Genomic DNA, 72089 nt, shown 5'->3' with positions numbered 1-72089 from the left:
TGTGCCTAAACAGTGGAAAACCCCCACAAGTGACCCCATTTTGGAAACTAGACCCCCTGAGAAACTTATCTAGATGTGTCGTGAGCACTTTTATCCCCCAAATGCTTCACGAAAGTTTATAATGCCCGGGCATGAAAATAAAAAATCCTATTTTTTCCACAAACATGATCGTTTAGTCCCCAATTTTTTATTTTCTCAAGGGTAAAAGGAGAAATTGGACCCCAAAAGTTGTTGACCAATTTGTCCTGAGTACGCTGATACCCCATATGTAGGGGGGAACCACTGTTTGGGCGCATGGCAGGGCTCAGAAGGAAAGGAGCGCCGTTTGACATTTTCAAGCTAAAATTGGCTGGAATTGAGATCGGACGCCATGTCGCGTTTGGCAAGCCCCTGATGTGCCTAAACAGTGGAAAACCCCCACAAGTGACCCCATTTTGGAAACTAGACCCCCTGAGAAACTTATCTAGATGTGTCGTGAGCACTTTTATCCCCCAAATGCTTCACGAAAGTTTATAATGCCCGGGCATGAAAATAAAAAATCCTATTTTTTCCACAAACATGATCGTTTAGTCCCCAATTTTTTATTTTCTCAAGGGTAAAAGGAGAAATTGGACCCCAAAAGTTGTTGACCAATTTGTCCTGAGTACGCTGATACCCCATATGTAGGGGGGAACCACTGTTTGGGCGCATGGCAGGGCTCAGAAGGAAAGGAGCGCCGTTTGACATTTTCAAGCTAAAATTGGCTGGAATTGAGATCGGACGCCATGTCGCGTTTGGCAAGCCCCTGATGTGCCTAAACAGTGGAAAACCCCCACAAGTGACCCCATTTTGGAAACTAGACCCCCTGAGAAACTTATCTAGATGTGTCGTGAGCACTTTTATCCCCCAAATGCTTCACGAAAGTTTATAATGCCCGGGCATGAAAATAAAAAATCCTATTTTTTCCACAAACATGATCGTTTAGTCCCCAATTTTTTATTTTCTCAAGGGTAAAAGGAGAAATTGGACCCCAAAAGTTGTTGACCAATTTGTCCTGAGTACGCTGATACCCCATATGTAGGGGGGAACCACTGTTTGGGCGCATGGCAGGGCTCAGAAGGAAAGGAGCGCCGTTTGACATTTTCAAGCTAAAATTGGCTGGAATTGAGATCGGACGCCATGTCGCGTTTGGCAAGCCCCTGATGTGCCTAAACAGTGGAAAACCCCCACAAGTGACCCCATTTTGGAAACTAGACCCCCTGAGAAACTTATCTAGATGTGTCGTGAGCACTTTTATCCCCCAAATGCTTCACGAAAGTTTATAATGCCCGGGCATGAAAATAAAAAATCCTATTTTTTCCACAAACATGATCGTTTAGTCCCCAATTTTTTATTTTCTCAAGGGTAAAAGGAGAAATTGGACCCCAAAAGTTGTTGACCAATTTGTCCTGAGTACGCTGATACCCCATATGTAGGGGGGAACCACTGTTTGGGCGCATGGCAGGGCTCAGAAGGAAAGGAGCGCCGTTTGACATTTTCAAGCTAAAATCGACTGGAATTGAGATCGGACGCCATGTCGCGTTTGGCGAGCCCCTGATGTGCCTAAACAGTGGAAAACCCCCACAAGTGACCCCATTTTGGAAACTAGACCCCCTAAGGAACTTATCTAGATGTGTCGTGAGCACTTTTATCCCCCAAGTGCTTCACGAAAGTTTATAATGCCCGGGCATGAAAATAAAAAATCCTATTTTTTCCACAAACATGATCGTTTAGTCCCCAATTTTTTATTTTCTCAAGGGTAAAAGGAGAAATTGGACCCCAAAAGTTGTTGACCAATTTGTCCTGAGTACGCTGATACCCCATATGTAGGGGGGAACCACTGTTTGGGCGCATGGCAGGGCTCAGAAGGAAAGGAGCGCCGTTTGACATTTTCAAGCTAAAATTGGCTGGAATTGAGATCGGACGCCATGTCGCGTTTGGCAAGCCCCTGATGTGCCTAAACAGTGGAAAACCCCCACAAGTGACCCCATTTTGGAAACTAGACCCCCTGAGAAACTTATCTAGATGTGTCGTGAGCACTTTTATCCCCCAAATGCTTCACGAAAGTTTATAATGCCCGGGCGTGAAAATAAAAAATCCTATTTTTTCCACAAACATGATCGTTCAGTCCCCAATTTTTTATTTTCTCAAGGGTAAAAGGAGAAATTGGACCCCAAAAGTTGTTGTCCACTTTGTCCTGAGTACGCTGATACCCCATATGTAGGGGGGAACCACTGTTTGGGCGCATGGCAGGGCTCAGAAGGAAAGGAGCGCCGTTTGGCATTTTCAAGCTAAAATTGGCTGGAATTGAGATCAGACGCCATGTTGCGTTTGGCAAGCCCCTGATGTGCCTAAACAGTGGAAAACCCCCATAAGTGACCCCATTTTGGAAACTAGACCCCCTAAGGAACTTATCTAGATGTGTCGTGAGCACTTTTATCCCCCAAGTGCTTCACGAAAGTTTATAACGCCTGGACGTGAAAATAAAAAATCCTATTTTTTCCACAAACATGATCGTTTAGTCCCCAATTTTTTATTTTCTCAAGGGTAAGAGGAGAAATTGGACCCCAAAAGTTGTTGTCCAATTTGTCCTGAGTACGCTGATACCCCATATTTGGGGGGGAACCACTGCTTGGGCGCATGGCAGGGCTCAGAAGGAAAGGAGCGCCATTTGACATTTTTAAGCTAAAATTGGCTGGAATTGAGATCGGACGCCATGTCGCGTTTGGCAAGCCGCTGATGTGTCTAAACAGTGGAAAACCCCCACAAGTGACCCCATTTTGGAAACTAGACCCCCTAAGGAACTTATCTAGATGTGTCGTGAGCACTTTTATTCCCCAAGTGCTTCACGAAAGTTTATAATGCCCGGGCGTGAAAATAAAAAATCCTATTTTTTCCACAAACATCATCGTTTAGTCCCCAATTTTTTATTTTCTCAAGGGTAAAAGGAGAAATTGGACCCCAAAAGTTGTTGACCAATTTGTCCTGAGTACGCCGATACCCCATATGTGGGGGGGAACCACTGTTTGGGCGCATGACAGGGCTCAGAAGGAAAGGAGCGCCGTTTGACATTTTTAAGCTAAAATTGGCTGGAATTGAGATCGGACGCCATGTCGCGTTTGGCAAGCCCCTGATGTGCCTAAACAGTGGAAAACCCCCACAAGTGACCCCATTTTGGAAACTAGACCCCCTGAGAAACTTATCTAGATGTGTCGTGAGCACTTTTATCCCCCAAATGCTTCACGAAAGTTTATAATGCCCGGGCATGAAAATAAAAAATCCTATTTTTTCCACAAACATGATCGTTTAGTCCCCAATTTTTTATTTTCTCAAGGGTAAAAGGAGAAATTGGACCCCAAAAGTTGTTGACCAATTTGTCCTGAGTACGCTGATACCCCATATGTAGGGGGGAACCACTGTTTGGGCGCATGGCAGGGCTCAGAAGGAAAGGAGCGCCGTTTGACATTTTCAATCTAAAATCGACTGGAATTGAGATCGGACGCCATGTCGCGTTTGGCGAGCCCCTGATGTGCCTAAACAGTGGAAAACCCCCACAAGTGACCCCATTTTGGAAACTAGACCCCCTAAGGAACTTATCTAGATGTGTCGTGAGCACTTTTATCCCCCAAGTGCTTCACGAAAGTTTATAATGCCCGGGCATGAAAATAAAAAATCCTATTTTTTCCACAAACATGATCGTTTAGTCCCCAATTTTTTATTTTCTCAAGGGTAAAAGGAGAAATTGGACCCCAAAAGTTGTTGACCAATTTGTCCTGAGTACGCTGATACCCCATATGTAGGGGGGAACCACTGTTTGGGCGCATGGCAGGGCTCAGAAGGAAAGGAGCGCCGTTTGACATTTTCAAGCTAAAATTGGCTGGAATTGAGATCGGACGCCATGTCGCGTTTGGCAAGCCCCTGATGTGCCTAAACAGTGGAAAACCCCCACAAGTGACCCCATTTTGGAAACTAGACCCCCTGAGAAACTTATCTAGATGTGTCGTGAGCACTTTTATCCCCCAAATGCTTCACGAAAGTTTATAATGCCCGGGCATGAAAATAAAAAATCCTATTTTTTCCACAAACATGATCGTTTAGTCCCCAATTTTTTATTTTCTCAAGGGTAAAAGGAGAAATTGGACCCCAAAAGTTGTTGACCAATTTGTCCTGAGTACGCTGATACCCCATATGTAGGGGGGAACCACTGTTTGGGCGCATGGCAGGGCTCAGAAGGAAAGGAGCGCCGTTTGACATTTTCAAGCTAAAATTGGCTGGAATTGAGATCGGACGCCATGTCGCGTTTGGCAAGCCCCTGATGTGCCTAAACAGTGGAAAACCCCCACAAGTGACCCCATTTTGGAAACTAGACCCCCTGAGAAACTTATCTAGATGTGTCGTGAGCACTTTTATCCCCCAAATGCTTCACGAAAGTTTATAATGCCCGGGCGTGAAAATAAAAAATCCTATTTTTTCCACAAACATGATCGTTCAGTCCCCAATTTTTTATTTTCTCAAGGGTAAAAGGAGAAATTGGACCCCAAAAGTTGTTGTCCACTTTGTCCTGAGTACGCTGATACCCCATATGTAGGGGGGAACCACTGTTTGGGCGCATGGCAGGGCTCAGAAGGAAAGGAGCGCCGTTTGGCATTTTCAAGCTAAAATTGGCTGGAATTGAGATCAGACGCCATGTTGCGTTTGGCAAGCCCCTGATGTGCCTAAACAGTGGAAAACCCCCATAAGTGACCCCATTTTGGAAACTAGACCCCCTAAGGAACTTATCTAGATGTGTCGTGAGCACTTTTATCCCCCAAGTGCTTCACGAAAGTTTATAACGCCTGGACGTGAAAATAAAAAATCCTATTTTTTCCACAAACATGATCGTTTAGTCCCCAATTTTTTATTTTCTCAAGGGTAAGAGGAGAAATTGGACCCCAAAAGTTGTTGTCCAATTTGTCCTGAGTACGCTGATACCCCATATTTGGGGGGGAACCACTGCTTGGGCGCATGGCAGGGCTCAGAAGGAAAGGAGCGCCGTTTGACATTTTCAAGCTAAAATCGGCTGGAATTGAGATCGGACGCCATGTCGCGTTTGGCGAGCCCCTGATGTGCCTATACAGTGGAAACCCCCCACAAGTGACCCCATTTTGGAAACTAGACCCCCTAAGGAACTTATCTAGGTGTGTCGTGAGCACTTTTATCCCCCACGTGCTTCACGCAAGTTTATAATGCCCGGGCGTGAAAATAAAAAATCCAATTTTTTCCACAAACATAATAGTTTAGTCCCCAATTTTTTATTTTCTCAAGAGTAAAAAGAGAAATTGGACCCCAAAAATTGTTGTCCAATTTGTCCTGAGTACGCTGATACCGCATATGTAGGGGGGAACCACTGTTTGGGCGCATGGCAGGGCTCAGAAGGAAAGGAGCGCCGTTTGACATTTTCAAGCTAAAATTGGCTGGAATTGAGATCGGCCGCCATGTCGCGTTTGGCAAGCCCCTGATGTGCCTAAACAGTGGAAAACCCCCACAAGTGACCCCATTTTGGAAACTAGACCCCCTAAGGAACTTATCTAGATGTGTGGTGAGCACTTTTGTCCCCCAAGTGCTTCACGAAAGTTTATAATGCCCGGGCGTGAAAAAAAAACCCTATTTTTTCCCACAAAAATGATCATTTAGTCCCCAATTTTTAATTTTCCCAAGTGTAACAGGAGAAATTGGACCCCAAAAGTTGTTGTCCAATTTGTCCTGAGTACGCTGATACCCCACATGTGGGAGAAAACTACTGTTTGGGTACACTTCGGGGCTCGGAAGGGAAGTAGTGACGTTTTGAAAAGCAGACTTTGATGGAATGGTACGCGGACATCATGTTCTGTTTGCAGAGCCCCTGATGTGCCTGAACAGTAGAAATCCCCCACAAGTGACCCCATTTTGGAAACTAGACCTAATTTGGAACTTATCTAGGTGTGTGGTGACAATTTTGAACCCCCAAGTGTTTCACTTAAATTTATAACGCCCGGGCGTGAAAATAAAATATCCTATTTTTTCCTACAAAAATGATCATTTAGTCCCCAATTTTTAATTTTCCCAAGTGTAACAGGAGAAATTGGACCCCAAAAGTTGTTGTCCAATTTGTCCTGAATACGGTGATACCCCACATGTGGGAAAAAATACTGTTTGGGCACACGTCGGGGCTCGGAAGGGATGTCGTGACGTTTTGGAAAGCAGACTTTGATGGAATGGACTGCAGGCGTCATGTTCCGTTTGCAGAGCCCCTGATGTGCCCAAACAATAAAAAAAAACCCACAAGTGACATTTTGTAAACTAGACCCCCAATGAGCTTACATAGGTGAGCCCCCTTTTTGGAACTAATCTACTGTTTCCTGTAAAGTAAATTAGTAGTGCATGGAGGTGTGGTACACTCTGAAGCAATCCTTCATACACAGGCCAGGTTTTTCAGGGCAGGTGTCGCATTGATAAATGGTGTCCTTGCGTATTCCCCTTTTGTAACACAGTCGGCACCTTTTTTGCGACTTACCTCTTTTTGCAGTTTGCGGGACCTCCCCCGGGAAATGCTGACCTGGTACGATACGAGCACCTTCAGTTCCGGAAGTACTGGGGCCAGCTCCTTCCCTCGTGCCAAATAACAGGGCCTTAACCACTACCTCCTGGAACTGAAGGTACGACGTATCGCTGTGGCGTGCACATCGTGACAGCAGGAAAGCGTTGAGCATTGTCATTTGTACGATGTGCACGGACAGCTTTTTGTACCACACCTTGGCCTTCCTCAAAGCACTGTATGGTTGGAGGAGTTGATCGGAGAGATCAACGCCCCCCATGTTTTTGTTGTACCCCAGTACACAGTCCGGTTTGCAGACCTGTGTAGAGGTACCCCGTACAGTGCTGAGGGCACTGCCATCACCGTGTATGGTGGTCAAGAGAAGGACATCCCTCTTGTCCTTGTACTTGACCACCAGCAGGTGGTCGCGACATTGGGCTCTGCTCTCACCTTTTCTGAGCATCTGCCCAAGTAGCGTCTTTGGGAGGCCTCTCTGATTTTTGCGGACAGTACCGCAGGCTACGGTACCTCACGCAGAGAGGGATTTGTAGAGTGGGATGCTGGAATAAAAGTTATCAGTGTAGAGGTGATAACCTTTATCCAGCAGTGGGTGCACCAAATCCCACACTATTTTCGCACTCACTCCCAGGACAGGGGGACACTCAGGCGGTTCAATCCTGCTGTCCTTCCCCTCGTAGACTCTAAAGCTGTAGGTGTACCCTGAGGTACTCTCACACAGCTTGTAGAGTTTGATTCCGTACCTGGCCCTTTTGCTGGGCAGGTATTGACGGAATCCGAGCCGCCCCTTAAAATGAACCAAGGACTCATCCACGCAGATGTCACTTTTGGGCACGTACACTTCACTGAACTTTTTGTTGAAGTGTTCGATGACAGGCCGAACTTTGAACAGACGGTCAAAGTTGGGGTCATCTCGTGCGGGACACTGTGCATTATCGGAATAATGCAGGAACTTGTGGATGGCCTCAAAACGCGTTCGGACCATGACCGTTCGGAACACTGGAGTGTTGAATAAAATATCAACACTCCAATATTGCCGAACTTCTGGCTTCTTCAGGAGCCCCATATGAAGCATCAGGCCCCAAAACTGCATCATCTCAACTGCGTCTACAGGAGACCAGTTAGAATATGATGAACCGGTGTTTTGCTCCAAAAATTGACGAGCGTACAAATTAGTTTGCTCCACCATGAGGTTAACAAAATCCTCAGAGAAAAAGACTTTGAAAAAGTCTATTTCTGTGAGGCCGGTGGTGTCAAACCTGATTCCTGATTCTGCCACAAAATCAGGAATCAGTGGCTCGTAATTTTCGGGGGGCGAGGTCCATACGGGGTCCGAAGAGGGGCGTGCTGGTTCATCTTCAGGAGTGTGCCCTGCCTCATCTTCATCTTCATGAATGATGGGCACTTCTTCTGTCCTGCGGCGTCTGCGTGGCGGTTCCGCAGGGCCGGAGGAGGAAGATGAGGAGGGGGAAGAGGATGAGGAAGAGGATGAGGAAGAATCAGAAAAATAAAGAAAAGTGGGATCCTCTCCCTCGCTATCAGTGTCGGAGGCAAGGAAAGCATATGCCTCCTCCGCTGAATAGCGCTGTTGGGACGAACGGGACGAACGGGACATTTTTTTGTCAGTATGGTGCTTTTGTGTACTTTATTGGTAACTATGTGTACGTGTGGGGGGATAGTGTTTGGTACTAACTATTCTAAAAAGAAAAAGCTAAAGGAAAAAAAAAGCAAAGGGGAGAAAAAAATACCTGTGAAAGGAAAAGTCTAAAACAGCAGGCCCTAGCTCTGATAAGTGAACCGCGTCACTTATCAAATTTCGGCGCCTGCTGGGTGTACGAACGGGGATGTGGAAAAAACGCCAGGCACGAGAGCTCTGATAAGTGACGCGGTTCACTTATCAGAGTTCGGCGGCTGCTGGGTGTACGAACGGGGATGTGAAAAGGGAAGGCACAGATTAGACGCGGCGGCAGGGGGAGCGCAAGGGGCTGGGGGAAAAAAAAAGAAAAGGCACGGATTAGACGCAGCGGCTGGGGGAGCGCACGGGGATGGGAAAAAAAAGAAAAGGGAAGGCACAGATTAAACGCGGCGGCTGGGGGAGCGCAAGGGGATGGGCGAAAAAAAGAAAAGGCACGGATTAGTCGCAGCGGCTGGGGGAGCGCACGGAGATGGGAAAAAAAAAAGAAAAGGGAAGGCACAAATTAAACGCGGCGGCTGGAGGAGCGCAAGGGGATGGGGGAAAAAAAAAAGAAAAGGCACGGATTAGACGCAGCGGCTGGGGGAGCGCACGGGGATGGGAAAAAAAAGAAAAAGAAAAGGGAAGGCACAGATTAAACGCGGCGGCTGGGGGAGCGCAAGGGGATGGGGGAAAAAAAGAAAAGGCACGGATTAGACGCAGCGGCTGGGGGAGCGCACGGAGATGGGAAAAAAAAAAAAGAAAAGGGAAGGCACAAATTAAACGCGGTGGCTGGGGGAGCGCAAGGGGATGGGGGAAAAAAAAAAAAAGGAAAGGCACGGATTAGACGCAGCGGCTGGGGGAGCGCACGGGGATGGGGAAAAAAGAAAAAGAAAAGGGAAGGCACTAGAGTTGAGCGACCTTGACCTTTTTAGAGTCGAGCCGGGTTTTGCGAAACCCGACTATGTCCAAAGTCGGGTCGAGTGAAATCGGCCGATTATGACGTAAAGTCGGGATCGACCGAAACACGAAACCCAATGCAAGTCAATGGGGCAGCATAGTCGGCAGTGAGTGGGGGCCAGGAAAACACCTAGAGTGCCCATTTTAATGTCAAAACCATCCATTCTTCTTAATGAAGCTTGTCAAGCGTAATTTACCTTAAAATAATTGGAAGGCATTTGAAATTGGGGGTCATTTGGCTAAAGTTGTGGGGGGTAGGGCTGGTTCAAGTAATTAGTGGGCCCAGTAAATCTGGACCACGTCACGGCAGTGGAGCAGGGAGAGGTAAGTATTTCAACTTTGCAAGTGCTGTGATCCTGAGCAAGCAGGGGGGGCCCACTCGTTGGCATTGGCACTGGCACAGGGCCCCTCAAAGTACAGCGGTGTGTTTGCACGGCGGGGGCGCCTCCCACCGGCAGCAACACTTTTGCGTACTATGAGAGGCCCTGTGCCAGTGACGTCGCCAACTAGTATTCCTCCCCCCACCTGATGAAGGAACCTGCACTTTCATCTGCACCTTCCTCTTTGTCCCCGTGTAAGGTGGTATGGTATGCGGGAAGAGCAACCTGACTTTCAGCAGGGTCACAATGTTGTTGTGTAGCGTGCACGGGGAATGTTGCGTTATGGGTCAATGTACCAGCAGACTCATCTATCACTGGCTGGGCAATGGGCACGATGAAGTGGAAACACAGATATAGGCCCAAAGAAGAAAGTGGGCTAAATGCAGTTCAAAATTGGTAACACAGGAATAACCAGGGGGCATTGCAGTGGAGGACAACTGGAATGAGAGGCTGACACAGAGAGTAGGGCCAAATCAGTAAGTAGTCGAAATGCAGTTCAAAATTGGCAACCGTAGTAAACAGGCGGCACAGCTTTGTTCAGTGGAGGAGAACAGCAAGGAGTGGCAGACACCGATAGTAGGCCCCAACCCAACTAGTAGGCCAAATGCAGTCTAACATTAACAACTACTTAACGAGAGGCTGAAAATGGAATTTCAGGACAGGAAACCAGGAGAACAGCAAGGAGTGGCAGACACCGATAGTAGGCCCCAAACCAACTAGTACGCCAAATGCAGTTGTTCCATTTAACCACAATTTAATGAGAGCCTGAAGATAGAAGCTCAGGAAAGGCAACCTGGGGAACACCTTGGAGTGTAACACACCATCTCTCTCCACCCCATACCCATTTTGTAGGCCTAATGCTGTGTACTTTTCTACAACTACTAAACGAGAGTCGGAAGACTGAAGCAATGGCAAGGAAACCTGGGGAACACCTTGGAGTGTAACACACCATCTCTCTCCACCCCATACCCAATTTGTAGGCCTAATGCAGCCTACTTTCCGACACCTACTAAACGAGAGCATGAAGATCGAAGCTCAGGAAAGGCAACCTGGTGAAAACCTTGGAGTGTAACACAACCTGTCTCTACACCCCATACACAATTAGTAGGCCTAATGCAGCGTAGTTTCCAACAGCTACTAAACGAGAGCCGGAAGATCGAAGCTCAGGAAAGGCAACCTGGGGAACACCTTGGAGTGTAACACAACCTCTCTCTACACCACGGAAGGGCTGATTCTTAGGAAGGAAGGCTGTTGTAAATAAGCATTGCGCGTCCGAGGGTGATTATATTCTTATTCGGTATCTACTCACCCTCGGACGCGCCATGCTTCTTGATTTGTAATTAATGTTTATTTGCAATGTGCTTTTGACTTACTCAATTATTTTTTTAATTATTGATTTTATTAAATTAATAGTTTAACATCTTATTGGAAATAATTTAAAGGAGACGCGACAGGACAACACTCGGTGGATGCCATATCTGTGTTAACAACTCCAAAAAACTTTCAGTTAACTTCTTGCAGGAGAAAGAAATTGTAGCTGTTGGACCTTTGTAGTACAGTTCCAGATATTTGTTGTGTGTTTGTTTTGATTGTTAAAATGTCTGCATTTGAGATCTCAACACGATCTTATTTTTTATAATCAAATTAATTTTTTAAATATTTTATTAGGTTGTTTCAAGGGGTACACAGGCCGCAGTAGACAGGTCAGTGGAGGCCTAGTGGAAGGAGGGACCACAGACAGGCATCGAAGGCCTAAAATAATAACACATGGCTGTAGGCAATTTTAAATTGGTTCCAGGGGTACACGGGCAGCAGTGCCCTGGTCAGTGTAGTAGTAGTTGAAAGAATGGACCGCAGACAGGCATCGAAGGCCTAAAATAAAAAAATTGGGCTGGCTGTAGGCAATTTTAAATTGGTTCCAGGGGTACACGGGCAGCAGTGGTGTGGTCAGTGGAGGCCTAGTGGAAGGAGTGACCGCAGACAGGCATCGAAGGCCTAAAATATTAACACATGGCTGTAGGCAATTTTAAATTGGTTCCAGGGGTACACGGGCAGCAGTGGTGTGGTCAGTGGAGGCCTAGTGGAAGGAGTGACCGCAGACAGGCATCGAAGGCCTAAAATAATAACACATGGCTGTAGGCAATTTTAAATTGGTTCCAGGGTTACACGGGCAGCAGTGGTGTGGTCAGTGGAGGCCTAGTGGAAGGAGTGACCGCAGACAGGCATCGAAGGCCTAAAATAATCACACATGGCTGTAGGCAATTTTAAATTGGTTCCAGGGGTACACGGGCAGCAGTGGTGTGGTCAGTGGAGGCCTAGTGGAAGGAGTGACCACAGACAGGCATCGAAGGCCTAAAATATTAACACATGGCTGTAGTCAATTTTAAATTGGTTCCAGGGGTACTTGGGCAGCAGTGCCCTGGTCAGTGTAGTAGTAGTTGAAAGAATGGACCGCAGACAGGCATCGAAGGCCTAAAATAAAAAAATTGGGCTGGCTGTAGGCAATTTTAAATTGGTTCCAGGGGTACACGGGCAGCAGTGGTGTGGTCAGTGGAGGCCTAGTGGAAGGAGTGACCGCAGACAGGCATCGAAGGCCTAAAATAATAAAACATGGCTGTAGGCAATTTTAAATTGGTTCCAGGGGTACACGGGCAGCAGTGGTCTGGTCAGTGGAAGTCTAGTGGAAGGAGTGACCGCAGACAGGCTTCGAAGGCCTAACATAACAAACTTGGGCTGGCTGTAGGCACTTTTAAATTGGTTCCAGGGGTACATGGGCAGCAGTGTATGGTCAGTGGAAGTCTAGTGGAAGGAGTGACCGCAGACAGGCTTCCAAGGCCTAACATAACAAACTTGGGCTGGCTGTAGGCACTTTTAAATTGGTTCCAGGGGTACACGGGCAGCAGTGGTCTGGTCAGTGGAAGTCTAGTGGAAGGAGTGACCGCAGACAGGCTTCCAAGGCCTAACATAACAAACTTGGGCTGGCTGTAGGCACTTTTAAATTGGTTCCAGGGGTACACGGGCAGCAGTGGTCTGGTCAGTGGAAGTCTAGTGGAAGGAGTGACCGCAGACAGGCTTCGAAGGCCTAACATAACAAACTTGGGCTGGCTGTAGGCACTTTTAAATTGGTTCCAGGGGTACATGGGCAGCAGTGTATGGTCAGTGGAAGTCTAGTGGAAGGAGTGACCGCAGACAGGCTTCCAAGGCCTAACATAACAAACTTGGGCTGGCTGTAGGCACTTTTAAATTGGTTCCAGGGGTACACGGGCAGCAGTGGTCTGGTCAGTGGAAGTCTAGTGGAAGGAGTGACCGCAGACAGGCTTCCAAGGCCTAACATAACAAACTTGGGCTGGCTGTAGGCACTTTTAAATTGGTTCCAGGGGTACACGGGCAGCAGTGGTCTGGTCAGTGGAAGTCTAGTGGAAGGAGTGACCGCAGACAGGCTTCGAAGGCCTAACATAACAAACTTGGGCTGGCTGTAGGCACTTTTAAATTGGTTCCAGGGGTACATGGGCAGCAGTGGTCTGGTCAGTGGAAGTCTAGTGGAAGGAGTGACCGCAGACAGGCTTCCAAGGCCTAACATAACAAACTTGGGCTGGCTGTAGGCACTTTTAAATTGGTTCCAGGGGTACACGGGCAGCAGTGGTCTGGTCAGTGGAAGTCTAGTGGAAGGAGTGACCGCAGACAGGCTTCGAAGGCCTAACATAACAAACTTGGGCTGGCTGTAGGCACTTTTAAATTGGTTCCAGGGGTACATGGGCAGCAGTGGTCTGGTCAGTGGAAGTCTAGTGGAAGGAGTGACCGCAGACAGGCTTCCAAGGCCTAACATAACAAAATTGGGCTGGCTGTAGGCACTTTAAATTGGTTCCAGGGGTACATGGGCAGCAGTGTATGGTCAGTGGAAGTCTAGTGGAAGGAGTGACGGCAGACAGTCTTCGAAGGCCTAACATAACAAAATTGGGCTGACTGTAGGCACTTTTAAATTGGTTCCAGGGTAACACGGCCAGCAGTGGCCTGGTCAGTGTAGTAGTTGTAGAAAGAAGGGACCGCAGACAGGCTTCGAAGGCCTAACATAACAAAAATGTCAAAACAATGGTATTGTCAGTGCCAGGCATTGAAGGATGTCAGCGCCTAGACTACACATTGGTGAAGCTGTGAGAGATAATTTTGCTAGTGGTAGAGCACTGTTTGAGCTGGGGGGGGGAACTGGCTTGTGGCCGGCGGTACAGGCACAGGGCCCCTCATATTACAACGGTGTGTCTGACGTTGGGTGCGCACCACCACCGCCAGAGACACTTTATTGTACTATGAGGGACCCAGTGGCAGTGCCGTCGACCAAAAGCGGCCACACCCACCTCTTCAGACAAACAGCACTCTCAAGGGTCCAAGCGCAAAGTGGCGATAGCACGGCCCCGTGTGGGGAGTTTGGCCATTTCGTGAGGTGGAAACATGTCGTATGCTGGACAATCAGGTGAAGAAAATTACGAGATTGGAAAAGTCATTCAGAATAGTCCACAGGCAAGACCTTTTCATAGGAAAGCTAGGTGTCAGCCGGGCAGGGTGGGGCAAAAGATTTTGAAATCCAGTTGTGGTTCATTTTAATGAAGGTTAGATCATCTACATTTTGGGTAGCCAGACGAGTCCTTTTTTCTGTTAGTATTGAACCTGAAGCACTGAATACTCTTTCTGATAGGACACTAGCTGCCGGGCAAGCAAGCTCCTGCAATGCATATTCTGCCAATTCTGGCCAGGTGTCTAATTTGGATGCCCAGTAATCAAATGGGAATGACGGTTGAGGGAGAACGTCGATAAGGGATGAAAAATAGTTTGTAACCATACTGGACAAATGTTGTCTCCTGTCACTTTGAATTGATGCTGCAGTACCTGTCCTGTCTGCGGTCATAGAAAAATCACTCCACAACCTGGTCAGAAAACCCCTCTGGCCAACGCCACTTCTGATTTCTGCCCCTCTAACACCTCTGGTCTGCTGGCTCCTGGAGCTCGTGTGAGAACGATCACGGGCGCTGTGTGCAGGGAATGCCAGAAGCAAACGGTCAACAAGAGTTGATTGTTTTGTTGCTAATATTAGTTCCAAGTTCTCATGTGGCATAATATTTTGCAATTTGCCTTTATAGCGAGGATCAAGGAGGCAAGCCAACCAGTAATCGTCATCGTTCATCATTTTTGTAATGCGTGTGTCCCTTTTGAGGATACGCAAGGCATAATCCGCCATGTGGGCCAAAGTTCCCGTTGTCAAATCTGCGGTTGTGCTTGGTTGAGGGGCAGTTGCAGGCAAATCTACGTCACTTGTGTCCCTCAAAAAACCAGAACCCGGCCTTGCCACGCCACCAATTTCCCGTGCCCCCGGGAAAGCTTCCTCATTAAAAATATACTCATCCCCATCATCCTCCTCATCCTCCACCTCCTCTTCGCCCGGTACCTCGTCATGTACACTGCCCTGACCAGACAATCGCTGACTGTCATCAAGGCTTTCCTCTTCCTCTGGTGCAGACGCCTGATCCTTTATGTGCGTCAAACTTTGCATCAGCAGACGCATTAGGGGGATGCTCATGCTTATTATGGCGTTGTCTGCACTAACCAGCCGTGTGCATTCCTCAAAACACTGAAGGACTTGACACATGTCTTGAATCTTCGACCACTGCACACCTGACAACTCCATGTCTGCCATCCTACTGCCTGCCCGTGTATGTGTATCCTCCCACAAAAACATAACAGCCCGCCTCTGTTCGCACAGTCTCTGAAGCATGTGCAGTGTTGAGTTCCACCTTGTTGCAACGTCTATGATTAGGCGATGCTGGGGAAGGTTCAAAGAACGCTGATAGGTCTGCATACGGCTGGAGTGTACAGGCGAACGGCGGATATGTGCGCAAAGTCCACGCACTTTGAGGAGCAGGTCGGATAACCCCGGATAACTTTTCAGGAAGCACTGCACCACCAGGTTTAAGGTGTGAGCCAGGCAAGGAATGTGTTTCAGTTGGGAAAGGGAGATGGCAGCCATGAAATTCCTTCCGTTATCACTCACTACCTTGCCTGCCTCAAGATCTACAGTGCCCAGCCACGACTGCGTTTCTTGCTGCAAGAACTCGGACAGAACTTCCGCGGTGTGTCTATTGTCGCCCAAACACTTCATAGCCAATACAGCCTGCTGACGTATGCCAGTAGCTGCCCCATAATGGGAGACCTGGTGTGCAACAGTGGCAGGTGCGGATGGAGTGTTTGTGCGACTGCGGTCTGTGGACGAGCTCTTGCTTCTGCAGGAGGACGAGGAGGAGGAGGAGGAGGAGGGGGTGCGAACGGCTACAGACAACTGTTTACTAGACCGTGGGCTAGGCAGAACTGTCCCAAACTTGCTGTCCCCTGTGGACCCTGAATCCACCACATTTACCCAGTGTGCCGTGATGGACACGTAACGTCCCTGGCCATGCCTACTGGTCCATGCATCTGTTGTCAGGTGCACCTTTGTGCTCACAGATTGCCTGAGTGCATGGACGATGCGCTCTTTAACATGCTGGTGGAGGGCTGGGATGGCTTTTCTGGAAAAAAAGTGTCGACTGGGTAGCTCGTAGCGTGGTACAGCGTAGTCCATCAGGTCTTTGAAAGCTTCGCTTTCAACTAACCGGTAGGGCATCATCTCTAACGAGATTAGTCTAGCTATGTGGGCGTTCAAACCCTGTGTACGCGGATGCGAGGCTAAGTACTTCCTTTTTCTAACCATAGTCTCATGTAGGGTGAGCTGGACTGGAGAGATGGAGATCGTGGAACTAGCGGGGGTGCCGGTGGACATGGCAGACTGAGAGACGGTGGGAGATGGTATTGTTGCCGCCGGTGCCCTAGATGCAGTGTTTCCTACTACGAAACTGGTGATTCCCTGACCCTGACTGCTTTGGCCTGGCAAAGATACCTGCACAGATACAGCAGGTGGTGCGCTAAATGGTGGTCCTACACTGCCGGAAGGGATGTTGCGTTGATGACTAGCTTCATTGGCCGAGGGTGCAACAACCTTAAGGGACGTTTGGTAGTTAGTCCAAGCTTTCAAATGCATGGTGGTTAAATGTCTATGCATGCAACTAGTATTGAGACTTTTCAGATTCTGACCTCTGCTTAAGGAAGTAGAACATTTTTGACAGATGACTTTGCGCTGATCAATTGGATGTTGTTTAAAAAAATGCCAGACTGCACTCTTTCTAGCATCGGATACCTTTTCAGGCATTGCAGACTGAGCTTTAACCGGATGGCCACGCTGTCCTCCACCAGGTTTTGGCTTTGCCACGCGTTTTGGGCAAGATACGGGCCCGGCAGATGGAACCTGTGGCGATGTTGATGCCTGCTGCGGCCCCTCCTCCTCCTCTGCTTCAGAACTGCTGCCGCCTGCACCCTGTTCCCCCAATGGCTGCCAATCGGGGTCAAGAACTGGGTCATCTAATAACTCTTCTTGTACCTCCTGCGCAACTTCGTCTGTGTCACCGTGTCGTTCGGTGGTATAGCGTTCGTGATGGGGCAACATAGTCTCATCAGGGTCTGATTCTTGATCAGCACCCTGCGAGGGCAATGTTGTGGTCTGAGTCAAAGGACCAGCATAGTAGTCTGGCTGTGGCTGTGCGTCAGTGCACTCCATGTCAGATTCAATTTGTAATGGGCATGGACTGTTAACTGCTTCACTTTCTAAGCCAGGGACGGTATGTGTAAAGAGCTCCATGGAGTAACCCGTTGTGTCGCCTGCTGCATTCTTCTCTGTTGTTGTTTTTGCTGAAGAGGACAAGGAAGTGACTTGTCCCTGACCGTGAACATCCACTAACGACGCGCTGCTTTTACTTTTACCAGTTTCACGAGAGGAGGCAAAAGAGCTAGAGGCTGAGTCAGCAAGATAAGCCAAAACTTGCTCTTGCTGCTCCGGCTTTAAAAGCGGTTTTCCTAATCCCAGAAAAGGGAGCGTTCGAGGCCTTGTGTAGCCGGACGACGAACCTGGCTCCACAGCTCCAGACTTAGGTGCAATATTTTTTTCCCCACGACCACCTGATGCTCCACCACTACCACTACCCTCATTACCAGCTGACAATGAACGCCCCCGGCCACGACCTCTTCCACTAGACTTCCTCATTGTTTTAAAAACGTAACCAAACTAACGTTATTTGTTGCAGTCACACAACTTACACGGTGAGCTATAACTTCAGTATGATTTAGCTACCCCTTTACAGGTTGGTGAGACCACAGCGAAAATCAGGCCCAATGTTACACACTCTTTTTTTGGTGGCTGCAAATTAGAGAGATGCCCCACACGCAGGACTGTCACTGAAGCACAAATGTTAATATTAATGTCACACTATTATTTTTTTTTTATTTTTATTTTTTTCAGGAACACTTTAGAAACCCCCCCCAAAAAAAAAACATTGATTTTTGCAGGGAGAATTTAGAAAACAAATGTAACAAACTATATGCTTTCTATGGGCCACTGAGTGAGAGATGACGCACACAGGAATCAGGAGTGGCACACAAGCCCAGAGGCCAATATTTTTCTACCAATGATTGATGGAGTTATTTTCTCTGGTAGATTTTGGAACCCAAATCAAGGAAAAAAAATATAGGCTTTCTATGGACCACAATTGGAGAGAGAGAGAGAGAGAGAGAGATGGCACACCCAGGAGTCAAGACTGGCACACAAGCAGAAAGGCCAATATTAATCTCCCACTGTTTTTTTTTTTTTTTTTTTTTTTTTCAGGGAGACTTTAGAAAAAAAAATAATAAAAAAAATATGATTTTATCAGGAATAATTTAGAAACCAAATAAAATAAAATGATTTTTTCAGGGAGAATTTATAAAACAAATAAAACCAAAAATAGGCGTTCTATGGCCCACTGACTGAGAGATGACGCACCCAGGAGTCAAGACTGGCACACAAGCAGAAAGGCCAATATTAATCTCCCACTGTTTTTTTTTTTTTTTTTTTTTTTTTTCAGGGAGACTTTAGAAAAAAAAATAATAAAAAAAATATGATTTTATCAGGAAGAATTTAGAAACCAAATAAAATAAAATGATTTTTTCAGGGAGAATTTATAAAACAAATAAAACAAAAAATAGGCGTTCTATGGCCCACTGACTGAGAGATGACGCACACAGGAATCAGGAGTGGCACACAAGCCCAGAGGCCAATATTTTTCTACCAATGATTGATGGAGTTATTTTCTCTGGTAGATTTTGGAACCCAAATCAAGGAAAAAAAATATAGGCTTTCTATGGACCACAATTGGAGAGAGAGAGAGAGAGAGAGAGAGAGAGAGAGAGAGAGATGGCACACCCAGGAGTCAAGACTGGCACACAAGCAGAAAGGCCAATATTAATCTCCCACTGTTTTTTTTGGTTGATTTTTTTTTTTTTTTTTCAGGGAGACTTTAGAAAAAAAAATAATAAAAAAAATATGATTTTATCAGGAAGAATTTAGAAACCAAATAAAATAAAATGATTTTTTCAGGGAGAATTTATAAAACAAATAAAACCAAAAATAGGCGTTCTATGGCCCACTGACTGAGAGATGACGCACACAGGAATCAGGAGTGGCACACAAGCCCAGAGGCCAATATTTTTCTACCAATGATTGATGGAGTTATTTTCTCTGGTAGATTTTGGAACCCAAATCAAGGAAAAAAAATATAGGCTTTCTATGGACCACAATTGGAGAGAGAGAGAGAGAGAGAGAGAGAGAGAGAGAGAGATGGCACACCCAGGAGTCAAGACTGGCACACAAGCAGAAAGGCCAATATTAATCTCCCACTGTTTTTTTTGGTTGTTTTTTTTTTTTTTTTTTCAGGGAGACTTTAGAAAAAAAAATAATAAAAAAAATATGATTTTATCAGGAAGAATTTAGAAACCAAATAAAATAAAATGATTTTTTCAGGGAGAATTTATAAAACAAATAAAACCAAAAATAGGCGTTCTATGGCCCACTGACTGAGAGATGACGCACCCAGGAGTCAAGACTGGCACACAAGCAGAAAGGCCAATATTAATCTCCCACTGTTTTTTTTTTTTTTTTTTTTTTTTTTCAGGGAGACTTTAGAAAAAAAAATAATAAAAAAAATATGATTTTATCAGGAAGAATTTAGAAACCAAATAAAATAAAATGATTTTTTCAGGGAGAATTTAGAAAACAAATAAAACCAAAAATAGGCGTTCTATGGCCCACTGACTAAGAGAGAGAGAGAGAGATGGAACGCTTAGTACTGGCACACAAGCCCAAAGGGCAATATTAATCTCCCTTTTTTTTTCCAGGGAGAATTTCTAAAACCCCCCCAAAAAAAAAAATAGGCTTTCTATGGCCCACTATTTGTGAGAGAGATGGGACGCTCAGGACTGGCACAGATGGCACGCTCAGGACTGGCACAGAAGCCCAGAGGCCAATATTAATCTCCCTTTTTTTCTGGGAGAATTTATAAAACCAAAAAAATATTTAAATACGCTTTCTATGGCCCACTATTTGTGAGAGAGATGGCACGCTCAGGACTGGCACAGATGGCACGCTCACAACTGGCACACAAGCCCAGAGGCCGATATTAATCTCCCTTTTTTCAGGGAAAATTTATAAAACCAAAAAAAAAATTAAATAGGCTTTCTATGGCCCACTATTTGTGAGAGAGATGGCACGCTCAGGACTGGCACAGATGGCACGCTCACAACTGGCACACAAGCCCAGAGGCCAATATTAATCTCCCTTTTTTCAGGGAAAATTTATAAAACAAAAAAAAAAATTAAATAGGCTTTCTATGGCCCACTATTTGTGAGAGAGATGGCACGCTCAGGACTGGCACAGATGGCACGCTCACAACTGGCACACAAGCCCAGAGGCCAATATTAATCTCCCTTTTTTTCAGGGAGAATTTATAAAACCAAAAAAAAAATTAAATAGGCTTTCTATGGCCCACTATTTGTGAGAGAGATGGCACGCTCAGGGCTGGCACAGATGGCACGCTCAGGACTGGCACACAAGCCCAGAGGCCAATATTAATCTCCCTTTTTTTCAGGGAGAATTTATAAAACCCAAAAAAAAATAAAATAGGCTTTCTATGGCCCACTATTTGTGAGAGAGATGGCACACTCAGGACTGGCACACAAGCCCAAAGGCCAATATTAATCTCCCACTGTATTTTTATCAGGGAGAATTTATACACCCCACAAAAAAAAATACAGAAAAATGAAAAGGCTTTCTATGGCCCACTATGTGAGAGAGATGGCACACACAGGGATGGCACTCTAGCAGAAATGCCAAATTGCCAATCTTAATCTCCCACCAAAAAAAAAAAAAAAAAAAAACACAGGGAATGTCCTACAATTACTATCTCCCTGCCTGCAGTAATCTCAGCCAGGTATGGCAGGCAGCTACTATCTCCCTGCCTGCAGTAATCTCAGCCAGGTATGGCAGGCAGCAATAAGGAGTGGACTGATGCACAAATGAAATAAAAAGTGTGGACAAACAAAAAAGATAGCTGTGCAGAAAGGAAGGAACAAGAGGATTTGTGCTTTGAAAAAAGCAGTTGGTTTGCACAGCGGCGTACACACAGCAATGCAGCTATCAGGGAGCCTTCTGGGGCAGCCCAATGAGCTACAGCGCTGAGGGGAAAAAAAAAACAAAAAAACTTCCACTGTCCCTGCACACCGAGGGTGGTGTTGGACAGTGCAAATCGCTGCAGCACAAGCGGTTTTGTGGTTAATGGACCCTGCCTAACGCTATCCCTGCTTCTGACAAAGCGGCAGCAACCTCTCCCTAAGCTCAGATCAGCAGCAGTAAGATGGCGGTCGGCGGGAACGCCTCTTTATAGCCCCTGTGACGTCGCAGACAGCAAGCCAATCACTGCAATGCCCTTCTCTAAGATGGTGGGGACCAGGACCTATGTCATCACGCTGCCCACACTCTGCGTTTACCTTCATTGGCTGAGAAATGGCGCTTTTCGCGTCATTGAAACGCGACTTTGGCGCGAAAGTCGCGTACCGCATGGCCGACCACGCACAGGGGTCGGATCGGGTTTCATGAAACCCCGACTTAGCCAAAAGTCGGCGACTTTTGAAAATGTTCGACCCGTTTCGCTCAACCCTAGAAGGCACAGATTACCCGCGGCAGCTGGGGGAGCGCAAGGGGATGGGGGGAAAAAAAAAAGAAAAGGCACGGATTAGACGCAGCGGCTGGGGGAGCGCACGGGGATGGGGAAAAAAAAAAAAAAGAAAAGGGAAGGCACAGATTACACGCGGCGGCTGGGGGAGCGCAAGGGGATGGGGGAAAAAAAAAAGAAAAGGCACGGATTAGACGCAGCGGCTGGGGGAGCGCACGGGGATGGGGAAAAAAAAAAGAAAAGGGAAGGCACAGAGTACATGCGGCGGCTGGGGGAGCGCAAGGGGATGGGGAAAAAAAAAAGAAAAGGCACGGATTAGACGCGGCGGCTGGGGGAGCGCACGGGGATGGGGAAAAAAAAGTGAGCAAGAGTGTTGATAGGTGAACTGCGTCACGAATCAACGCTCGGCGGCGCTAAGGGGGTGAAAAAAAAGCGAGCACGAGTGTTGATAGGTGAACTGCGTCACCAATCAACGCTCGGCGGCTGCTAAATTTGGGCACGGATACGGCGCAAGGGGGGGGGGATGGGAGAAGGGGGGATGAATAGAGATCGGGCCAGGATCGGGGTATCAACACTTACGGTTTGTAGTCTCTCTTCTTTCTTCTCTCTTCTTTCTTCTCTCTTCTTTCTTTAGCAAGAATTGTGGTGTCACAGGCTACTGTGACACCACAAGTCTCAGCACAGGAGGGGATCTCGCAGCGTGACCGCTCTGAAGGAATCCTCACCAAGTGTGAGGATTCCTTCAGAGCAGTTACACAGGTCAGGGGCAGGTGAGACAGGTCACAGAGCGGTCACACCGCTGCTGTGACCTGTGATTGGTGGGATCGATGATCACATCGATCCCACCAATCAAAGAAGGCCTTGGTGACGCTGGTGTTGCTATGCACCAGCCTATGATCGGAGCTCACAGCTCCGATCATAGGCAGGTCACCAGCAGGTCACCAGCAGGTGACAGGCAGGTGACCGGCAGGTCACCATCAGGGCACAGCGCGGTCACACCGCTGCTGTGCCCTGTGATTGGCGCGATCGACGATCACATCGATCGCGCCAATCAGACTAGAAGGATGCCGATCCAGAGGCAGGGAACACGGGGCTGCAGAGCGCGCAGGTAGGCAGGACACAGCGGCGGTAACAGCGGCGGTAACACCGCCGCTGTGTCCTGCGATTGGCGCGATCGATGTGATCTTCGATCGCGCCAATCAGAGTTGAATGCTCCGGAGCCATGGCAGGGGATCCGGAGCCATGGCCCGGGGCTGCAGAGCGCGCAGGTACAGGCAGGGCACAGAGCGGTAACACCGCCGCTGTGCCCTGCGATTGGCGCGATCGATCGATCTCGATCGCGCCAATCCTGGGGGGGTTTGGGCCCATGCCTGGCATTGCCAGGCACTGGCCTAGGATCGAGTACATCGGTACTCGATCCTAGGCTGGGACCTCACTGTTTCAGCCAAATTGATTGGCTGAAACAATGAGAAAGGCTGCGATTGGCTGCTCAGAATTGAGCAGCCAATCACAGCGATCGGGATGCCGGGGGGGCGGCGACAGGCCCTAGGATGCCGACACCATCTTCCTGCAGGTAAGATGGCGTCGGAATTTTAATGCGATCACTGCGACTTAAGTCGCAGTGTCGCATTAAAGGGCATGACGTACTATTCCGTCCTTGGGAAGTAAAGCCCACCCCACATGGACGGAATAGTACGTCTGATGGCAGAAAGGGGTTAAGCACTGTCCTTGTTTTTGTATATTACCGTATTTTGCGGATTATAAGATGCACCTAGGTTTTAGAGGAGGAAAATAGAAGAAAAATCCGAAGCAAAAAATGTAGCCATGATGCACTGGTATGGGGGGAATCTGCTGTTGACATTGTTATGGGGTAATATCCCTCAATTCTGTACTAATGTCCCCATCCTGTTGTATATGTGGCCAATCCTTGTTCCATCATGGTATATATGATCCCCATCCTGGGCCCATCCGTGAATATATGTCCCTCATCATAGTATAAATTTTCCCCATTCTGGTATATATGATCCCCATCCTGGTATAAATAGCCCCCATCCAGGTATATATGTCCCCATCATGCGGCACACATTAAAAAATAGACAATTCTACTCACCTTTCCTGTGCTCCTTCACAGAGCGGAGTCCTTTTCTTATATCGGCAACTGACTTCTGCGTGTAAGCGCCGCAGCGCATGATGTCACTGCCATGCAACCCCCCACACCAACATCAGCTGCCAGAATATTCACTGCTCCCCGCAACTGGGACTATGGGTGTGGGGAGCAGTGAATATTTATTTTCCTTAATAGGGGACACATGTGATCACTCAGCTGCTGCAGCAAGCCAGTGGTTGCGGCTAACGTGTGCTTGCTATTAAAGTGAATCTGTCACCAGGTTTGGCTGATACGAGTTACGGCGACCGCCTTTCAGGGCTTATACACAGCATTCAATAATGCTGTATATCTGCCCCCAACCCGACCTGTAAGAGAAGATAAATAACTTTTATTTTACTCACCTGCAGGGGGTCCGGTCCAAGGGGTGTCGCTCTTCTTCGTCCGGCACCTCCCATCTTCTTGCACTGCGGCCCACCTGCTTGTTTTGTGTGGATGCCGCTGCATCATCCATACAGTCTCCACGATACTGCGCTCCTGCACAGGTGTACTTCTCCGCCCTGTTGAGGGCAGAGCAAAGTACTGCAGTGCTTAGGTGGTGTGGCTCTTTGACCTTTTCTGTCACCTGCACACTGCAGTACTTTGCTCTGCCCTCAACAGGGTGGAGAAGTACACCTGTGCAGGAGTGCGGAGCCGAGGAGGCTATTTTGATGAAGGCATATTTTTTATCATCAACATAGTCATACTGTGAAGGAACAAATTATGAAAGGTTCTCCATTTTGTGCTTTTGACTCCATTTTCTTGTTGCTTAAAGATAAATTCTGTTATTTAATTAGGTAAAGGGTTACAGCTGCCATGAAGTAACTTTATCTTGTTGTTCACAAGCCTGTTATTCAACTAGGCTATGGTTCATAATTGGTATAAAGACCTTGAGTGTTCTAACTCGAGCCAGGGAAGGGACTCGGGGGTGTATCGCTATACAAGACTGAGGCACCTGTTAGTATGTCTTTTTTATGCCAAAAAGACACGACCATATCTGTATTTTCCGTTTTTTCCTGTATCTTCATGGGTTAAGTTTTTCCTGCATTCTTATAGGTTAAGAACTGTGAGCGTGTTCTTATGCTGATTGGTTGAAGTATAATTTCTATGACTATGAAAAGTCATACACAATAAACGGGGGCCAGAGATCTGCTCGATCCCCCATACAGAGGCACACGTCTCCGTCTGGTCATTTTCAGTTGCCGGCAACGCCCTGTAGATTAATTTGGAAATCACTGAATCAACCGTGAAGGATCAATTTAGATCCTCCCTCAACAGTTGGTGCCCGAAACGTGGGGCCCCAAACAGGAACGCCTCTGTTCCCCGGAGGACAACAAGACAAATGACCCTCGGACCGGACACAGGCACTGGAAAATTGGGACTGATCATTCCCCACAACAACCACAGTAAGTTGGCAGTTATACTGTGCAGACTGACCGTTTGGTGTGGTTTTCGTGTGTTTGTGCTGCAAAGAGGATCTGAGGTTTGTCCCCGATGGTGGGGTAATTCTTGGGTGGAATCATATAGAGGTGTAGTTCCGTTGGGAGCCCAGTGCTCGAACCGTACCTCATAAGGGACGGACACCCCGGATTGACCAGTGATGTAATTCTCTTTATAGTCAAAATATCCTGAATTCCTGATCACTGTTAGAATCAGGCGCGGTGAGGTGATTGAAGATGGGTAGGTGCGTAACTCAGGGATACATAGATATATATGTATATTTCCAGACGTATCCGGTGGGAAAGTCTGAGACGCCCTCCTCCTTTCACTGAGTACCGTGTTTTTGGGTTGTCCCAGCGGGGGACAGGTAGACCCAGTGGAATAGACTATACGGCCGCTCTAGTACTATGCACGACTAAAGTAAGGATATTTAGCTCTAAAGGAGAATCAGTTTCCATGGAAGTAAAAGAAGACTTTGAATTTGTGTGATGAATCTGACATTGTTAGCCCAAAGATGGGGAAAATATTCTCAATCATTGGTTTTTCTAAGGTGTTCTGGCATGTGAATTGTGTGATGAAGGTTTTGTAGAAATTAATTAAGTCTGAGAACTGCTGTATTCTGTTTCTGTGTGAAATTTCTAAGATACCCGATGGGAGGAGTAAGTCAAACATCTGTGCTATTGCTTTCTTTTGTGTTGAGGAATGCTGTGATTTTCTTATCTCTGCTGTGTCTCTGGTATGGAGGGGGCACGTAGCTGCGTTCTCTCTGAATTTTCTATCCTTGTGTAGTATGTGCTGGGAGATCTGTGTTTTGTTTAACCCCTTAATCCCATATGACGTACTATCCCGTCAAGGTGCCCTGGGACTTAATTCCCAGTGACGGGATAGTACCTCATATGCGATCGACCGCGCTCACTGGGGGAGCGTGGCCGATCGCAGCTGGGTGTCAGCTGCCTACCGCAGCTGACATCCGGCACTATATCCGGTCACGGACCGCTCCCAGCTATGTGCCAGGAGCGGTCACGGACTGCTCCCGGCACATTGACCCCTGGCACACCGCGATCAAACATGATCGCGGTGTGCCGGTGGTACAGGGAAGCATCGCACAGGGAGGGGGCTCCCTGCGTGCTTACCTGAGATCCCTGCAGCAACGCGATGTGATCGCGTTGCTGCGAGAGTCTCCTACCTTCCTCCCTGCAGCAAGGCCCGGATCCAAAATGGCCACGGCATCCGGGTCCTACAGGGAGGGAGGTGGCTTACCAAGTGCCTGCTCAGAGCAGGCGCTTGGTAAGCCTGCAGCACTGTAGGTCAAATCGCTGATCTGACAGAGTGCTGTGCAAACTGTCAGATCAGCGATCTGTGATGTTTCCCCCTGGGACAAAGTAAAAAAGGAAAAAAAAAATTTCCACATGTGTAAAAAAAAAAATAGAAAAAAAAATCCTAAATAAAGAAAAAAAAAAAAGATTCCCATAAATACATTTGTTTATCTAAATAAAAAAAAACAATAAAAGTACACATATTTAGTATCGCCGCGTCCGTAACGACCCCACCTATAAAACTGTCCCACTAGTTAACCCCTTCAGTAAACACCGTAAAAAAAAAAGAAAAACGAGGCAAAAACAACCCTTTATTATCATACTGCCAAACAAAAAGTGGAATAACACGCAATCAAAAAGAACCGCTGAAAACGTCATCTTGTCCCGCAAAAAACGAGCCACCACACAGCATCATCAGCAAAAAAATAAAAAAGTTATAGTCCTAAGAATAAAGCGATGCCAAAATAATTATTTTTTCTATAAAATAGTTTTTATCGTATAAAAGCGCCAAAACATAAAAAAATGATATAAATGAGATATCACTGTAATCGTACTGACCCGCAGAATAAAACTGCTTTATCCATTTTACCAAATACGGAACAGTATAAATGCCTCCCCCAAAAGAAATTCATGAATAGCTGGTTTTTGGTAATTCTGTCTCACAAAAATCAGAATAAAAAGCGATCAAAAACTATCACGTGTCAGAAAATGTTACCAATAAAAACGTCAACTCGTCCCGCAAAAAACAAGACCTCACATGACTCTGTGGACCAAAATATGGAAAAATTATAGGTCTCAAAATGTGGAGACGCAAAAACTTTTTTGCTATAAAAAGCGTCTTTTAGTGTGTGACAGCTGCCAATCATAAAAATCCGCTATAAAAACGTTATAAAAGTAAATCAAACCACCCTTCATCACCCCCTTAGTTAGGGAAAAATAATAAATTAAAAAAAATGTATTTTTTTCCATTTTCCGGTTAGGGTTAAGACTAGGGTTAGGGCTAGGGTTAGGGCTAGGGTTGGGGTTGGGGCTAGGGTTAGGGCTAGGGTTAGGGCTAGGGTTAAGGCTAGGGTTAGGGCTAGGGTTAGGGTTATGGTTAGGGTTAGGGCTAGTGTTAGGGCTAGGGTTAGGGCTAGGGTTAGGGCTAGAGTTAGGGTTGGCGCTAGGGTTGGAGCTAAAGTCAGGGTTAGGGTTGGGGCTAAAGTTAGGGTTAGGGTTGGGGCTAAAGTTAGGGTTAGGGTTGGGGCTAAAGTTAGGGTTAGGGTTGGGGCTAAAGTTAGGGTTTGGATTACATTTACGGTTGGGATTAGGGTTTGAATTAGAGTTAGGGGTGTGTCAGGGTTAGGGGTGTGGTTAGGGTTACTGTTGGGATTAGGGTCAGGGGTGTGTTTGGATTAGGGTTTCAGTTAGAATTGGGGGTTACCATTGTTTAGGCACATCAGGGGCTCTCCAAACGCAACATGGCGTCCGATCTCAATTCCAGCCAATTCTGCGTTGAAAAAGTAAAACAGTGCTACTTCCCTTCCGAGCTCTCCCATGCGCCCAAACAGGGGTTTACCCCAACATATGGGGTATCAGCGTACTCGGGACAAATTGGACAACAACTTTTGGGGTCCAAGTTATCTTGTTACCCTTGGGAAAATAAAAATTTGGGGGGCTAAAAATCATTTTTGTGGAAAAAATTTTTTTTTTATTTTCACGGCTCTGCGTTGCAAACTGTAGTGAAACACTTGGGGGTTCACAGTTCTCACAACACATCAAGATAAGTTCCTTGGGAGGTCTAGTTTCCAATATGGGGTCACTTGTGGGGTGTTTCTACTGTTTGGGTACATCAGGGGCTCTGCAAATGCAACATGACGCCTGCAGACCAATCCATCTAAGTCTGCATTCCAAATGGCGCTCCTTCCCTTCCGAGCTCTGCCATGCACCCAAACAGTGGTTCCCCCCCACATATGGGGTATCAGCGTACTTAGGACAAATTGGTCAACAACTTTTGGGGTCCAATTTATTCTGTTACCCTTGTGAAAATACAAAACTGGGGGCTAAAAAATCATTTTTGTGAAAAAAAATTTTTTTAAATTTTCACGGCTCTGCGTTATAAACTGTAGTAAAACACTTGGGGGTTCAAAGTTCTCACAACACATCAAGATAAGTTCCTTGGGAGGTCTAGTTTCCAAAATGGTGTCACTTGTGGAGGTTTTAATGTTTAGGCACATCAGGGGCTCTCCAAACGCGACATGGTGTCCCATCTCAATTCCAGTCAATTTTGCATTGAAAAGTCAAACGGCGCTCCTTCCCTTCCGAGCTCTGCCATGCACCCAAACAGTCGTTTACCCCCACATATCAGGTATCATCGTACTCAGGACAAATTGCACAACAACTTTTGTGGTCTAAATTCTTCTTTTACCCTTGGGAAAATAAAAAATTGGGGGCGAAAGATCATTTTTGTGAAAAAATATGATTTTTTATTTTCACGGCTCTGCATTATAAACTTCTGTGAAGCACTGGTTGGGTGAAAGTGCTCACCACACATCTAGATAAGTTCTTTAAGGGGTCTGCTTTCCAAAATTGTGTCACTTGTGGGGGGTTTCAATGTTTAGGCACATCAGGGGTTCTCCAAACGTGACATGGCGTCCCATCTCAATTCCAGTCAATTTTGCATTGAAAAGTCAAATGGCGCTCCTTCCCTTCCGAGCTCTGCCATGCGCCCAAACAGTGGTTTACCCCCACATATGGGGTATCAGCATACTCGGGACAAATTGAACAACAACTTTTGGGGTCCATTTTCTCCTGTTACCCTTGGTAAAATAAAACAAAATGGAGCTGAATAAATTTTTTGTGAAAAAAAGTTAAATGTTCATTTTTATTTAAACATTCCAAAAATTCCTGTAAAACACCTGAAAGGTTAATAAACTTCTTGAATGTGGTTTTGAGCACCTTGAGGGGTGCGGTTTTTAGAATGGTGTCACACTTGGTTATTTTCTATCATATAGACCCCTCAAAATGACTTCAAATGTGATGTGGTCCCTAAAAAATATTGGTGTTGTAAAAATGAGAAATTGCTGGTCAACTTTTAACACTTATAACTCCCTAACCAAAAAAAAATTTTGGTTCCAAAATAGTGCTGATGTAAAGTAGACATGTGGGAAATGTTACTTATTAATTATTTTGTGTGACATATCTCTGTGATTTAAGGGCATAAAAATTCAAAGTTGGAAAATTGCAAAACTTTCAAAATTTTCGCCAAATTTCTGTTTTCTCACAAATAAATGCACGTTATGTCAAATAAATTATACCACTATCATGAAATACAATATATCACGAGAAAACAATGTCAGAATCGCCAAGATCCGTTGAAGCGTTCCAGAGTTATAACCTCATAAAGGGACAGTGGTCAGACTTGTAAAAATTGGCCCGGTCATTAACGTGCAAACCACCCTCGGGGCTTAAGGGGTTAAAGCAACAATATTGTTTTGTAGTAGAAAGAAGTATTGTAAGTTGAAAAAGGAAAGTTGTCTATTACTATGACAAAAAACTGGATGTTTTGTGGTGTAAGAAGAAACTGAGAAAGTGACTGAGATTAATGTGTTGGGAAAGCAAACAATTAAAAATTTGGGACAGGGGTTCTCCCTGCTAGATAATATGGTCCCTCCCCTGGAAATTAAGCCTCTTCTCCCGACTGTAAGCCCTATGCCCCTTAACCCCAAGGCACCAATATATTCTGGACTACCGAGAAGTTCTATGGGCGTCTTATGGTAGTATTTAAAGATCTTGGATTATCATTGTAAAATAAAGCCCATACACACCTTTTTGTAGTAGCTTTAATATCCGGCCTTAAATCTGAATTGAAAGAGGCAATTATGTCAGTCAGATCCGATATTGAGACTTCCATTCCAGACGATGCATTGAAAAAAAAAAAGTAGTACAAAGTTTTTAGAAGAATTTAACCCGCTCTGCATCAACAGAGAAATTAAAGGTAAAATCAACGGCCACAGCGATTCTTGCTCGCTCTCTAGCCCCACCCCAACTACAAGGACACAGCTCCATTCCTTATCAGTGGCCCACGCAACAGACTTTAGCTCCTTCCCTCCCACCTTACACAAATCCAGTCCCATACTCCAATATCCCTATGTCTGGGAATCTCGCTCCCCTGCCCTGCCATGTTAATTCTCAGATCAAGAGCTTGTTTTAATTAGAGTAGATGGCAGACCCAATAAATATACTCTTAAAAAACTCATCCCTGTCTGAAGTCATGGCCCAGTTCGTAATCTCTCCCACATGTCCGGTAATTTTATTTGGGGCAGATTTATTATCACAGTTCCGCTCCAGAATACAATTTCAAGATGATGGTCAGATGGTACTTACGTACACAATGAGGAGATCTGGATCCTACACGCCCTTCCTACAGTTATGATGCCCCTTATAGGCCCAGATTCACCCCCAATAATGCCTGTAGAACCAGTAAAAGTGTTTCTCAAACCTGGTGCCCCTTTTCCCAAAGTCCATCAGTACCCTTTGAAATATGATCAGGAGTGGGGCCTCAAGGGTCAAATACAAACGTTACTCGATAATGGTGCCCTGGTTCCCTGTATTTCCCCATGTAACACGCCCTTGTTTCCCGTTAAGAAAAAGACCCCACCCCCTGTGTACTGGCTGGTACAAGATCTACGGGCAGTTAATGCAGCTACTGTTTTAGAAACTCCGGTGGTGCCTAATCCACATACTCTCTTGTCCCAGATACCTCAGGATGCTGCTTGGTTCACAGTCATCGACCTCGCCAATGCCTTCTTCAGCATTCCATTACACCCAGATTGCCAGTTTCTGTATGCATTCATTTATCAGGGACGACAATTGATGTGGACAGTTATGCCACAAGGGGCCCAAAACAGTCCCAGTCAGTTTGCAAAAAAATATGGGCGAGTGTCTTTTACCCTGGCAGTTAAATCACCCCTATGTCACTCTGCTTCAGTATGTGGCTGATCTTTTGTTGTGTGCACGGACAGAGCAGGAAGCCATTGTTGCCACTGTTAGCCTCCTCAAGTGTCTCGCAGATCTGAACTGTCGGGATTCGGCCTTGAAACTTCAGTTCTGCCTTGGTCAAGTGATATTTTTGGGTCACTGTCTCCATCAGGGTGCCAGACACCTCACAGAAGAAAGAAAAATAGCCATCCGCTCCCTTCCTTTCCCAAAAGATGAGACTGAACTCCAGCGTTTTCTTGGACTATGTACTTATTGTCGTCAGTGGATACCGGACGCATCCCGCATAATGCAACCTCTCTACAATGCCCTGAAAGACGGTTCAAGATATGCTGAAGATTTTGGCAGATTCCACCCCGGATACACTGTTACTACGGAAGAAGACACTGTAGTGCACGGAGCTGCACTCCGTCCCTCCCTCACTGTCAGCACAAGAAGCAGAACTTCAGGCTCTGTCTACTGCATGTGTTCTGGCCAAAGACAGGCGGGCTAATATATACACAGACTCACAGTATGTATTTGGTATTGCTCATGATTTCGGAGCCCTATGGGCCAATTAAGGGTTTGTTACTACTGCTGGGACTCCAGTGAAGAATGCTGAAGCTGTTAAAAGCCTCATGGACTCAATCAAATTACCTGCTCAGGTGGCCATTATCAAAGTTAAGGAGCACGGTACTATGGAACAGTCCACAGACTGTTGGTAACGCCTTTGCGGATATGCAAGCAAAAGCTGCTGTTCTCCTACCCGTTGAGCAGACCATACCAACTATGGTGACCACACACTCTCAGCGTAAACAGTTACAAGAAACACTGACTCTACAGGAACCTGATGATCTACGACAGACTGAAGTTTTCTGTCGGACCCCGCGAGACCGCTTAATGACGATGCAGAGAATGTCTCCAAAGGAAGAGGTGAAGCAGTGGAATGCTGATGGAGCATGTATGGACAATGGTCTCTGAAAAAAGGACCAACTTGTGTGTCTCCCTAAGGGGATGTACCATGCTATTGCCACATGGGCACATGGGCCCACACATCGAGGAAAAAACCAGGCCCTTGACATGGTACAAAAATTCTACTGGGCTCCAGGTATTTTTACAGTCCTGACAGCACTCAACCGTGCATGTAATATCTGCCAGACCTGCAATCCCGGTCAACTTCAACGTGTACCCCCGAAGCACCTTGCTAAGCCCGACTATCCTTTCCAAAGGTGGCAGGTGGACCACATCACGTTGCCTAAGTCTGGAAGGTATGAATATTGTCTGGTGGTTGTCGTCATGTTCTCCAATTGGCCCGAAGCATTCCCCGTTACTAACATGACTGCAAAGACCACAGCAAAGAGACTGGTGATGGAAGTTATATGCAGATATGGTGCTCCAGAAGTTGTTGAAAGTGACCAAGGTCCGGCCTTTTCTTCTCATGTATATCAGGAGGTTCTGACAATGCTTAGATCCACTGCTGCCCTCCATACTCTCCACAATCTAGTGGGAAAGTTGAGAGGCTGAACGGCACACTGAAGGGACAATTGACCAAAATGATGCAGGAGACTACGGCTCCATGGCCAGAGCTCCTACCCATTGTACTGTACCACATTTGTACTACCCTTATTGCAAAACATGGCCTGTCCCCTAATGAGATATTGTTTGGTGCTAGGCCCTCTGTTGCAAATTTCAAGCCTCAGTAGTTATCAGAAGAAACTGACCGTGCTGTTCAATATGTTATTCAACTTAGTAAAAATGTTGCTAACACCCATGTTTATTAGTTTATTCTTCCCTTCCAGATTCAGCAGAAACCGACACTTGTCACAATTTGAAGCCTGGTGGTTTTATGGTCGTGAAAAGCTATGTCAGAAAACACGGACTAGAACCCTTGTATGACGGTCCCTACCAAGTCCTCTTCATTACTCCTATGTCAGTAAAGCTGGAAGGAAGGCCGACGTGGATCCACGTATCGCACTGCAAGCTGGTCAATCAGACTAGTAGCAAATAAGGGGACATAATGTTTTAGTTTTTCGTATTTCCATTTAATAATATTGGTAACCGCACGGGACAGCCTAAATTCTCCAACATCCTTGAATAATAAGTTTGTACAATATCATGAAAGATTAGTAGTACAGATGGGTATAGCCAATAAAATTGTCAGTTCTATTTTCATTTATCCTATGATTACACAAATGTGGGATAAATTGCTTAGAGCTACAGACGATCTAGATGATCAAATTTGGGATATATCGGATATACTTAATACTACTGTTGTTGTCCAAAACCAACTTATCATAGTCACTCAGAGATTAATATGATAAAGACAATGACCGTAATAAGGACAGTTGCTGGACATTACTTAAAATTTATGTAGGGGGGAATGTGAAGGAACAAATTGTGAAAGGTTCTCCATTTTGTGCTTTTGACTCAATTTTCTTGTTGCTTAAAGATAAATTCTGTTATTTAATTAGGTAAAGGGTTACAGCTGCCATGAAGTAACTTTATCTTGTTGTTCACAAGCCTGTTATTCAACTAGGCTATGGTTCATAATTGGTATAAAGACCTTGAGTGTTCTAACTCGAGCCAGGGAGGGGACTCAGGGGTGTATCGCTATACAAGACTGAGGCACCTGTTAGTATGTCTTTTTTTATGCCAAAAAGACATGACCATATCTGTAGTTTCCGTTTTTTCCTGTATCTTCATGGATTAAGTTTTCCCTGCATTCTTATACGTTAAGAACTGTGAGCATGTTCTTATGCTGATTGGTTAAAGTATAATTTCTATGACTATGAAAAGTCATACACAATAAACGGGGGCCAGAGATCTGCTCGATTCCCCATACAGAGGTACATGTCTCCGTCTGGTCATTTTCAGTTGCTGGCAACGCCCTGTAGATTAATTTGGAAATCACTGAGTCAACCGTGAAGGATAAATTTAGATCCTCCCTCAACAATACAAAGGCTATTTTTATTTGTACAAATTTTTGTTACTTGCAAATCTTTTTTTTTAAGGCACATGACAAAAAACAGCAATCATGACATTTCTTTTTAATTTTTTTTAAATGGTCTGGGTGTATTGGATAAATAACACAATAATGTTGTATTTCAGGTTGTTATGAAAGTGGCGATAGCAATTGCATGTGGTTTCATTTTTTTCATGGCAGTTTTGTTATTTTGCCTCTTTCTTCCGCTAAGGAGATTCTCCAGAAAGGTCATTTACAATATAAAAATGCTGACATTGACTGTAGCTCCACTCTCACATTTAATTTTCAGGAACTAGCTGTGTAAAGTTAGTCAGCTTCTTCTTTTGTGGGATTCATGGTGTAGCTGTAAAGTGCAAGTAGAGATAACGGTTGTGGTATCTATGTTTGTGCAGGGCAATTTACTCAAATCAATTAGTCTGATACCTTACCAAAACTTTTGTTTTTACACTACACTATTTTTAGGAATGACAGTTCCTAGGAGCGCGCTTTTGTCAGGTGAAATTACCTCTTTTGCCTGGATTTAAAAATTCCATGTTCTTGGAAGCATGTTGTCCTGTGTAAATAGGACCTGTGCTACCGAGATCAATTTTCACCCTCTGAGCTCATGTGAGATAGCAGGAACGCGGGATGCAGTGACGAGCAGGAGGCAGAACAAGAGTTAACGAGTTTATTACAAGGATTACTCCACGCAGGGAGAGAAAGGGTTAAGAGGGAAACAACCTTGGGTTTGGTATTGGGGTAGGAACAAACGGTTAGGAAACTGGTAAACTTATCAGTCTGATGGTTTCCGGGCGGTGGAACCTTGAAATCCCACGGTGGCGCCGTAGGTGATGCGTGAAGTCTCTGGCCTGTTCCTGGAGGAAGATGAAGCACTGTCTCCCGACGGAAACGGCGTATCCTGACTTTCTCAGGTGAGGTAGCAGGCTACCTGGGCGAAGTCCACTAAGTCTCTGCCTCCACTGGAAGATGTCACTGAACAATGCTGGTGCCAGGGATGTAGTTACCAGGTTCTCAACAATTCTCCTGGTCATTTCTAGGCTGCACACTCACGGCCGGTAGCGGAGCACTGTGGGTCAGAGCTCTGGTAGTCAGAATGGACGGACACACCACCTCAGTCCCTCAATCGGCGTGCATCGGGTCTGAGGTACTGCAGCGCGGGCCTGTGTTGTTGTGTAGACCCGCAGAGAGGGAGTAAACCTTCTCCTGCTGCGCGCTCTGTCTTCCCGCCAAGTGTCCTGCTTTCCCACGCATGGCTCCTTTTATACCTGACACACCCCCTACAGTGAAGTGCAAAGGTCTCTCCGGGTTGGAAAGCTTTCCCCCCAGCAACAATGGTGACAGCCCCGATAGTTCTGGAACCTGCACAAGAGAAGCATCACTGACCCAGTCCATTGTCCTACACTGAGACTATCACTGATCGTTCTGTGTGTATCGGAAACGCAGTCAGCCTGTCTAAATAGGCTATTAAACAAATACAAATTGGCCACAAATTGTATAGTGGAAACCACCGCTTACTCTGCCTTCCAGTTGTAGTGGAAGGTAGACTACAAGGGCTTTCATGTGGGAACCTGCACACATCTTCTGTATTCTTTTCAGAAACCAGTTTTACTGTTTGTTTTGTGTAAAGGTATGTGCAAACAACTCGGGTGAACCCAACAAGTTTTTCATGCAGAAGATGCTTTAGGAAATTCTGTATTTTTGTGATTTTTTTTTTCAGTTGTTCAGTTCCTGATCATTTTTCCAATATTGGTTGCATGCCAGGTACGGACTGGGGCTGAAATTCAGTCCTGGCATTTGAAATGACACAGGACCATGTTGTACCCCATGAACCAGATGGGATATTTTACTAATATTATCCTGGATGGAGGAAAGGAACATTTTCTACAAGACCAATATTTCTAATGATACCCATGGCCTGCTGGGGTAAGTGACAGTCAGCAACTTTGTGCTCCATCTCAACTCTTAACAGTATGGGTATCTTGAGAACACCGATTCTGTTGACAACATAGCAGACAAGGCAGCCCATGAACAGACAGGCCCTTCTGGCATTTGCCAGAATTGCCAGATGGCCAGTCCAGCCCTTCTGCCTGCATTTTTTGGAGGATTTTGTGCTCTTTTTTTTTTTTTAAGTGACTTTTTTTTCACTCCATCTGGATGGTGCCGGGCATCTTTGGATTGCAGAGTATAGAGCATCTTCCAAGCACAAAACACCAGAAGAATGGATAAGTCAATTTATTAAACTGGTGACGTTTTTAAAAACCTGAAGTAGTAAAAAGACATTTAAAAGCCTGAACGTATTAACAGCAAGTTGTTTGTACGTAGAAATGCCTATATTCACTCTTTTGAGTGTTTTTTAGATGGTTTCCGTGTCAGAATCCACCTGAAAAAGACGCCTTGTACACATAGCCAAAAAATACAAGCTTTGATGGAATTAGGAAACTTTACCGTCCATAGTTAGAGCCTGAAGGGCCCTTAGTTTTAAGTAATAAAGCAGAAGTGGTAACATTGCAGACATATGTTTAATTTCTGTATTATTTTTTACTCCTTTTTTAAAAGGGAGGCCCCCTAAACTGCATGGAGGAACCGCCGTGAAATAACAAGCATTTTTTATGAGTTGCAAAACTTTTCACGATACAATGAAAGAGGTTTATTAACATAAAGTAATTAAAGTCTAATAACATGGCCCTTCAAGATGTTTTTTATACTGTGTATTCATCAGTAGGTATTTTTGTAGTGTAGCTGTTATGTTGACATTACGACACTTATTACATGTGCTAAGTGTTTTTAATCAGCATTTTCTCATGTGATCCATAACCAGAAGAGTCAACAAGGAGGTCACAATGCTCACTCAAAAGACATCAGCTTCTATTGACAACATCTGCAAAGAGTTTGTATGTTCTCTCCGTGTTTGCGTGGGTTTCCTCCGGGTACTCCGGTTTCCTCCCACATTCCAAAGACATACTGATAGGGAATTTAGATTGTGAGCCCCATTGGGGACAGTGATGATAATGTGTGCAATGGAGCAGAACAATATTGTATCATACAATTATTAGGTTCTGTAGAAGGACGTAGATCTGGGTATTTATTATGATGGAATATAGGCTGAACTGGATGGACAAATGTCTTTTTTCGGCCTTACTAACTATGTTACTATGTTACTATGTTACTATTGTACAATGGCATAACTGTGGGACTTTAGGTTATGGATCGGTCCCTCTTGAACACTTGATTACCAAAGTTAATCTTTTACCAAAGTTAATCTTCTTAGTTGCATCATGAGTCTATGGCTAAGTCTACATAGCTGGATCATGAGTCATCTCTTACTAAGACCAGTCAAATAATGTCAGCCCTGAGTTCAAATACCTTCATGGGTGACTTCATTAGTTCACTAGTAGCTGAAGCCTGAAGACATAGGTCCTGATTCATTAAGACAGCAAAAGTAGTGGAAGGTGCAGTGTTTGTGGAAGGGGGGGTGACATTATTATTATTATTATTATTATTTATTATAGCGCCATTTATTCCATGGCGCTTTACATGTGAGGGGGGGTATACATAATAAAACAAGTACAATAATCTTGAACAATACAAGTCACAACTGGTACAGGAGGAGAGAGGACCCTGCCCGCGAAGGCTCACAATCTACATCTCTGTAGGATGAGACTATGGGGAACTGTGTCAGTGTGGGCAAAGGAGCATTTTGTGTCAAGAGAGGTCATAAAAATCAGTCTATGAGAATGGACCAAAGGGAGCAGGCTATGGGACAGACAGGTAACCATCTGAAGTAATCTGTGTGACATAGATGGGGCAGAGTAACAGATGGGACATAGGAGATGAGTATGTGTAAATGAAGATGGTGTCATAAACCCTGCCAGCTCATTGCACAAGTGACTCAAATGCAACTATAAAGGGGGATCCTGCACACCTCCGTAGCCAGTTCACACATCCTCACCACAGGTCTTGCTGCCATCTCGTTAGGCCAGCAAGACACCTACCTCAAGTAACACACTAGTAGTACAGGAGGTAACATTTCTCCTTGCAGAGAGTGACATTTCAAGCCTGGCATGCCAAGGTGAGGAGACTTTTAAGCCTTGCAATACTCCTCTGGGAAATTAAATATGCAAATTGTCTCTTCAGCGAGGAAGAGAACTAGAACTCTGGTGCCACCTATTGGAAGTAGCAATCCTAAAAGTCAATGTCGACCTTTTATCAAGCCTTTCCACATTACTTAGGATAAAAGCCAAACCAGAATCTCAATTTGCAGACACTGTGTTTCGATGTACTGTCACTCATGAGTGCAAAGTGTGAGCTCAAGCCAAATCACATACATATACAGGGTAACTCAACTTACCTATACTATCCCTCTTTGAGGTTGGGTGTACATTTAAAGCAGCAAGGAACAAAAATGACAAACATATTAAATAACAAAAAAAAGCATACAAAAAAGGCAAAACTAAAAAAATAATATGAATAAATTATGAAATCTCTTACAAATTAGATCGGTAAGCGAGTCTCTGTAGAGCAGATACTGCTGAAATTTGGACAGATCTACAATCATCACTGTTTTTGGGGGGTCTGACACTGAGTGTCCCTAGATGAGCTATTTGTATCACATCCAGCCCTCTCACCCATGGCTAATTATATGCAAGAAAAAACATTTCAGAACAGAATTCTAATTTATGTCACATTTTCCCATAGGAACCTCCTAGTGAAATAATATGACCACAATGCTTTTGAACATATTTTTACCACCCTAGACACACCAAACATGACTATGTATCCATAATTCAGGTTGATATTATATATCTATGGAGTCCCAAGGCTGAAAATCCTAGTGCCCAGGGCTGTTCCTCAGTGTAATGTACACATCTAAAGGCATCTGGTTTTTAATTTCACCATATTGACAATATGTGGGGTTAAGAGTAGATTACTAATCTGTTTTTTTGTTGTTTTTTTCTTACAAGAAATTTTGTAGGGTCCCCAAACAAATAAGCTGAAGACAGGTTATCCAGCCTATTATTTCCTCTAAGCTCTGTAATGATAATTTAAAATCTCCAAACCTTGCAGAAAAGGTGAGCATTGGATCTGCCGGACAAGACACAAGACAGAACAAGAGTAAGTTCCCATAGAGTTCCCTTGATGAGTTAAAATCAAACACGTTTTTCAATAGGAATCCATTTCAGGAACACTGCTTTTCTTTTTCTTTTTTTTTTTTTGCGGGGGGGGGGGGGGGGGGAGGGGATAGTTTTTAAAAAAAAAAAAGTGTATTTTTTTAAAATAATGTTACAAGACATAGCATGTATTTTCTTCCACGGCAAGGTTTTCATACGAAAGCAAAGTGTAGTTACCAATTAAATGAATAGCAAATGTTTTAAAAGCATAATTCAAGCGGTTTTTATATGAATTTTGGAGCGGATCCAAAGCAAAATCCTCCCCAAAAAACATTGTGAGAACACATTTTAGCTGGAGTGCACAACCCCCCACCCTCCACCCCCAAGTACATCTGGCTAATTTTGTGTCCACAGATTTAATCGTGGTCTTTTGTTCTCATCTGTTTCCTTTTACGTATTATTAGTGTTTGCTTCAAATATCATTTTAAGTGTCCATGATTGGAGACAAGTTACTGATGCTTTTAGCTCCTTACAAATTGGGACAGGTTGCCTTCCATGTCTGTGGCTCACCTGTTGGAGTTCTCAACAATTTGGCAGCTAGCAAAAAACTCCTGATCTAATGTAGGGCGTCATGTGCATGCATCACCTCTTCCTATTTAGGGCCTATCCAAACATGTTTTTTTATAAGGATTTAGAAGCAGATTTTACTTCAAAGCTCCATAAAAAATGCATCAAATACTCTTTGAATAAAGCTTCCTATTAATTTTACTGGATAATGTTCAAAATAACATGAAAAACAGCACTGTGTGCATTAAAGGAGCTTTCCCATTAAAACCAATGGAAAACTTATTCAAATAGTATTTGACACTTTTTAATGTGGATTTAAGAGCAGAACCTAAGTGTGCTGATTTTTGGAGGCAAGAGTCAAGTAAAATTGGTAGGTATCAGATATTTAGGTAATACTACTTTAATTTTTTACTACGGCCCCTGGAATGGTTAAGTATGACAATGTGGCCCTTGGACCAAAAAAGGTTGTGCACCCCTGTTCTATAGCCACTCAAATACTTCTAACAAAAGAATAGCAACTTCTCTTTGTCTGCAATTAGAGATGAGCGAAAATTTTAAGGTTCGGTTTAACTATGTTCTCCGAACTTCCCGATGTTCTCCTAAAAATCTGCAGAACATAGCCGAACATCATTCAATTCAATGGGAGGCAAAACCAAAAGCATAGACAACACCATCAAGGAGGCCCAAAAGCTGACAAAACAGCTTAAATTAGGGTGAGACACCAGGAAAAGTGACATCAATTTACCTATCAACTGCGCTATATATAACAATAAAATAAATGACACTGTATTTTTGATAACCAGCCAGGTAAAAATGACAGCTGCGGGCTGTAACCCTCAGCTGTCAGCATTAGCAAGGCTGGTTATCAAGAATGGAGGGGTCCCCACACTGTTTCTTTAAATTATTTAAATAAGTAATTTACAAAAACGTCGTGGGGTCCACTCCATTTTTTGCAAAAAAGAAAAAAAAGAGCATGAACCGCACATCCCAAAATCATACGTTGATCTAAAGCCGCTAGGTAAAAATTAATATAACTGAATATGAGGTTTTCAGTTTAACATTCTGATCAGACTATATGAAGCCCACTGCCCCTTCACGGCAAACCTCGTAGTGGGTCCTATCGCCCTAACGGAGCGGAGCCGTGCGGCACCCACCGCCACAGCGGCCATGCACCAGCAGGGCGGACGGCCTGTTGCCCCACAGCACCCATGCTGCAAGACTGAGTCCCCAAGACTCCAGACCGCGCCGCCCCACCAGCACAAAGCCACAGCAACAATGGCCGCCACACAGCACCAACACCAAAATGAAAGGAGCACTTAAACTCACCTTCCTACAGCTCTTCAGTGAGAGCCAAAATGGGCTAGACCCCTTACTTTGCAGTCTCCTGCTAATTAAAATCACCTGAGCCAAATGGGAGGAGTGCTGGTCCAAGAAGAAGACTAGAACATGCTTTGCAAAAAAGAAAAAAAAGAGCATGAACCGCACATCCCAAAATCATACGTTGATCTAAAGCCGCTAGGCAAAAATTAATATAACTGAATATGAGGTTTTCAGTTTAACATTCTGATCAGACTGTATGAAGCCCACTGCCCCTTCACGGCAAACCTCGTAGTGGGTCCTATCGCCCTAACGGAGCGGAGCCGTGCGGCACCCACCGCCACAGCGGCCATGCACCAGCAGGGCGGACGGCCTGTTGCCCCACAGCACCCATGCTGCAAGACTGAGTCCCCAAGACTCCAGACCGTGCCGCCCCACCAGCACAAAGCCACAGCAACAGTGGCCGCCACACAGCACCAACACCAAAATGAAAGGAGCACTTAAACTCACCTTCCTACAGCTCTTCAGCCAAATCACCTGAGCCAAATGGGAGGAGTGCTGGTCCAAGAAGAAGACTAGAACATACTATGATTTTGGGATGTGCGGTTCATGCTCTTTTTTTTCTTTTTTGCAAAGCATGTTCTAGTCTTCTTCTTGGACCAGCACTCCTCCCATTTGGCTCAGGTGATTTTAATTAGCAGGAGACTGCAAAGTAAGGGGTCTAGCCCATTTTGGCTCTCACTGAAGAGCTGTAGGAAGGTGAGTTTAAGTGCTCCTTTCATTTTGGTGTTGGTGCTGTGTGGCGGCCATTGTTGCTGTGGCTTTGTGCTGGTGGGGCGGCGCGGTCTGGAGTCTTGGGGACTCAGTCTTGCAGCATGGGTGCTGTGGGGCAACAGGCCGTCCGCCCTGCTGGTGCATGGCCGCTGTGGCGGTGGTCGCCGCACGGCTCCGCTCCGTTAGGGCAAAAGGACCCACTACGAGGTTTGCCGTGAAGTGGCAGTGGGCTTCATACAGTCTGATCAGAATGTTAAACTGAAAACCTCATATTCAGTTATATTAATTTTTGCCTAGCGGCTTTAGATCAACGTATGATTTTGGGATGTGCGGTTCATGCTCTTTTTTTTCTTTTTTGCAAAGCATGTTCTAGTCTTCTTCTTGGACCAGCACTCCTCCCATTTGGCTCAGGTGATTTTAATTAGCAGGAGACTGCAAAGTAAGGGGTCTAGCCCATTTTGGCTCTCACTGAAGAGCTGTAGGAAGGTGAGTTTAAGTGCTCCTTTCATTTTGGTGTTGGTGCTGTGTGGCGGCCATTGTTGCTGTGGCTTTGTGCTGGTGGGGCGGCGCGGTCTGGAGTCTTGGGGACTCAGTCTTGCAGCATGGGTGCTGTGGGGCAACAGGCCGTCCGCCCTGCTGGTGCATGGCCGCTGTGGCGGTGGGCGCCGCACGGCTCCGCTCCGTTAGGGCGATAGGACCCACTACGAGGTTTGCCGTGAAGGGGCAGTGGGCTTCATACAGTCTGATCAGAATGTTGAACTGAAAACCTCATATTCAGTTATATTAATTTTTGCCTAGCGGCTTTAGATCAACGTATGATTTTGGGATGTGCGGTTCATGCTCTTTTTTTTCTTTTTTGCAAAGCATCCACTCCATTTTTGACAACCAGGAAAGCTAAGGCTGGTATTCTCAGGTTGGATATTGTCACTCAAGCTTGCTTCCTCCGTCTCCTCCCGCCAACCACAGACAATAAAGAGGGGATCATTATCCTCTTCATCTGCTGACTGTTGCAAGCTCATCACCTCTTGCTCCTCATCCTCCTCTATTTGTTCCTTGGTTCCTGCACCTTCATTAACAGTACCATGAGCAACCTCCAACGCTGTAATCCACACACCCATGGCACACGTCCAGAACTTGAAGATATTGTCCCTTCAACATCCTCCTCTGCTTCCACCTGGGACCACCACCTCCTCCTGCAGAGTATTCAAAGTGTGCTCCAGCATGAGGATGATTGGAATAGTGATGCTGATGATGGTATTGTCAGTTCTAGACATATTAGTAGCCATTTTGAAACTTCAGAAGGGTGCAGAAGTCCTTCATCTGTGCCCACTCTGCTAGCGTGATTTGCATCACATCCATACTGAGTTCGCTCAGGCTATGCACAAGGACAAAAGGACATACTGCACTAGGGCTCATCGCTGCACCCACAGTCACTGCAACATGTGCGGAGTAGAGTTCCATTGTGTAGGAACATTGCATATCAAACGGTTAACTGGTAGGCCGAAATACCACTGTAGCAATGCAGGTCGATGACCTATGGTGTGTGAACAGCGAAAGTGAGTACACAGCGATCGGGCTTTCTGCAGCAGCGCATCCAGACCGGGATAGTGACGGAGAAATTGCTGTACCACCAGGTTGAGGACATGAGCCATGCAAGGCACGTGTGTGACGCTGCCCCAGAGTAGGGCCACCACCAGGTTGGCATTGTTATTGCACACGTCCTTCCCTGACTCCAGGTTCAGTGGAGACAGCCATTGCTCAAACTCGGCCTGGATAGCTGTCCACAACTCTTGAGCTGTATGACTTTAATCTCCAAGACATATTAATGTAAACACTGCCTGATTGCAGTGAGCCCTGTCTGCGCAGTATAGAGTTGGGGAGGATTCACTCTGCATTGTTAGAATGCATGTCTCATTAAGGGAGAGCAAGAAGTCTTAAGCCATAAAGTAAAATGCATAACTTTTATTAATACAAATACATAAAAACATACATGTAAAAAAAAAGGAGCTAAAGAAGAGCTGGAAGAAGCTAAACGCGAAACGCGCGTCAGGGACCAAGACTACTTGGTTAAGGTCATATACCCCTTACCTATCTACTACTTTTATATTTGTTATAGCTGCCTTATGTGTGCTTGCCCCATTTGAGTGGATACGTTATTTGTGCACAGGATTTTGTGTATGATTAATACATCTTGGAGCTGTGATGGCCCTATAAAACATTATTGTATATGTGCACAAAACCACTTTTTTATTGCTGCCATATGTGTGGTTTCCCCACTTGAGGGAATACGTTATTTGTATATAGGATTTTTTTTATATGATTAATGCATTTTTGAGCTGTTATGGCCTTATAATACATTAGTGTATATGTGCACTAAACTACCGTATATACTCGAGTATAAGCCGAGATTTTCAGCCCAAATTTTTGGGCTGAAAGTGCCCCTCTCGGCTTATACTCGAGTCACGGTGGGCGGCAGGGTCAGCGGGTGAGGGGGAGAGGCCGCTGAGGCATACTCACCTAGTCCCGGCGCTCCTGATGCTGCCCCTGCCTGTCACACTGTCTCCGGGTGCCGCAGCTCTTCCCCTGTACAGCGGTCACGTGGGACCGCTCATTACAGAAATGAATATGCGGCTCCACCTCCCATAGGGGTGGAGCCACATATTCATTCCTCTGAGCGGTGCCAGTGACCGCTGACAGGAAGAGCTGCGGCACCCGGAGACAGTGTGACAGGAAGGGGCAGCGTCAGGAGTGCCGGGACTAGGTGAGTATTTTATATTCACCTGTCCGCGTTCCACATGCCGGGCGCCGCTCTGTCTTCGAGTCCTCTTGCACTGACTGTGCAGGTCAGAGGGCGCGATGACGCATATAGTGTGCACGCCGCCCTCTGCCTGATCAGTCAGTGCAGAGAGACGCCGGGACCGGACGCCGGGAGCTGCAAGCAAGAGAGGTGAGTATGGCATTTTTTTTTTTATTATTGCAGCAGCAGCAATGGCACAGCTTTATACGGAGCATCTATGGGGCAAAAATGAACGGTGCAGAGCACTATATGGCACAGCTATGGGGCAAGAATGAACGGTGCAGAGCACTATATGGCACAGCTATGGGGCAATAATGAACGGTGCAGAGCACTATATGGCACAGCTATGGGGCAAGAATGAACGGTGCAGAGCACTATATGGCACAGCTATGGGGCAATAATGAACGGTGCAGAGCACTATATGGCACAGCTATGGGGCAATAATGAACTGGGCAGAGCACTATATGGCACAGCTATGGGGCAATAATGAACTGTGCAGAGCACTATATGGCACAGCTATGGAGCAATAATGAACTGTGCAGAGCACTATATGGCACAGCTATGGGGCAATAATGAACTGTGCAGAGAACTATATGGCACAGCTATGGGGCAATAATGAACGGTGCAGAGCACTATATGGCACAGCTATGGGGCAATAATGAACGGTGCAGAGCACTATATGGCACAGCTATGGGGCAATAATGAACGGTGCAGAGCACTATATGGCACAGCTATGGGGCAATAATGAACGGTGCAGAGCACTATATGGCACAGCTATGGGGCAATAATGAATGGTGCAGAGCACTATATGGCACAGCTATGGGGCAATAATGAACGGTGCAGAGCACTATATGGCACAGCTATGGGGAAATAATGAACGGTGCAGAGCACTATATGGCACTGCTATGGGGCAATAATGAACGGTGCAGAGCACTATATGGCACACCTTTCTATGGTACATCTATGGGGCAATAATGAACTGTGCAGAGCACTATATGGCACAGCTATGGGGCCATAAAGAGGGGGGGCTGTATGGGGCGCAGCTAAAAGGAGGCCCCCACATGACTGCGTTGCCATGGGAGCAGTGCAGTAGGTTTTCTTTTAAAAATAAAGGTGTTATTGAGTAAAGGGGCCCGGGGATTGGAAGAGTAGGATTTGGGGTGGGGATTTATGCAAAAAGGGAGGTGGGGGCTTGGGAAAGTGCGGGAAAAGGGGAGATCAGTTACCTTAGACGGGCGAAGTGAGTGGACCTGCTGCCACATCCTCTCACCATGTCTTCTGTGGACAGCCTGGTAGCTCAGCTTCGCCGGGAGGCCAGTTCCAGGAGGGCCGGATGGCTGGAGGAGCAGCTCACAGGGCTGCTCGGAGGCAGTGGGAGCCAGGACAGCGGGAGCCGGGGCAGCAGAACCAGGCGGTCTAGGCCGCCAGACAGGCTGTCCCCCGACACTACACCGCGCGGCAGGCGCAGGCCGCGGAGCCCCTCCAGGGACCCTGCGGGGGCTGGGGACGCGGCCGATCCACCTTGCCCGCCCCCTCCCCCGGCAGGAATCCACCTGGCGGCCCTGCCGGCGCGAGGCGGCGCGGTGCTGGGCGAGCGGTGCAGACGCGGCAGGACGCCGGCGCTGCACAGGATGTCAGGGCCGCACTTCCGGTGCGGCCTAGCAGAGGGCGCGGTGGCGCCGCAGCACCGATAGCAGCAGCTTCTACCCGCCGGGGAGCACCTCCCGCGGTGGCGGCAACACGAGCGGGGGGACGGGGAAGGAGCCCAGCGGCGGCGGCAGCATCCACCAGGCAGGAGCCGGGGAGTATCGCGGCGGGCGCAATTGCGGCGAAGGCACCCGGATCCCATCCCCCCAGTGCACCTGGCTCTGCGACAGGACGGCAGAGCAGACTATCGGGCAGGACAGCGGCGGCATCACGGCAAGGAGCGGGTCGCGGTCGGGCCGCAGGAGCGGCGTCCAGAGGAGACAGTCCAGCGGCTGGAGGCAGAGGAATCACGGAGCCGGACAGATCCAGATCCAGCAGGAGGTCGAGGGACCGGTCGCCTTCGCCAGTCTCGGTCCCCCCTGGTGACGTGGAGGCCAGGGGCGCGGGCCTGGGGCAGATGAGCGGCAGCGATGATTCCGGGAACGAACATCGCGACGAAATGGACCAGCAGGATTCAGGAAGCACGGCTGGTGGGGACACAGCACCTGCGCAGCCACGTGAGTACATGTCCAGTCTTTCCCCAGTGCCGGGTGTTTCGGGTGTGGTGGAGCGGGGTGGGGGCTGTAATGAGGTCCCGGGGGTTAGAGAACTTTTAGCGGGTATGTCGCAGATTTTGCGTAGATTGGATGGGGGCGGGGGTAGCTCAGTTGCTAACAGTGTGGGATCGTCGCCCGCTGGTGCCTGGGTGTCGGTTGCCGGGGGCGTAGCAGGGGGTTCGAACGAGATTGCGAGCTCGGGTAGCGGGACGCCTGTTCCTGTGGCGGGGGTGTCGGTGTCGGTACAAACGGAAATGGGAAAAGGTGATACCGTTAAGTTAGACGACAGGGCAAAAGGCGAGGTATATGTGTGTTTTGAGGGTCCGCTGGGGGCCCATTTGAAGAAAGAAGTCAAGGAAAAGATTTGGAAAGATGAATACGTAGAGATTTTCTCTCTCCTTCCTTTAGAAAAATTTAACTTGGATAAAGGAAAGAAAGACGACAGCAAAAAGGAAGAGGAAGAAAAGAGGCGTTGGCGCCTTATTCCTCAGACGTTCGTTAACTGGCAGCAGGCCTTTGCCATTCTAGCGAGTGTTATAGGGGAGAAATTCCCCGAGAATTGCTCGGGCCTGTTTTGTTATTTGGATGCTATTGGTGAAGCGCATTGTACCTACGGGGGCCAGGCTTGGCTGAGATACGATGAACAGTTCAGGCAGCGAAAAGCAGTGAGGCCGGAGATAAGGTGGGACCAAAAAGACATCGGGTTGTGGTTGAAGGTGATGGCTCCGGTGCGTTATGGGCAGTCCTTTCAGGGGGGAGGGGGGGTAGCAGTCAGCAGTCAGGACAAAGTGGAGGACACGGGTCTCAGGGTTCAAAGGAAAAATCTGGGACATGCTGGCAGTTTAATGAGGGCCAGTGCAAGTATGGCACCACTTGTAAATTTAAACACGTGTGCTCCCATTGCAACGGGGCCTCTCACGGAGCCGCTAAGTGTTTCAAGAAATCACGTGGTAAGCCATCAGTGGGTGGCGGTCAAGGGGGTGACTCCGGTGAGGGTTCAAAAGATGGCCCCCTATCTAAGTAGATACCCGGATGTTAAAAAGGCGGAGGTTATTAGGGACGGTTTTCTTGAGGGGTTTAAGATCCCTCACCCGATGCATGTTGTTCCTTTTTCTACAAAAAATTTGAGATCAGCTGGCTTGCATGCGGAGGTGGTTTCGGCTAAATTGGCAAAAGAGGTTGAGCTGGGAAGAATGGCGGGGCCTTTTAGTTCGTTGCCCATGGCTGGTGTAATTGTTTCCCCGCTTGGGGTGGTGCCCAAGAAGGAGCCGAACAAGTTCCGGCTAATTCAGCATCTTTCATATCCCAAAGGATCCTCGGTTAATGACGGGATTGCGGAGGAGTTGTGCTCTGTTGTTTACACATCGTTTGATGCGGCTGTTCGGTGGGTGCGAATGTACGGGCCTGGAGCATTGCTGGCAAAAACGGACATCGAGTCGGCATTTAGGCTCTTGCCGGTGCACCCGCAGAGCATTCCTTTGTTAGGTTGTTGGTGGGAGGGTGGTTTTTACTTGGATAGGTGTTTGCCAATGGGATGTTCTATTTCCTGTGCATTGTTTGAGACTTTCAGTACCTTTTTAGAGTGGGTAGTGAGAGATGTATCGGCCGTTCCTTCTGTCATTCACTATTTGGATGATTTTTTGTTTGTTGGTCCACCGGATTCAGCAGTGTGCTGTCATTTACTTGGGACCATGGAATGGGTGGCCGGACAGTTTGGTGTTCCTTTGGCACAGGGAAAAACGGAGGGCCCCTGCACGGTCTTGAGTTTCTTAGGGATTCTCATTGATTCTGAGAAAATGGAGTGTAGGTTGCCTGATGATAAGTTGGAGTTGCTTAAGCGAGAGGTGAGTCGGATTGGAAAATTGCGGAAGACTTCATTGAAGGAGTTGCAGTCGCTGCTGGGCCGCCTGAATTTTGCTTGTCGTATTATGCCAATGGGCAGGATATTTTGCCGCAGATTGTCCAGGGCGACGGCTGGAGTCCGGTCGGCTCATCATTTTATTCGTTTGGGTAGAGAGCATAAGGAGGACCTTCTTGTTTGGCAACGTTTTTTGGAAGGCTATAATGGCAGGTCGCTTATTCAGCAGGAGGATCTGAATGCTTTTGATTGCGAGATCTACACAGACGCAGCAGGTGGAGTTGGTTATGGGGCCTACTGTGGAGGAAAATGGAGCGTCGGGGTGTGGCCAGAGGATTGGCGAAAGAGGGGGCTCACCAAGAATTTGGCATTGTTGGAGTTGTTCCCGATTGTGGTGTCAGTGTTTGTTTGGGGTGACAGCTTTCGTGATCGGCGAGTACGTTTCCATTGCGATAACTCGAGCGTGGTGGCCGTGATTAACAGCTTATCTTCTTCTTCCCCTCCAGTAATTAGGTTGGTCAGGGAGTTGGTACTGAGATGCTTGGAGTTGAATGCATGGATTACGGCGGTGCACGTGCCAGGAGTTCAGAACAATATAGCTGATGCTTTGTCTCGTTTGCAGTGGGACCGATTCCGGGATTTGGCTCCAGATTCGGAGGCGGCAGGAGCAGCATGTCCTTTGCATCTGTGGCAGGTGGTTACGGAAGGGGAGGCCGATTGATCCAAGCCTCGGTGTCAAACAGGACATGGTCAGATTATGCGGCGTCATGGGCCATGTGGGAAAGTTGGTTGTTTCAATGCGGCTCGGCTGAGTCAGATAGCGACAGGGCAATGGCGTTATTGGCACTGGTAGGTAAGGTCGTGGAGTGGGGTTGGTCCGTGTCTAGGTTAAACAAGTTTATAGCAGGTTTGGCTTTTGGTTTTCAGTTGCAAGGATTGAGGGACGTCACAAAGGACTTTGTTATACAGCAGGCGTTGAAAGGTTTTCGTAAGGGTAATTCGAATTTTGATAAGCGCAGGCCCATTTCTTTTGGGTTGTTGCAGCGGTTAGGGGAGGCCTTGGGCGTCATTTGTTCATCTCAGTTCGAGGTGGTACTGTTTCAATTGGCCTTTTCTCTAGCGTTTTTTGGTGCTTTGCGTCTGGGTGAATTCGTTTCCCCGAGCAAGGACAGGTCAGGTGGTCTTTTGGCGGAAGATGTGGTTTTTTGGGAAGGGGGAGTTGCCTTTTGGATAAGGCGTTCAAAGACGGATCAGCTAGGTAGGGGAAAGAAAGTAGTGCTAGGAAGGGTGGCGGGTAGCGGGATGTGTCCGCAACGCTGCTTAGAGGCATATTGGAATTTGTCATCAGTCAGGTCAGGCCCTCTGTTGCAACACCAAGAGGGGGATTTCTTGTCACGTTTCCAGTTTGTAGCCATTTTGAAGAAGGGCTTGGGTTTGCTGGGTGTTAACCCGGAAAATTTCGGCTCGCATTCTTTTAGGATTGGGGCCGCATCTGAGGCCGATGGTTTGGGCCTTGGGCCGGAGGTGATCAAGAAAATAGGCAGATGGAGTTCTAATTGTTACCTGTCTTATGTGCGGCATTAAATCAACAATGCGGGGTGAAGAGGGACGTCTTTGCGGATTGTTAATTATGGTTGTGTTTTTCAGGTCGTGCCCCTCATTTGGCATGGATTGTCGGACACTCTTTCGTTTATTGGGGCGCCCTCCGGGCCGATGCGCGCGCGAATGGTAGGCAACTGGGTTTCGGCCGAGAGGCAGTGATCATCCGTTGGATGGGGACTCGTGGTATGTCGTGGCGTAGTTTTTTGCCGGAATTCTCCCGCGCCGCCCGTCTGGATCGCCCTCCGGATATTTTAGTGGTTCACTTGGGGGGTAATGATTTGGGGGCAAAACCCGTGAGGGAACTCATTCGGGATATCCGTTATGACTTGTTGAGGCTGTGGGTATCTTTTCCCGGTATGCTGACTGTGTGGTCAGACATTGTGCCGCGGAAGACGTGGCGGGAGGCCCGTTCCCATAAAGGGATTAACAGAGCCAGGGTAAAATTGAACAGGATGGTGGCGAGTTTTGTGTCCCGGAATGGGGGTATTGCCGTGAGGCATTTCGAGCTGTAGGCTGGGGTCGGTAATTTTTGGAGGGATGATGGAGTGCATCTTAACGAGATCGGGATGGATTTATGGGCGCTCGGTCTACAGGAAGGAGTTGAAAGAGCTTTGGCGGTGGTGGGGCACTCACGAGCCTGAGGTGGTCAGGGCTGTTCGTGTGTGGCGGGGGGTGGGGTTCTTGGAGTTGGTGATGATGCTGATAGGGTTGATCTGGCTTTTGGTACGGGCCCTGGACGGGGTGTTTACCTCGGGAGCTTTGTGGTTGGTTTGCCCGAAATGGGTTACATGGTGCCCTCGAGCTGGTGGTTACGGCTGAGGGTAAATACGTGTTTTTTGTAAAAATTTTGGGTAGGCTCTCTGCCTATTATGAGCCAGATTTTTTAGCTCCAAGAGCCCCCCCCCTCGAGGTTTTATATTTACTGTTTACATGTTGTTATTTATGTATTGGTTTGTTAATAAAATGGCCGCTGTGGCCAAATTATCCAAAAAGAAATTAACGTGGTGGTGTGTTTTCCTGGGTAATAGATGGAGGGGTTAAGAGGGGCAAGGTAGTTGGGGGTGGGGGATGCTTTACGGAAAGGATCCTTTATTGGCCATACGCGGTCAAGAGGGGGGGCTGTATGGGGCGCAGCTAAAAGGAGGCCCCCACATGACTGCGTTGCCATGGGAGCAGTGCAGTAGGTTTTCTTTTAAAAATAAAGGTGTTATTGAGTAAAGGGGCCCGGGGATTGGAAGAGTAGGATTTGGGATGGGGATTTATGCAAAAAGGGAGGTGGGGGCTTGGGAAAGTGCGGGAAAAGGGGAGATCAGTTACCTTAGACGGGCGAAGTGAGTCCCTCCCACCCTCCCTGTTTTTAGCGGTTCTATGAGGCAACGTAGCTTTAGGCAAGATCGGCGAGTTCGTCAATTCTTAAGGTAAAAAAAAAAAAAAAAAGGGGTCTTTTGAATTATATTTTCTTTTCTGTTGATTTATTGAAGGCAAGCATTCTGTATTATTGTCACAGTGGCGTTGGCGGGGGGTGGGGTTCTTGGAGTTGGTGATGATGCTGATAGGGTTGATCTGGCTTTTGGTACGGGCTCTGGACGGGGTGTTTACCTCGGGAGCTTTGTGGTTGGTTTGCCCGAAATGGGTTACATGGTGCCCTCGAGCTGGTGGTTACGGCTGAGGGTAAATACGTGTTTTTTGTAAAAATTTTGGGTAGGCTCTCTGCCTATTATGAGCCAGATTTTTTAGCTCCAAGAGCCCCCCCCTCGAGGTTTTATATTTACTGTTTACATGTTGTTATTTATGTATTGGTTTGTTAATAAAATGGCCGCTGTGGCCAAATTATCCAAAAAGAAATTAACGTGGTGGTGTGTTTTCCTGGGTAATAGATGGAGGGGTTAAGAGGGGCAAGGTAGTTGGGGGTGGGGGATGCTTTACGGAAAGGATCCTTTATTGGCCATACGCGGTCATGAACGGTATGGAGCATCTATTCTTATTTTTGAAATTCACCGGTAGCTGCTGCATTTTCCACCCTAGGCTTATATTTGAGTCAATAAGTTTTCCCAGTTTTTTGTGGCAAAATTAGGGGGGTCGGCTTATACTCGGGTCGGCTTATACTCGAGTATATACGGTAGATTGGTAAAATATCTGAGGGGATTATCCCAGATATTTGCTTTGCACCTATGTACTGTTTATGGTTACAGCATTATATGCATTGTAGGTTGTTGATAGGTTACACTGGATAATTATATATGGGATTTGACATTACCAGGCAGTAATATTGGACATGTGCTCCTTTTTTACATGTATGTTTTTTACATGTATGTTTTTATGTATTTGTATTAATACAATTTATGCATTTTACTTTATGGCTTAAGACTTCTTGCTCTAGTTGGTTAATATTTAAGTTTGGAAGTGCCATATATTTAGGCCATCTTGTCTTCATAGGTGTCATTAAGGGAGAGGTTGAGGGCACAGGAGGAGGCCCTAGAGGAGGAAGAGGCAGAAGCAGTGGAGGAATTGTTAGATACAGAGGTTTGTCCCGCAAGCGTTGGGGATTCCAAGACTTGTCTACCAGCCTATTGCCCGCCTGCCCCCACAGCCACCAGAGTCACCCAGTGTCCAGTCAGCGAGATGTGCAAATTAAAGCAATATAGAGTTAGGCGCACCACAATTCAGAACGATAAGTGAAGACAGTGAGGTGCTACATCAGGTAGAACTAGAATGAGATGGGGCAAGGAAGAAAAGGCTACCTGAATATTAGTGCACACTCACAAAATTCATGATGTATAAAAAGTGATTTTATTGGACATCTAAAACAAGACAAAATACATCTAAAAACAATTAAAAATACATAAGGAAAAGGTTCCCCAGATTATGGTGTCTGACAGTGAATAAATACATATTATGCAAAAATATGTCAATATCATAACAGGCAAAATAATTGTGTGTCACAGTATAGTCAAAAATTATTGTACCTATAAAGATAATGCTCCTGTCACATCTTCTATATTTATCCTGCTACTAGTTATAGCAATATTAATTGTGTCCAGGTGCAGTCTTTTCTAACTGCTCCTCTTGAAACATTTACCCTACCAGGAGCATTATCTTTATTTTATTTCTCTAGATATAATCTCTGCATGGGCTGGTTCACATTATCTATGCCGCAGGACTAATTATCGTTATCTATTACATAGACATATGCTTCTATTGGTGGTGTTTGCATAGGTACAATAATTTTTGACTATACTGTGACACACAATTTTTTTGCCTGTTATGATATTGACATATTTTTTGCATAATATGTATTTATGCACTGTCAGACACCATGGTCTGGGGAACCTTTTCCTTATGTATTTTTAATTGTTTTTAGATATATTTTGTCTTGTGCTAGATGTCCAATAAAATCATTTTTTTTAATACATCATGAATGTTGTGAGTGTGCACTAATATTCAGATAGACTTTTCTTCCTTGCCCCAGTCAGCGAGATGTAACACCCCTGCCTATGTTTGCTTGTCCAGATGTCAGTGGTGAAATGCACCCTTGCAGATATAGATTTTTTCAGGGAATAGGTGATGTTGTCTGCGACATTCTACTGTATTACATAGACAGCTTTCTTAGAGAAGTAATGGCAACTGGTACTGGTGCACTGTGACATACATTAGCTTTCGGAAGCAGTCTATATATACCAGGAAGAGTGGCAGTATTTCCATGGCCAACAGATTGGAGATGGTGGAGTTCAAGCTCTTAGTTTTGGCATGTATAGGAGGAAAGATTCTTTATGTGACCACAACTGCGGGACTGAGGACTGGCTGCTTTGCTGAGTGAAGGTGGAATAGGGTGTACACAACAAACTGTTGGACTGTGAGTGAGGTGCAGGTGGAGATGTTATGGTAGATTAAGAAACATGGGGTGTGCTTGGTGAAACAAAAACAGCAGGCATCTCCACTTCCGTAACAGTTGACAGGCTCTCACTCACCCTGACTGTATGGGGTAAACAAGTGGAGGTTCTGTGGCCGGAGACCTATGTTAGAATACTTGCTACGGTGACGGAGGAGGAAGAAGCAGCAGAAGCTGTTGATGGTAAGGCCAGTAGTTGGTGAGGCCCGCTAGTCCGCATTTTAGAGCAGTGAGATTCCCAAACTATCACATGTTGATTGTGTTTGTGCCGCTTCATGCATGTAGTAGTTTAATTATTTACATTTTTGCCTCTAATGAGTCGTTTTTTGCGAAGTTGGCTGATAACGTGAGTTGGGTCATCATTTGCGGTCTCGAAAAAAGGCCCAGGCTAGGCAACCTTTGCCACCTCTTGATGTGGCCAGCAGTGGTCAGAGACTGCAGTTCGCAGAGTTATTGCTGAGGATGCAGTGCTTGTCATGGCTGCATCACATTCCTTGTCTGTGCAGAAAGTGCAATATAACCTCCTTGTCTTCCTCCTCCTCCATCTCCTCTGCTGAGCTACTCAGCTGCGTGCCTCTGGGTTCACACCAAGTGGGTTCTACAACCTCATTGTCATTCTCTCTGTTCTCCCACTCCTCGCTCTGAGAGTCACCCTCTTCCTGCCCTGGCAGCACAGTACAGTCTGCTTGTGACTCGGGTATCTGAGTCTCATCAGGATAACCTCCACCCCCGGGGGTTAATGTCTTTTGATGAGGGTCTGGGTTCTGCTCAAACCCTACTGTGTCCGACCCCCGGATCCAACTGAAATCAAAATTGGGGCATTGGTGCAGATGCTTTCCTCCTCTTGACTCTGTGAATCTTTAGCGTAGACCTCTGATGCTCATAGAATAGAATGTGTGAACAGCTCTGGAGACTTGCCCATCTGTGGTTCCCCACAGTCCGTTGGGCAGTTGGAGAATTGTGACATGGGCGGAAACAAGGGTAATTGGGGTGTAATTCTGAGGATTGTACTGTTTGTGATGATAAGGCAGAGGAAGAGGAGGAGAGGCCACTTGATGCAGTACTTGCCATCCACTGAAGCACATGCTCTTTCTGTCCCTTATCTACAAGGCGTACCACTGTGCGACTGCCAAAGAAAGGGAGTCGAGTAGCCCATCCAGTAACAGATGATGTCAGTTGTCTTTGGATAGGATGAGCCGGTGTTTGTTCAGTAGAGCTTCCAGGAACCCAAATACACCTTGAACACCAAGCCTATTCCCCCTTCCACCACGACCTCGCTTTTTCGCAGTCATGTTGGATGAACTTTCCCATCTTTTAACCAGCTGTTTCACAACCCTAGGCTTAGACCTGTCAGTCACCTGTCACTAATTTAACAATCAGTATTTGTTTGTTGAGATAATGTGTCTGAACCACACTATTATCAGAAAAGATTCAGATTCTGAAATGGGGCCTGGTGTCTGTGGAGCGCCCGCTAGGACCGTGGGGTACTCAAGCCGGGTCCAACTGTTCTTCAGGGGGTTGTCACAGCAGCAGTGATGCTTGTGTTACCTGGTAAGGGGACCCCTCCTTGCTTACAGGCATGACATCACCCCCTGTGAGGGAGGCAATGCCACTGTGGCAAGCAGACTCCTGGGGTGCCACATCTGAACCACACTAATAGTAGAAAGGATTTAGATTCTGAAATGTGGCCTGGTGTCTGACCCACACTATTAGAACAAACAATTTAGATTCTGAAACATGGCCTGGTGTCTGGCCCACAGTATTAGCACAAACAATTTAGATTCTAAAACATGGCCTGGTGTCTGGTCCACAGTATTACCACAAACTATTTAGATTCTGAAATGTGGCTTGGTGTCTGGCCCACACAATTAGCACAAATGATTTAGATACTGGAAGGGCGATTTCACACAAGATGCTATCTGTCTGAAATATGTGACTACTTGTAGCAGCAGTCGCAGCCTGTCTGTGCTGTTACACTGACAAAATGATGCTAAAAAATAACATGTCCACTTTTTATATGGAGAGGGACATGTGATTTCGGCAACCAATAACAGAAGCCCTTGTTTGCGGACATTGTGGATGGTTTCTGCGCCCTGCTGTGCTGCCGGAATCTCTACACATTAAGTTAATTAAAAAATACAGTCCATCGCTACTTTAACCTCTCCCCACCTCCTCCGCCCTTTATTAAACCCATCACCCCCGCTCATCATCTCATCATACAGCACCACTATCCTAGCCATAGTCCTTACAAAAGCATTAGGGCTATTTTACATGTCCTGATATTTCCGCTACTGGAAAAAACAATACCAGAGATATCAGTGTCCATGTGTTTATTACTTGTGGTATACATATGGCAACCGTGTGCCGCATCAGTATCACAATTACCAGCGTCTGGGAATCAACGGTATTGTTTGCGCTGTTCCCAAGCCCCAGGTATTGGGATAGCTCACATAACTGTCCCCTGCTTGCACTGCAACAATCAGCACTAGCAGGTGAGAATGTTGAGAATTATATTCAACTGTTAACAAATTTGAGAGCTATAAATAAATAATTTAAAAAAATTGATGTGGGATCCCCTGTATTTTTAATAACCAGCCAGGCAAAACTGACAGCTGTGGGCTGCAACTCACAGCTGTCAGCTTTAGCAAGTTTGGGTATCAAGAATAGAGGGGTATTGAAATAAATAATTTTAAAAAACGGCTTGGGGTCCCCCACATTTTTGACAACCAGCCAAGCTAAAGCTGACTGCTGGGGACTGGTATTCTCAGGCTTGTAAGGTGCCATGAATATTGCCCATGCCCCAGCCTAAAAATAGAAGCCCGCAGCCACCCCGGAAAAGGTGCATCTATTAGATGCGCAATTTCTGGCATTTTGCCCTCTTCTTTATATTTTGGGGACTCCTCACTCCATGTGTTTGATGAGTGGTGGCAACGTGTTAAGAAATTGGGGTGTGTCGAATGTGGCAGGGTGTGATATTTACTCCCTTTATAGCCTAAAACAGAGATTTAGTGCTGCATTGAGTGAGAGGAGATACATTAACCCTTGCAGGCGCATTCCCCGTCAAGTGCTGAGAAGTGTGTATGTGACAGGTACCTTCAGGTGTTACAGGTGTTACCAGATTTGTGGAAGCCCACAATTCTTTTTCTTGTATCTTAGCTGATTTGTTTGGATGTCAAGGAAAAAGACAAGTAGGTCTTAATATGCTGCTACATGCATGCCTCCGATTAGCTCAAATTATATCAATAAGCCTTTCAGAAGCTCCTGAAGCCATCACATAATTTTATGTCATCTTTAAAGAGTAAATGTGATGTATGTAAACTTGTGACCCACCGGTATTCTGATATAGTGACTGTCAAAGATAACAGCTGGGGTGGGTCGCACAGATACCACAGCTGTCACAAGTTTGTCAGGGATGCAACTCCACTGCCTCCAATCATCAGGGCAATTATGCAATTGACTGATAAGTGATGGACGAGGTCACGGCTGCTTCCACTACTAGGCCTGTTATTAGGAAACTCACAGTGCGCGTATGGTGTGTACACCTCCGATTCAAAGCGAATGGAATATACCGTGGGTACAGAAAGTATTCATACACCTTTAAATTTTTCACTCTTTGCTTTGTTGCAGCCATTTGGTAAATTCAAAAAAGTTCATTTGTTTTCTCATTAATCTACACTCTGCACCCCATCTTGACTGAAAAAAACAGAAATGTTGTAATTTTTGCAAATTTATAAAAAAGAAAAACTGAAATATCACATGGCATTGCTCATAAGTATTCAGACTCTTTGCTCAGTATTGAGTAGAAGCACCCTTTTGAGCTAGTACAGCCATGAGTCTTCTTGGGAATGATGCAACCAGTTTTTCACACCTGGATTTTGGGATCCTCTGCCATTCTACCTTGCAGATCCTCTCCAGTTCCGTCAGGTTGGATGTTAAACGTTGGTGGACATTCAGTTTCAGGTCTCTCCAGAGATGCTCAATTGGGTTTAGGTCAGGGCTCTGGCTGGGCCAGTCAAGAATGGTCACAGATTTTTTCTGAAGCCACTCCTTTGTTATTTTAGCTGTGTGCTTAGGGTCATTGTCTTGTTGGAAGATGAACCTTTGGCCAAGTCTGAGGTCCAGAGCACTCTGGAAAAGGTTTTCATCCAGGATATCTCTGCACTTGGCCACATTCATGTTTCCTTCAATGACAACCAATCGTCCTATCCCTGCAGCTCAAAAATACCCCCATGGCATGTTGCTGCCACCACCATGTTTCACTGTTAGGATTGTATTAGGCAGGTGATGAGCAGTGCCTGTTTTCTCCACAGATACCGCTTAGAATTATCACCAAAAAGGTCTATCTTCGTCTCATCCTACCAGAGAATCTAATTTCTCATAGTCTGAGAGTCCTTAATGTTTTTTTTTAACAAACTCTATGCAGGCTATCATATGTTTTGCACTGAGGAGAGGCTTCCGTCAGGCCACTCTGCCATAAAGGCCCGACTGGTGGGAGGCTGCAGTGATAGTTGACTTTGTGGAACTTTCTCCCATCTCCCTACTGCATCACTGGAGCTCAGCAACAGTGATCTTGGGGTTCTTTACCTCTCTCACCAAGGCTCTTCTCCCACGATTGCTCAGTTTAGCTAGACGGCCAAGTCTAGGAAGACTTCTGGTGGTCCCAAACTTCTTCCCTTTAAGGATTATGGAGGCCACTGTGCTCTTAGGAACCTTGAGTACTGCAGAAATTCTGTTGTGACCTTGGCCAGATCTGTGACTTGCCACAATTCTGTCTCTGAGCTCCTTGGACAGTTCCTTTGACATCATGATTCTCATTTGGTCTGACAATGCACTGAGGGCTCTGAGGTCTTAAATAGCCAGATGTGTGCCTTTCCAAATCAAGTCCTATCAGTTTAGTTAAACACGGCTGGACTCCAATGAAGGAGTAGAACCATCTCAAGGAGGATCACAAGGAAATGGACAGCATGTGACTTAAATATGAGTATCTGAGCAAAGGGTCTGAATACCTATGACCATTTCATATTTCAGTTTTTCTGTGTTATTAAATGTGCAAAAATTTCTACATTTCTGTTTTTTTCAGTCAAGATGGGGTGCAGAGAGTACATTAATGAGAAAAAATGAACCTTATTTGAATTTACCAAATGGCTGCAATGAAACAAAAGAGTTAAAAATTTAAAGGGGTCTAAATACTTTCCGTACCCACTGTATATACTGTATATACCCTGGTATGGTCACTGCCAACTCCACATAACAAAAATAGCTACTAGCTGACACCACCAATTGTTTATACAGGCCGATTGGACACCTGTTAAAGGTAGTGTATGGCATCTGGGATGCAGTTTACAGAGAAAAAGAAACATAACTATTACATTTTGTTTTTAATCCGGAAAGGTAGGCAGTGTTTATAAAAATTATACAAAGATGATATAAGATTGGAACAAAGCAATATACAATTACATATGATAAAAAGAAGTAACAAAAGACTAAATCTGATGTTGCAGGAATGGCTCTTATCTTTATGGAGGGAAGCGCTCCGATTAGGAAAATGGAACACTCTCACACCAAACTATGTCTTCCAGAATGAATAATGACCAAAACACAAAATCCAAGTTTTATTAGCTCACAGTTATGCCCTCATACCTCCCCTTTGTGAGCTCATGTAGGGGCTGGTTATGGGATGTGCTAGGCCTTTTAGAATTTTATGATATCCATAATTTTAAGCATATCTTCACCCCTGGAGGTCCCAGGCAGTATATATTGTCGATATTTTACCTTTCTATAGAGATGAAACATGGCCTGGTTAGCATAATCCATTGGAATGATATTAAGTTGAAGGGGTTACAATGGTCTTACAGTGATGTGAGTGAATGGGTTATGTTCGTCCCTTCACTAAAGGGAACTTAGAATACACCGCACACTCTATAGGTTTTCTATGCAAATTATAAGGTTTTATTCACAAGACATAAACAGGGGAGCAAAAACCGATATATAGTAAGCGACCGAAAATTATATTTGACGTTTCGACCCTCTCGGATCTTACTCATAAAGTCGCTAAAAGACAAAACAGAAATAAATATAAATAACAACATAATTATGCATTTTCATATTACACTCAAAGGAACAAAGTAACAAAACAAGACATAAATAATATATCGGCATGTTGATTATAGTGTGGATTAGCAATAACCATAGAAAATACCAAGCACCAACTAATCACCAAGAGGGGTTGGAAAAGCAAAGAAATAAAAAAATTTGAAAATTAGGTGCATAAAGTATAGAAGGTACCAATTGCCACTATAGAACAAAAGTTGGAGAACAAATTGGGAAGTCAAGTAACCAAACTAGAGTATAGTCAGAAATAGATACATGGTTTCCTGGAGAGGAATGGCGTTACCTTAATAATAGAAAGAATATGTAGATTGAAAGATCCCCAAGGAATGTGGGAATTGCTGTTGGGAATAATAATGTTTTAATATTTTGTAATAGAGGAGAAGGGCTTCCCAAACGGGTATGTACTAACATAAAGGTATCTGCTGTAAAGTGATAATGATAATAATAAATTGGATAATCAGGTTCGGGACCTGTAATGAATAAGAAGTGCATATATTAAAACAATCGCAGGAGAAATGCTCAAACAACCTCTAACATTAATAGGGATACAGGTAAAGGTGGACTTACCAGTGGTAATGTATCCTTAAGACCGGCGCTAAGGTTCATCTGAAATTGAAACCATTGTTGTGCAAGGGTAATTACCTGATAACCGGTGTGTCAAAGCGGCGCTCCTGCGCCTTGCTGCTGGTGGTGTGGTGTGTAGTGAGAGGCACTGGACTTAAATGACGGCGTTAACCGCCGGGCCGGAAGTGCGTCATCCATCCCGGAAGTGCCGCTGTAAGCATAGGGGAAACAAGATCCTTTTTGATTAATACAGGACACTTCTCAGAGATTATTAAGAAAATACAGGTTGTGCCTGCTCACATCCTACTGGTGACACTTGATGTAAACAGCCTGTACACCTCTATGAGAAAGGCATTTTAGCCACTCGATTCCCACTGGAGAATTCTAGCATATCACCTGTCTCTATCCAACAATGCTTGAATCTTCTCAAGCTAGTCCTCTATGAAAAAATGTTTTAGTACATTTTCCCACGGTCCAGAGTTCACAACGGGTCAGGCTGTGAAACACATCAAAAGAGACATTTAGGAAAAAACAATGGCAGCGTTATCCTGAAGCTTTTTCTATTTGCAAAACTCAGCGAATACGCCAACATCTAAAAGATGTCCCTGGTCATGCCAAAAGTATTGTTTTGCTTGCTGGTTTTGCATATCGTTGACAGCTATGGTTTATTTGAGCTTTTTCAGCTGACATTGCTTGCAGCCAGGGCTGCCACTAGGAATTTCGAGGCCCCATACTGGCAGAATATTCGGGGCCCCTTTGAGAGTCCACCCAGGCCCACCTCCCTCTCTTGGAAAAACTCGACTTCTGCACCACATCCTCACCAATCACACATTAAGAGTTTCCATCACCACAGACATAACTAGCAGCTTTAGTTTTGGCCAGAAGATTTTTTAACCCGCCACCATGACAAAATAAACTCTTTTGGCGCCAGGCTCTACTCTACTGTAACTTACGAAACATTTGTTAAAATATACAATACATTTTCGGTATATTTTTATATATTTTTCAATTTTTAAAATGACCAATAATATCACAAACAAGAAATAAATACCACCGCACCATGACCAGATCACATATTACCACCATATAGTGATCAAATAATGCAACATACAAGTTACAAAACCCGCCACACCATGACCAGACCACATATTACCACCACATGGTGACTGAAAAATACTACACACAAGGAACAAATACCACCACACCATGTCCAGATCACATATTAACACCACATTGATCGAATAATAGCACATACAAAGGCACAAATACCACCACACCATGGCCAGACCACATATTACCACAACATAGTAATCGAATACTACAATACTGATCACTAATAAAAAACCACAATGCAAATATTACTATAAGTGCCATTATACACAGGAGATCTGTACTTTGTATACAGTGTCCATGACATTATATACATGAACTCTGTGAATAATGTCAGTGTACAGGTAATACAGTGATGACTGGTGGCATTATACACAGGAGCTCTGTACATAGCATCAGAGCACAGATAATAAAGTGATTACCAGTGACATTATACACAGTAGATCTGTACATAATGTCAGTGTACAGGCAATACAGTGATCACGGTGACATTATACACAGGAGCTCTGTATATAGGGTAAGTGTACATATAATACAGGGATCCCCAATGACATTATACACAGGAGCTCTGTATATTGTGTCAGTGTACAGGTAATACAGGTATCCCCAATGACATTATACACAGGAGCTCTGTATACAGTGTCAGTGTACAGGTAATACAGTGATCACCAGTGGCAATATATACAGGAGCCCATGCCCATTTCTCTAATTTGTCTTATTCTTCTGCAACACATGAAAAATCCCCGATTCTGCTCATCTTTCTCTGCTCCCACGCCACGCGGTGTCCTCTTCTGCAACCGGCACAGGAGCCGCCAGCTGACTTCGACATCCCCACCATCACTCATGACGTCACTGCCTTATGCCTCCCAGTCATAGGCACACTGAGGTCAGATGCTGGACACAAATTGGTCAGCGGCTGTACTGCAGTGCAGGGAGCTGTCGGATCCCTGCGCTGCAATATATTTCAGCTGAATGTGCATCAGAGGATGCAGATCGAGCTGAAATATTTGCTGGTGTCAGTGTCCTCACTCCACCTCAGGGCCCAAAGCAACTGGCATTTTGTCTGCCCCGAGAAACCTATGTTAAGTGATATTTACCTTTACACATACTGTCTATTGTGTCTCAGGTACTAATATATATATACTGCTCAAAAAAATAACACTAAAACCCCACATCCTAGATATCACTGAATGAAATATTCCAGTTGTAAATCTTTTTTCATTACATAGTGGAATGTTTTGAGAACAATAAAACCTAAAAATTATCAACATAAATAACAACTAATATCCCACTGAGGTCTGGAGTTGGAATGGTTCAAAATCAAAGTGGAAAATGAAGTTACAGGCTGATCCAACTTCAGTGGAAATGCTTCAAGACAAGGAAATGATGCTCAGTAGTGTGTGTGGCCTTCACGTGCCTGTATGACCTCTCTACAATGCCTGGGCATGCTCCTGATGAGGCGGCAGATGGTCTCCTGAGGGATCTCCTCCCTGACCTGGACTAAAGCATCCGCCAACTCCTGGACAGTCTGTGGTGCAATGTGACGTTGGTGGATGGTGCGAGATATGATGTCACAGATGTGTTCAATCGGATTCAGGTCTGGGGAATGGGCGGGCCAGTCCATAGCTTCAATGCCTTCATCTTGCAGGAACTGCTAACACACTCCAGCCACATAAGGTCTGGCATTGTCCTGCATAAGGAGGAACCCAGGGCCAACCGTACCAGCATATGGTCTCACAATGGGTCTGAGGATCTCATCTCGGTACCTAATGGCAGTCAGGCTACCTCTGGCGAGCACATGCAGGGCTGTGAGGCACTCCAAAGAAATGCCACCTCACACCATTACTGACTCACCGCCAAACCAGTCATGCTGAAGGATGATGCAGGCAGCAGATCACTCTCCATGTTGTCTCCAGATGCTGTCATGTCTCTCACATGTGCTCAGTGTGAACCTGCTTTCATCTGTGAAGAGCACGGGGCGCCAGTGGTGAATTTGCCAATCCTGGTGTTCTGTGGCAAATGCCAAGCGTCTTGCACGGTGTTGGGCTGTGAGCACAACCCCCATCTGTGGACGTCGGGTACTCAGACCATCCTCATGGAATTGGTTTCTAACCATGTGTGCAGATATGAAGATTTGTGGCCTTCTGGAGAACATTTTGCAGGGCTCCTCCTGTTCCTCCTTGCACAAAGGCTGAGGTAGCAGTCCTGCTGCTAGGTGGCTGCCCTCCTACGGCCCCCTCAACGTCTCCTGGTGTACTGGCCTGTCTCCTGGTAGCACCTCCAGTCTCTGGACACTACGCTGACAGACACAGCTAACCTTCTTGCCACAGCTCGTATTGATGTGCCATCCTGGATGAGCTGCACTATCTGAGCCACTTGTGAGGGTTGTAGAATCCGTCTCACGCTACCACGAGTATGAAAGCACAACCAACATTCAAAGTTACCAAAATATCAGCCAGAAAGCATTGGTACTGAGATGTGGTCTGTGGTCCCCACCTGCAGAACCACTCCTTTATTGAGTGTGTCTTGATAATTGCCAATAATTTCCATCTGTTGTGTATTCCATTTGCGCAACAGCATATGAAATTGATTGTCAAACAGTGTTGCTTCCTAAGTGGACAGTTTGAGTTCACAGAAGTTTGATTTACTTGGAGTTATATTCTTTTGTTTAAGTGTTCCCTTTATTTTTTTAGCAGTGTATATAGGTGCACAGAAGTATGGTAATACACATACTGCAGATGATAGTAAGTCTATATGCATTTTATTACTTACACATGTCGTCACTCTGGCAGGTCCATTCTTCTATCTTCAGTCCATCCATTTATTATTATTATTATTATTAAACATTTTTATAGCGCCATTTATTCCATGGCGCTTTACATGTGAATTCGGGGCACTACGGGGCCATCAGCACTTACTGGCCAGATCTCCAGCTCTCGCCAGTCCTTCTGCCTCTTCACTACCTCTGATAGCTGCAGATAACAGCCTCCGAGCAGTCAGTGTTTCTGCCACTTCTTCCTTCTGAGAAGTTCTGGCAGCTGCCTGACTTATGTGAACATTGGCCATCACATCAACCTCCCGCCCCCCCTGTAGCCACTTACCACCCCCTGTACTAAGGTGTATTATTGAGGAATGGCTGCACTGGCCCACTCAAGCAGCATTCACACTGCCGCTCCTGCTTCTGAATGGGCCAGTGCAGCGGTTTTCCAATAAAGCCCCCTCAGTACAGGGGGTGCAGGTAGCTACAGGTGGCAGGGCGATTTATGCAAGAGCTCATGTGAACATTAGGTAGTTCAGTTGTCAGAACTGCTCAGAAGGCAGCAGAGGTGTCAGATGTACTGACTGCTTGGAGGCTGTTCCCAGCAGCAGTTAGAGGCAGTGAGGAGGCAGAAGACAGGACGACGCAGAGAAGCCAGGGGCATGTCCAGGAGTCCCAGGCACCTGAATCATAGAGCCAGCGCCAGCATCAACTCAGAGGAGAGGAAGGGGCCCCTTCTAACATATTCTGCAGAGTGCACGCTGACAGCAAAGGACTCGGGTACGGCCCTCTTCCTCTCCTCTTAGAGAGGAAGATAATTCAGCAGCTGATCAGGCCCCCTCTCCTCCTGGGCCCCTGTGCAGCTGCACAGGCGGTATGTCCGCCCCTGGGCTGGTGGCTGTTAACTATTACCGTGCAGGAGGCACGGCAACAGATTTTAACTGATCGTACGTCGGAGGACGCGCGGTCAGTTACTGAAGCCGCAGCATCCTGCCACTCAGCCCTGTGAGAACAGAGAGGGCCCGCTGTGGGCCCCTCTGGTCATTGAGGCCCATACACCAGTAAGGGCAGTAATGCCCTGATGGCGGCCCTGCTTGCAGCTCTAAGAAAGTCAGGAGCTGTCAATAACCAATGAAGGAGGTGGGATATGCAAAGCAGTGGTGAGAACAGTGCACAATATTTGTGGTCCAAGGGCCACATTGTCATACTGAACTAATTCCAAGGGCCACAAAAAAAATTAAAAGGGTACTTACATCAATATATCACTACCATCAGTACATTAATGCATAACTAGAACTAAGTTTTCAGTACTCGAGGAGTATTTGGAGAGTTTCAAAAAATAATCAGTATGAATAAATTAGTTTTTGCAGCTGAAACTCACCAGATCCTTCTCATAATCTCAAATCTCTAAGTTTTGAGGATTTTTAAACTATAACATATCCATGAAGCACTATATGGACAGCTACATGTACAAAATCAGAACCACTGTCAGTGCATGTATGCAGTGCCAGAACCACCATCAGTACATGAATACAGAGCCAGAACCACCATCACTACATGAATGCAGAGCCAGAACCACCATCAGTAAATATATACAACACCAAGCTTAGTACAGCGATAAATTGTAATGTCATTTCAGCCCCATATTTAATTGTATTGCTTGAATCTACAATTCCCAGTATATCCTTAACAATGTTAAGGAGATGCTGAGAGTTGTTGACAGCCGTCATCAGACTGCGGACCATACAGAAATCTCAGTACTGTAGAGACATATTCAGTATCACAAATAAATGTTTGCATCCAGGTAACTTATAGGTGACGTCTTCTCTGATTCAAGTTGTTCCCATCTCTTTTATCTTCGTGTAGACACCATGATGAGATTTTACACCCAGAGCACTTCTCTGCTGACGTCCTTCTTCTTCTCTTCTGCAACAAGTCCTGACACGGTGCCCTTAGAAATAAAAGTATCGTTATACTGCCCTATAAATATATATATCTCCCATGCTGTGCCACTGAATAAATAATTGCCCCTCACTGTATTTCCTGTACAAAATATCCCTCTCACACTGCCCTTCTCCATAGTATGCCCCATACTGCCACTCTTGTTAATGTCCCCCCAAATTCCACCTTTCCTCTCCCACACACTGCATCTCTGCATAAACTATATACTATAGCCCCATTTACAACCCACCTAATTGCTGCATGTCCCAAATTGCCCCATAATGTCCCCATAGCTCCATTATGTCCCCTATTGTCCCATAATGTTCCTCATTGCTCTATAATGTCCCCATTGCCAATAATGACGCCATAGTGTACTCCATTACCTCATAATGCACCCTATCATGGCCTCCGGCCTAATGTCCCTCATTGCTTCATAATGTCCCCCATAATGGCCTCCATAAAGTTGCCCATTGCTCCATAATGGCTCCTGGAAACTAACACAAAGCACAAATGAAACATTTCATCTTTGGCTCCTGGGGCACTTAACGGTGCCTGCCGCATGCTCTGCACTTCTGTGACCTGGCGCCAGCAGCAGTGTGATGAGGTACCTGTGAGGGTGTGGTCGAGCTGTCATACCCCCTCCCCTGAAGACATCAATGAGTTTAATGCAAATGTGTGAAATATGGTTTCTTGTAGTAACAAGTGTTGATTTCCCCGCGGGCTGCAGTGCTAGCCAATGGCCACAAGATGTCACTCTCTTCCTCTTTACTTTAATACAGAACTGGGTGAAAGGTTAAAGGGGTGTTTTCATCTCCAAGATATTATAACAAATATGTAGCAGGTGTAATAACAATAATAATAATATTAGCAAATACCTTCAATTAGAAGTGTAGTATAGTTTGATTCGATATGTCTCTTTCCTCCTGTGCAGGCATTGGAGGACCTTTACCAGAAGTGGTAAAGTGTACTGCCTGCTGCTTTGTGTACTTAAGTGTGTTGCCAAGTAAAGAGTGCTTTGTTTTTAAGAATGTGCCTGGTGTCCTTGTCTTGAAGCCCAATGGACCTGGTGAGGAGTGGAACGGGACTGGTCTGGAGGTGAAGGTACCAATAACTGTCGTTTTTTACTGTACTGACACTCGCCCATGGCTACCACCTCGGGCACCGTTACATATGTTGTGCAGACCTGGCCCATAGCCTCTTGGCTGGGGTGCACCAGACACCCTAATTAGCATTTCTAAAGATGTTACGCTTGGGTCAGGAGGGCCGCGGGCCAGTCAAGCATTGTGATCCAATCGTTGTCTGGGATATTCGACTGACTGTGCCATAAAGACGCGCATCCACAGAACGGATACACCACAGATATGCCGAAGCAGATTTCCATGCAGAAATTCATTGTGCATTATGGTACCAGCAAAGTGGTTGACATTTTAACCCCTTCATGACCCAGCCTATTTTGACCTTAAAGACCTTGCCGTTTTTTGCAATTCTGACCAGTGTCCCTTTATGAGGTAATAACTCAGGAACGCTTCAACGGATCCTAGCGGTTCTGAGATTGTTTTTTCGTGACATATTGGGCTTCATGTTAGTGGTAAATTTAGGTCAATAAATTATGCGTTTATTTGTGATAAAAACGGAAATTTGGTGAAAATTTTGAAAATTTCGCAATTTTCACATTTTGAATTTTTATTCTGTTAAACCAGAGAGTTATGTGACACAAAATAGTTAATAAATAACATTTCCCACATGTTTACTTTACATCAGCACAATTTTGGAAACAAAATTTTTTTTTGCTAGGAAGTTATAAGGGTTAAAATTTGACCAGCGATTTGTCATTTTTACAACGTAATTTACAAAACCATTTTTTTAGGGACCACCTCACATTTGAAGTCAGTTTGAGGGGTCTATATGGCTGAAAATACCCAAAAGTGACACCATTCTAAAAACTGCACCCCTCAAGGTACTCAAAACCACATTCCAGAAGTTTATTAACCCTTCAGGTGCTTCACAGCAGCAGAAGCAACATGGAAGGAAAAAATGAACATTTAACTTTTTAGTCACAAAAATTATCTTTTAGCAACAATTTTTTTATTTTCCCAATGGTAAAAGGAGAAACTGAACCACGTAAGTTGTTGTCCAATTTGTCCTGAGTACGCTGATACCTCATATGTGGGGGTAAACCACTGTTTGGGCGCACGGCAGGGCTTGGAAGGGAAGGAGCGCCATTTGACTTTTTGAATCAAAAATTGGCTCCACTCTTTAGCGGACACCATGTCACGTTTGGAGAGCCCCCGTGTGCCTAAAAATTGGAGCTCCCCCACAAGTGACCCCATTTTGGAAACTAGACGCCCCAGGGAACTTATCTAGATGCATAGTGAGCACTTTGAACCCCCAGGTGCTTCACAAATTGATCCGTAAAAATGAAAAAGTACTTTTTTTTCACAAAACAATTCTTTTAGCCTCAATTTTTTCATTTTTACATGGGTAACAGGATAAAATGGATCCTAAAATTTGTTGGGCAATTTCTCCTGAGTACACTGATACCTCATATGTGGGGGTAAACCACTGTTTGGGCACATGGTAAGGCTCCGAAGGGAAGGAGCGCCATTTGACTTTTTGAATGAAAAATTATCTCCATCGTTAGCGGACACCATGTCGCGTTTGGAAAGCTCCTGTGTGCCTAAACATTGGAGCTCCCCCACAAGTGACTCCATTTTGGAAACTAGACCCCCCAAGGAACTTATTTTTATGCCTAGTGAGCACTTTAAACCCTCAGGTGCTTCACAAATTGATCTGTAAAAATGAAAAAGTACTTTTTTTTCACAAAAAAATTCTTTTCGCCTCAATTTTTTCATTATCACATGGGCAATAGGATAAAATGGATCATAAAATTTGTTGGGCAATTTCTCCCGAGTACGCCGATACCTCATATGTGGGGGTAAACCACTGTTTGGGCACTCGGCAGGGCTCGGAAGGGAAGGCGCGCCATTTGACTTTTTGAATGGAAAATTAGCTCCAATTGTTAGCGGACACCATGTCGCGTTTGGAGAGCCCCTGTGTGCCTAAACATTGGAGCTCCCCCACAAGTGACCCCATTTTGGAAACTAGACCCCCCAAGGAACTTATCTAGATGCATATTGAGCACTTTAAACCCCCAGGTGCTTCACAGAAGTTTATAACGCAGAGCCATGAAAATAAAAAATAATTTTTCTTTCCTCAAAAATGATTTTTTAGCCTGGAATTTCCTATTTTGCCAAGGGTAATAGGAGAAATTGGACCCCAAATGTTGTTGTCCAGTTTGTCCTGAGTACGCTGATACCCCATATGTGGGGGTAAACCACTGTTTGGGCGCACGGCAGGGCTCGGAACGGAAGGCACGCCATTTGGCTTTTTAAATGGAAAATTAGCTCCAATCATTAGCGGACACCATGTCACGTTTGGAGAGCCCCTGTGTGCCTAAACATTGGAGATCCCCCAGAAATGACCCCATTTTGGAAACTAGTCCACCAAAGGAACTAATCTAGATGTGTGGTGAGGACTTTGAACCCCCAAGTGCTCCACAGAAGTTTATAACGCAGAGCCATGAAAATAAAAAAAAAAAATTATTTTCTCAAAAATGATCTTTTAGCCTGCAATTTTTTATTTTCCCAAGGGTATCAGGAGAAATTTGACTCCAAAAGTTGTTGTCCAGTTTCTCCTGAGTACGCTGATACCCCATATGTGGGGGTAAACCACTGTTTGGGCACATGTCGGGGCTCGGAAGTGAAGTAGTGACATTTTGAAATGCAGACTTTGATGAAATGCTCTGCGGGCGTCACGTTGCGTTTGCAGAGCCCCTGATGTGGCTAAACAGTAGAAACCCCCCACAAGTGACCCCATTCTGGAAACTAGACCCCGAAAGGAACTTATCTAGATGTGTGGTGAGCACTTTGAACCCCCAAGTGCTTCATAGAAGTATATAATGCCGTGAAAATAATAAATACGTTTTCTTTCCTCAAAAATAATTATTTAGCCCAGAATTTTTTATTTTCCCAAGGGTTACAGGAGAAATTGGACCCCAAAAGTTGTTGTCCAGTTTCTCCCGAGTACGCTGATACCCCATGTGTGGGGGTAAACCACTGTTTGGGCACACGTCGGGGCTCAGAAGGGAAGTAGTGACTTTTGAAATGCAGACTTTGATGGAATGGTCTGCGGGCATCACGTTGCGTTTGCAGAGCCCCTGGTGTGCCTAAACAGTAGAAACCCCCCACAAGTTACCTCATTTTAGAAACTAGACCCCCCAAGGAACTTATCTAGATATGTGGTGAGCACTTTGAACCCCCAAGTGCTTCACAGACGTTTACAACGTAGAGCCGTGAAAATAATAAATCATTTTTCTTTCCTCAAAAATGATGTTTTAGCAAGCATTTTTTTATTTTCACAAGGGTAACAGGAGAAATTGGACCCCAGTAATTGTTGCGCAGTTTATCCTGAGTATGCTGGTACCCCATATGTGGGGGTAAACCACTGTTTGGGCACACGTCAGGGCTCGGAATTGAGGGAGCACCATTTGACTTTTTGAATACGAGATTGGCTGGAATCAATGGTGGCGCCATGTTGTGTTTGGAGACCCCTGATGTGCCTAAACAGTGGAAACCCCTCAATTCTACCTCCAACACTAACCCCAACACACCCCTAACCCTAATCCCAACTGTAGCCATAACCCTAATCACAACCCTAACCCCAACACACTCCTAACCACAACCCTAACCCCAACACACCCCTAACCCTAACCACAACCCTAATTCCAACTGTAACCATAACCCTAATCACAGCCCTAACCCTAACCCTAACCCCAACACATCCCTAACCCTAATCCCAACTGTAGCCATAACCCTAATCACAGCCCTAACCCTAACCCC

This window comes from Ranitomeya imitator, chromosome 2 (assembly GCF_032444005.1).
Source record: "Ranitomeya imitator isolate aRanImi1 chromosome 2, aRanImi1.pri, whole genome shotgun sequence".
In the NCBI taxonomy this organism is placed as follows: Eukaryota; Metazoa; Chordata; class Amphibia; order Anura; family Dendrobatidae; genus Ranitomeya; species Ranitomeya imitator.
Note: the sequence above shows the minus strand (reverse complement) of the source record.